This window comes from Lycium barbarum, chromosome 3 (genome assembly GCF_019175385.1).
Source record: "Lycium barbarum isolate Lr01 chromosome 3, ASM1917538v2, whole genome shotgun sequence".
In the NCBI taxonomy this organism is placed as follows: Eukaryota; Viridiplantae; Streptophyta; class Magnoliopsida; order Solanales; family Solanaceae; genus Lycium; species Lycium barbarum.
This window is the reverse complement of record NC_083339.1, coordinates 111,610,703-111,671,650: the sequence shown is the minus strand read 5'-3', so window position 1 is coordinate 111,671,650 and position 60,948 is coordinate 111,610,703. Positions and strand designations below refer to the sequence as shown.

General features: G+C 35.9%; 2 protein-coding genes across 3 annotated transcripts; one reads left to right on the top strand and one right to left on the bottom strand.

The window, feature by feature from the left end:
• Positions 1-710: 710 nt before the first annotated feature.
• On the bottom strand, positions 711-4,798 carry LOC132631820 (calcium-dependent protein kinase 26). Of its 2 annotated transcripts, none has more exons than XM_060347521.1 (5): positions 4,520-4,798; positions 3,201-4,082; positions 2,568-2,864; positions 1,594-1,986; positions 711-1,271 (listed from the first exon to the last, which is right to left on the bottom strand). In XM_060347521.1, exons 2-5 carry the CDS (start codon positions 3,790-3,792, stop codon positions 1,012-1,014), a joined length of 1,542 nt encoding a protein of 513 aa, XP_060203504.1. In that variant the 5' UTR covers positions 3,793-4,082; positions 4,520-4,798; the 3' UTR covers positions 711-1,011. The 2 variants fall into 2 exon arrangements, with proteins under 2 accessions (XP_060203504.1, XP_060203505.1); XM_060347522.1 differs by having other exon boundaries at positions 4,394-4,535.
• Positions 4,799-10,233: 5,435 nt separating this feature from the next.
• Positions 10,234-21,320, top strand: LOC132631818 (zinc finger CCCH domain-containing protein 48). The gene is made up of 9 exons (XM_060347518.1): positions 10,234-10,973; positions 11,307-11,402; positions 12,638-12,727; positions 12,908-13,009; positions 13,123-13,266; positions 13,428-13,547; positions 13,632-13,691; positions 20,563-20,660; positions 20,755-21,320. The coding sequence occupies exons 1-9, from the start codon at positions 10,506-10,508 to the stop codon at positions 20,897-20,899; spliced, it is 1,323 nt and encodes a 440-aa protein (XP_060203501.1). The 5' UTR covers positions 10,234-10,505; the 3' UTR covers positions 20,900-21,320.
• The last annotated feature ends 39,628 nt before the right edge of the window (positions 21,321-60,948 follow it).

Sequence of the window (60,948 nt, the reverse complement as noted above, 5' to 3'; positions counted from 1 at the left end):
GGAAATACCCCATCATTTTGTCTACCACATGGTTGCACAATGAATAACTAATACTATATTACTTGAGAAGCAAAAATAAAAAAACCCACACCCAAACAACTGTAAAGTCAACTCTTTGGCAATTACAAGAAAGGACTAATTGTATTCTTGAAGTAAATGAGAGTACAACACAAGCCACATCAAAACTTTAAGAATAGAGTTTATGCCTAGAAAATAGACTAATAACCGATTAAGAGCTCGTTTGGATTGGCTTATGGCTTTTGTCTTATAAGCTAAAAGTCATAAGCTAGCAATTACATAAGCTAGCAATTCTAACTTATGACTTTTGGTTTATTTTTGTTATTTTGGCTTAAAAACAAGTTCTTAAAAACACTTTTTTATTTTACCCAAATACTACAAAGGTGCTTAAAAGCTATTTTGGCTTAAAAGCAATTAAAATAAGCCAATCCAAACAGGCTCTAAATTGCAGTGACGGTGTAACTTTTACACTATCAATTTATATACAACCTAAAACTCTTAAAGATAATGTTTTACATTCATCCTGTGCAGCAGTTTTGAAACTCAAACTCTAATTAAAGACCTTGCAGTAATAAAAGGCTATTATTGTTTATATAAGCTTCAGGATTTGAGAAAACAAGTCCATGCAACTAGTCAAAATGTATGTCAAATACGGGTATTGGGACTACAGCAAATGAGATGCTACACAGATGCCAGATCGCCATGCAAACTCGTCGGATATCAAGAATTATAAACATTCTACACATTTAAACGCCTCATAAGCACTTAACTCACTACCCTTCACATTAACGATGAACAAAAGCTTTGTAACTCAAGAAAACATCATTTTGTGGTACCACATTACCAAAATCAAACTTGCGAGTTGCGAATAAGCTTGAGGGTTTAGTCCAGAAGCTCATGAAATCTAACATGTTACATGACCTCATTAAGTGAAACATAATGGTTAACGACTCTTTTTCTCAGCACAAGCTACTGTCAAGTTCATCTACACTTTCAACAGACAAGAGAAGACCTGAGTGATGTGGCAGTAGGAAGACACGTGCACGATGCCCATCGGATAACTGATTCAGTCACCACAATATCAATCTGCTCAAATTCGCCGAGACCAATTGTATGGTTCCTCCTGCTCTGGATGCCTAGGGTTCTGGATCCATTTGATCCACTCTTTCTAACTTCTGCTGTCTTATCTCTTACCACTTGCTCAAAGCCTACAGGAGAGTCTGACAGCATAAACACCTGTTCCACGCTGGCATCTGTGACACAAGTAAAATAGGTTTTAAACTCGGGATAATTTCATTTTTGGACCGTTTGAAAGAATAATAGCCAGCAAATGTATAGGCTTTGTATATAAAGTATAAATACACATATTGTGTACACAAAATATACATGAATATACATATAATATACAGAATCAGTGTATAGCTTTTGTATATTTTGGCTAGAGCCCGTAATTAATTTCAGCCGATGGGCCAAAAATGAAAAATTCCCTTTAAATGCTCGGACTCTAGGCGGCCATATAGTTTGGGATATAGTGGTCTTTTAAGATGAAATTAAAACAAGAAACTGTAAAATTACCTTTATGAAGTAAATCTACATCAGATGTTGTAACAGATAAATCAACTTCATAACTCCCTTGATCAACAACTAAACTCGAGCCGAAGAATGTAAAACTCGGCAGTGTTAGAACAGGAGAAGCAAAGTCATGGCCATTTGGTCCACCGGTACTACCGAAAGAGAATACAGCGGATCCATAGGAAGTTGATGAGTGTTCTGTTAGTAACGTAGAAAATGATGTCTGGCATGTGAATTTTGGCGAGTGGGCATCAATTAAAACAGCAGAGCCTGTCCCAAAACTGATATCCTGATTCCGAGCCATAAGAGAAGAGCAACAGGAGGAGCCTTCATCTGAATGCACTTCAAGGCATGGCTCATTGAAATGCGGAGAGCTATCCCGTACCCATGCATGATCTGTTAAGAGTGAGATTATAAAGTTTGAGGTAAGGCAAAGAAGTAAGCTGCCCAACTGATACATCCTCAACTACTTCACTACTGAGATAAAAGGTAAAACCTATCTCAATCAGAGAAAATCAGTTTAGGAATTGGATCTTCCAAAGTTAAATTCCAGCTTACGAAAGAAAAATTCAGTCCATCGACTGAGGAATTTCAAATATTCATCTTGAGAGGCGGGTTGATAGCACACACAAGGTGTGGTATCAAATATGATATATCATGCAGTAATAAGAATGATTTTGAGAAGAATGTAAAATAATAAGTCCTTCAGAAATGTACAGATCTGATGCAGTAACATTTCTAATGAATTCTAGATATTCTGGTTTTCACAGTTTCTAATCCACTTCTACTCTTACTAGGTTCATTCTAAATTCACAAGCAGATGTGCTTGATCTTTCTATCCTTTCCAATCAATTACTGATGTCCGACACAAATAAATTTGCATTCTCTTGATGCATCAAACGTCATTCATCAGTTCTAACTTCTATCTAGGTAACAAGTATTTTAGTTTGATATTATATCTAGCATTGATAACCTACCTAGAATTTGCTGAGTCGTAAGCCTCTGAGAAGGATCTGTACATAGCATTCCTTTAATCAGCTCTTTTGCTGAAGACGATATTGTATCCCAGCGATCAGAAGGAAACCGCAAATCAGCTGCCCTGACAGCATCAAAGATCTTTGACTTTGTCTTCCCCCAAAATGGTGGTATTCCACTAAGAAGAATGTAAAGAATTACACCAGCGCTCCAGATATCAGCTGCTTGATTATAACCTCCTGCCAGGACCTCTGGAGCTATATAAAATGGGCTGCCAACAGTACCTTGCAAACTTTGACCTGGACAAGAAAGTGCGATAATGCATAAATTTTTCAAGAATATGTATGATCTCTTTTTTTTTTTCGGATAAACGTGGTGTCCGGACCAGCTTACGCCCATCGCACCTCGACTCATTCCACGGGATACCTGCCATCCCCCATCAGCAACAGGTAGCTCTGTCCACCAAGGCTAGGACAGATGACAAGAAATCACCTAGTGTTTTTTCTCTGTTGGGATTTGAACCTAAGACCTCATGGTTCTCAACCAACTTCATTGACCACTAGGCCATAACCTTTTCCAAGGAAAAGTATTAATATTGTTGCATATTAGGTTTTTCAGAGGAAAAGAGAAATTACCTGGCTTGATGTAGGTTGCAAGACCAAAATCAGCTAATTTTATCGGAGAAGAAGAACCCTTTGTAGCCAAGAGAATGTTCTCCGGCTTAAGATCTCTGTGTACAATGCCTTTATGATGACAGTACATCACCACTTCCATTAGGTCACGGAAGAGAACCCTAGCCTCAGCCTCGGAAAATCTACCATGCCTCTCAAGCTGGTGGAAAAGTTCTCCCCCAGCACAAAGCTCCATTACTAGGTGTACATAATCTTCTTCCTCATAAACCGCCTTGAGATCTACAACATTCGGGTGGCCAGAAAGCCTGGTCATTATTTCAATTTCAAGCTTAACACTTCGCACATCCTCCTGAGTCACCAGTCTATTTTTAGCAATTGATTTGCAGGCCAACACCTCTCCAGTGAACTTGTCAGAGCATGTCCTAATTATCCCAAACTGGCCCCACCCCAGCTGTTCTCCGAGAACGTAACGATCATGCAGATTAGCAGTATGACTCGCATCCAAAATGGTATCACTCAAGTTTGCAACTTTATAGCAACTACATGAATTAAGTGATGATTCAGTGTTGCTGTTGCTGCTCTTGGCAACAGCCATACGAGGAATGAACCCGATATAACCAGAGGATACTAATGAAGATCTCAACTTTCGTTCCTCCAATCTTGAAAATATTGACTACCTTGTCGAAGATAAGCCTCTCCAACAGTGGAAAAGCAAATTTTTCCAAGTCAAAGTAATTGATTTTGGTTCACATAAGAATAGACCATATCAATTTGGTCAACATACTAAAAGTAAAAGAAGCTTCCAACATAAGGCATTCAACTAATCACAGTAGAAAATCAAACTCAAAGCTGCAAACTCTTTCCATCCTTGTAGATCAGCTGGATCTGAAAAGTCAAACACCACAAATTCAATTCCAAATTCACACACTACAAATAGTAGTTCTTACTCTTTATAAAACAACAACTTTCAGAAAAAAACCACAGTAGCAAACAAAATTCAGCTAATCATATCTTTGGACAGATCCTACAACTGTCACAAACTTAAAAGAACAAAAACAACAACATAAAAATACAAAAAAATGTACTCTACACATTTTCACAACTAAACCAAACTAGCCAATAAAATCACACTACAGTTCACCAAGAAAAACAATTCAGCAAACACACAGAAAGAAAGATGGCTAATTCAAACTGACCTGGAAAAAAAAGAAAAACAGCCAGATCCATATGTTTCAAGAAACACATAAAAAGACTACAACTTTATACAAATCAGAGATAAAAGAAACATATATGAAGAAAAGGGGTAAGCCAAAATGACAAACCAAAAAGTGGGTATGGAATTTGTTTGTCCACAAACCACAGGAGAGACCACCTGTGGAGTGGTCGCCTTCAAGCTTAAACCCAACCCCAACACACAATAATAATAAAAATTGTATATTTGAGAGTCTTTGCGTTGTGCTGTGTTGTTTTTTTTACTACTACGATTATATATTTTTAGTTTTCTTTGGTTGGGTTCCTTTGCTTTTTGAATTTTAAAGGTGGGATTGGATTTAATTATCATTGTTTTTGATACCTATTCGCCCTAACCTTTCTGAGTTGTGTATGTGTACATAATAATGCAGATACCACCTCTTTCTACTACTTTAAACGTGACGTCATCCATCAGCTCTGATGAGGTCAATTTTAGGTGGACATAAATATTGTAGGTTGAGTTTTTAAAGAAAATGAAGATTTTTAAAATTTGTTATTTTAAATACATTATAGCAATTGAGTAGTTATAATTTTTTTGAAATTTATTATTTTAAATATGTCATAATATCTGTGTGATTATAAAAATTGTCCATTAAGGTTTGAAAATGGCTAACTGCCAAATTAGATCAATTCAACTATCATTGCTCTAATTTCAAATGTAGAGGCTCCCATTATGCTAGTCAATGTAGGCCCATCTATGTTGTAATGTCATATACATATGTATATTTAAAGTCATTTGTTAGAGATTAAGGAAGGTAATTTTTGTAAAAGTTGCTGAAAATCAAGCAGCTTTTGTTGAAGGGAGGTCTTTAATGCGCAATGTTTTGATCTGTCATGACCTCTTGAGACACTATAATAGGAAGAAAAGTTCTAAATATGCGCAATGTTTTGATCTGTCATGACCTTTTGAGACACTATAATAGGAAGAAAAGTTCTAAATATTTGATGAAAATTAATAAAGAAGGTATATGACATGCTTAGTTAGGAGTTTCTGGAAGAGGCTCTGAAAGGCTATGGGTTTCGTGGTCCTTTTGTTAAGTTAATGATGTGATGTGTTATTTCAATTAAGTTTATTGTCAAAGTGAATGGAGAGGGGCATGATTATTTTGAGAGGAAGACAAGGGAATAAAGTACGTGGCTAGAGTCCTCAAGGAAAATCTGATCTATCGGATTTCCAGTTTCATCCAATGTGCAAATATGTTAGGGTCACACACCTAATTTTTGCTAATGACTTGATGCTATTTTGTGAAGACAATGTGTCTTCTATCAACAGAATATGGACTCACTTTAATAAAGTTTCTGGGCTTGTGGCTAATCTGGACAAATCAAGTATTTTCTTGGTAGGTATCAATGTGGCAACTCAATAGAGAATATTGAGCAGTATAAGTTTTTCTTTAGGCTCCATGCCTACTAGATATCTAGGGTTGTGTTTATCTTCCAAGAAGTGGAGTAAGGTGGAATATCATCAATTAATGGATAAAATTATAGAAATTAAAGAATAAATACTGGCTAGTGGCTACTATAGATAACTCTCTTATGTTGGTAGATTACAAGTTATTAATGTTGCACTTGTCTCTATTTACAACATTTGAGACCCTGTGTTTATTTTACCTGTAAGTGTGATTACAGACATAAACACAAAAATGCAGGAAGTATCTGTTATATCCCGTATTTTGCATATTCGGAAAATTTGAAATAATTGGGACTAGTGAGAGATAGGGCAATATTTTGATCTTATTTAATATATATGTTGTTCATGAAAATATTGACGCGAAAATATGGAGGAAGGCTAAGGGCAAAATTGGAATTTTGGAAATTAATTTCATGAATTACAAATATTAACCATAAGAAATTGGGCTTGGAAAAAAAAAAGGGGGGGGGGGGGGGGGGGGGGCAAAGGGGGCCGGCTATATGGAGCATGGGCCAAGGCCCATGGAGCAAATTTAATCCAAGACTAATAAATAGCAAAAGGGCCATTATTATCCACTATTCTTCAAGAACTTTCAAGAAAAGAGTGAGAGCACAAACAAAAGGGCCATTCGGCCGAACAAAGAGAAAAAAAAGGAAAAAAAAATGGAAGCCTTCCAACTCTGATCCAAAAATTCCTTTCTTCTTGAATTCTTACTAAGTTCAAGATCCTTTTCAACGTGGTATAATTATTTAAGCGAGAAAACCACTTTAGTGGCAAGTGAAAATTTTAGAAAAGGTAAGAATTCTATCATTTTTATGTTATGGGAGGCTTATACATATGTTGTAGTGAGTAGAGTTGAATGAAAATCATGGAAATGTTGTGTATTGTCTGTGGGCCGTGTGGGTATGTGTGAGTGTATGTGGCCGTGTATGTGTGTGTAGTGTAGGGAAGATGAACTAATTTTTATGTAGTAATTTGGTTGTTGTTGATATGTATTCTATGATGAAAATGAGAATTTGATGATTCAAGTTGATGTTGTGATGATTGTGGGCTGTTTTGGAAGCCACCATGGTCATTAATGTAGTTCTTGTATTTGCGGGAATAACATTGCTAACGTATGAATTGCTAAGTGTGGTTCATGAATTTGAAAGATAAAAATGTGTTGTTATCGTCCTTGTTGGAATTGGAAGTTTCGGGTGGAGCATGATGTGTTGGTGGAATTGCTTAAATATTGTATAGATTGTTTGAAATGCTCTTGAATTGTATTTGAATGATCTTGGCTTAGTAATGAATATGTGAGCGTTGATATTGACTTGAATGTACGTAGTTGAATTGAATATGATAAGCTATGTAGAGAAGAAGGTTATTAATGTTAGAAATGCGTTGTAAATTGATTGTTGATGTTATTAGTATGATTGTTGGTGTGGTTGTTGATAAATTTGGCCGAGTTAAATTCTCGGGGATGTTGAATTTACAGGGGAGATGCTGCCGAAATTTCTGTAGACAAGTACTAGTTAGAATTGAATTTCTAAGTACTTGTAGCTAATGTTTGGTAATTGATAACGTTATTGTAGATATTGGAGAGCCCGAGACTTGAGTCGGGATTTGTTAGCGAGTAACCGAGGTATGTAAAGCCTACCTTTCCTTCTTTTGGCATGACCTTATGAAATGAACAAATAACGTATATGTATGCTTCTAAAGAAAATTCTATTCTTAGAGCCGCTAGGATGGCTAATATCTTTGACTTCCGTAAGCTATTCCGTATGGCTTGATACGTATTTATGATATTCGAAGATTCTAGTTGTTATGTTTCCGAATGTTGTTCGAAAGAAAATCGAGATGACTAAAGTCTTTTGATGAATACTTTGATACGTAAATATGGTCTTAAAGCCTCCATTTGATTTGATCCATAATGTCATTCGAAAGTTTCTTAAAATGAATGATACTTGAATTTCTAAATATGGCTTATGAAATGTTTTTAAAAGGTTTTGTACTTCAAAAGCTCGTAACTTTCGTATACTAATTCCGATTGACTCGATACTTGTTTCTGAGCTTTCTGATATCGGTATATATAATTATTCATCGAGTCTTGGAATTTATTTACTTATATGCATATGGTTTTCGCACTACTCCGCTCGTGCATACTACTATTACATCGTTCGCCGGGTCCCGGGCTGGTTTTGTGATCGTGCGCACTATGTTATATTCAGCAGTATGATGTGTTACGGTTCCCCGAGACCTCGCCATAGGGCCGGGTACCGCTTATATACGGCGTTATGATGTGATATGGCATATGATGTGTTCTGATGTTGTGATATGTTCTGATGATACGATATGTTCGGGGATTGTACGGAGATTTGAAACCTTCTGGAGTATGATGTGTTGTGGCGCCAGCGTCGAAGTGGCGACCACGTTCCTCAGCCCTATGCATGATTTTTATTTGCATTATTTATGTTTTCAGCACAGGTTTTGATATACTAATTATGTATCCATTTTCCGTACTTCTCACTTCAGTTCTGATTTGGATTACTGCATTTCATGTTTTACATACTCAGTACATATTTCGTACTGACCCCCTTTTCTTCGGGGGGCTGCGTTTCATGCCCGCAGGTACAGACGTTCGTTCTGGAGACCCGCCAGTGTAGGACACTTATTCTGCTATTTGGAGTACTCCTTTGATCTGGAGCTCATATTTTTGGTACATATCCTTTGTTGTACATGTTTCTGTATATATGATTATTTGGGGTACGGCGGGGCCCTGTCCCGTCATATGTTTCTGTTATGGTTTGTAGAGGCCTGTAGACATATATGTGGGTCATGGGTCATGTTTGTTCGATTATGTCTGTGACTTGTGCCTTAAGCGGTCCTGTTTGGTATTATGGCCAAAACGGCCCATATGTTTGTATATGTATGTATATCCGGGCGATGTGTATTCCGCCAGCCTGCCGGCTTTTGTATGATATTTCTGTTACAGGTGACCGCTTAAGATGACGTCTGTTTCCAGTATCTGTTCAAAATAACGTATGCTAAATTTGAATAAGTCTTTGATATGCCGATTTGGTGAGCGAATGGGTTTGGGTGTCCAATTAGGACACCAGTCACGGCCTACGGGGCTGGATTGTGACAGTATCTCTGGGAGAACTATAGGGCTATAGAAAATTATCACTTGTTGCCTGGGATAAGGTTAGTATCCAAAGAAGTGTGGTGGTCTAAACATAAAGGGGCATAGACAATGGAACATGCCATCTATTGTTAAGTTGCTGTGGCAACTAGCTACTAAAAAAGATGTTTTATGAGTTAAATAGTTCATGAGATTTATATGAAGTCTTGTAGGATTAATTGGGAGCATCATTCACCTTAACGTTGTAGCTGATACTGAAAGAAACTGAATGCACTAAATGAGAGGATCAAATATTTGGTACAGCAGAGGCAATCACCAGTTAACTACTAATGGCACTTACAGTGTCCAATAGTTATATTGCTATGCTTGGAACAATGATCGGACTGAGGAAGCAGAGCTACTTTGGAGTGCTGTGATGCTACTTAGACAGAGATTGGTCATGTGGCTAGCTTATCAGGATAAGTTGTTAACTAAGGAGAAATTACAGAGATTACATATACTTGTTGATGGGGCAATGCATGTTGTTTGTGTGACATGAATGTTCGAGAGACTCACCAACATCAATTTGCTGATTGTGTTTAGATTAATACTGTTCGAGATGCCCAGATCAATTGGATTGGTATTTTTCTTCCCCAAAAAATGCTAGGTTGAGTTTGCATTGGATCAAAGGCAAACATTATAAACATTTCAGGAAAGAAGTAGAGCTGCTATTGGCGAAGCTATCATTTACTTTACCCGGTAAGCTAGGAATTGAAGGTTGTTTAGGCAATTGAGTGTAAAACAAAGTTCATTTTTGCACAGATACATAAAAAACTTAGAGAGGACAATCATGTTCTCATGTTCTAGGAAAGCCAAGAACTGTCAAGTTTTAATATATAGACTTTGTAATTAAGAGTCATTTTGCTGGTTTTGGCTGCTTTTTCTTCTCGTGGTTCAGTTCTTTTGGGCACCCTTCCTAGAAGTTGGCTTAGAACTCTAGATGCTCTTAGTTTGTAATAAACTTTTTTATTTGTTACGGTAATATTCACAGTTTATTGCTAACAAAGAAAGTTTAGGAAAACTCAGACTTAAACTCCCAAAAAATAATAAAATTACCAATAGATTTTCTTTGCTCAGAGAGGAAGATAATTAACCAATAATATGATGAAATATCAATTTGAAATAAAAAGGAAGAATAAGTTTTATTATTATATTTTACTTTTTTAAAACTCATAGTTTTACACAAATAATTAGAAAAAAAAAGAAGAAGCAATTAGTATACTAATACAAATGTTGGGGATCCTTCTTCCCCACCTCCTCCAAATTCACTTTCTTCAACCCCCAAAAATTAGGGTTTCCCAATTCACCAAAACCCTAGCAATCAATTTCAATCTCCTCTCATATCTCAATATCCAATCATCATCATTTCATTCCCTGCTTGTCATGATCAAACCCAAAATTAGGGTTTATCTGCCAAAGATCCACTGAGAAGAAGAAACTCCCAAATTCAACCATCACACAGAGAGTATTGCAGTGTAGAAGGTTAATGGAAATGGATGGAAGCAAACGCGTGTTCCAGCGGTTAGGTCCTCCTCCATCACAACAGGGGGACAACAACAGTAATAATAACAGACAGCCAAAAGTATGTATTCATTGGAGGGCTGGAAGATGTAACAGATTTCCATGTCCTTTCTTACATAGAGAATCACAGGGACCGCCACCGCCACATCATCAGCAACAAGGCAATAATGGGATGTCGTCGTCGTCGAAGCGGCCTCATGGGTTTTACGAGGATGATAATAATAATAATAATAGAGGTGGGATGCGAAGGAATCCGAATTTTAATAATACATGGGGGAGAAGTGGAGGTGCAGCAGTTGTCAGGAAAACAGAGAAAGTTTGTAATTACTGGGTTAAAGGGAATTGCACATATGGAAATACATGTAGGTATTTGCATTCATGGACTACTGGGGATTGCTTCACATTGTTGAGCCAACTTGAAGGCCACAAAAAGGTGATTATACGAGGACTCACTCTCTCTTCTTTCGGTATTGGTTGGAACACTGTTAGGGGTCGTTTGGTAGGGTGTATAAGATTAGTATTGAATTGGGTCTATTACTAATGCAGGGATTAGTTATACACTTTATATAAGGTGGACACATTGTTTACATTAAGTGTATAATGTTGTATACCGTGTATATAAGCACTGTTGTGGGAAACGAAAAAAAAAAAAGAGTTGGTTATGCGAATGTAAACTGAAAATATGGATATTTTGGTGTAATATATTATGTTGGGTTGTGAATTTATTTGGGTAAAAATCCCTTAATTAAATTGGTTATTGAAACAGGTTGTTACAGGGATTGCTTTGCCATCGGGCTCAGATAAGCTTTATTCCGGGAGTACGGACAAGACAGTACGAGTGTGGGATTGCCAGTCTGGGCAGGTTCTCCTCACACTTTTTTCCCTTTCGATTATTCGAGAATATAAAACATGAATCTTCTCTTGTTTGCTTGAAATCCCAATATTGTATAAAAATTCACCGGGAAAAAGCTAAGAAATAATGTTACTTGCTCGGCTCTGCTTCTTTCCCGACTATGTGAACTGATCACCTTTCTCAAGAATAGTACTGTTATCTTTTTGTTGCATCATATCTTAATAGCATAAACCATTCCTGAAAGTGCAAGAGGGGAGTGAATTGTAATTTTTCTAGTCGACTATTAGGTTCAGTAGTCAACTGTGACTGAGATAAACAATACTGGAAGTAAACTGCAGAAAGTAATTGACTTAGTTTGGGTTGCAAGGGTTTTCTCTGTAGCTCTTGGCAAGTGTTCTTCGTGCAATGATGTTAAAGTGGAGCTCCTACGTCTACATTCAAACTCTAGTAATTTTTTTGATACGACGCCTCTCCAACTACAATTTTTCTCTCCTCTCTTTTTTGTGTACACAGTAAATCACTCAGAAATACAATGCTTATTAAAAGTAGAGCAAAGAACTTGAGAAGCTGAGACGAAAGTATATTTGTCTTCGTCTTTGTGTGAGCCTTTAAATAGTGTGAGCTTGATATTGAGGCTCATGACAGAGATGGCAACCCAAGAGTCTCAATCCTTGGTACTTGATCTCTTGGCGTATAGTTTCTTGAATTAGGGGTCTTCCTTTTTGAACTTCTGCATATTATTCCCTTCATGCGGCTGCTATGCGGCTACATCGACCCTAATTTGGTGTTGGGTCTTTGTCTTTTGTAATTTGGCACTTTGCTCCTCTTTTCCTTGTTGTACCTGCGTAAAGTCATCATTAAAATCTGCACTAGCAATTCCAAGAATAAGGAGATTCTTTCTCCAGTTTAGCTTGTTAAGGTCATAAAATATGAAGCTTCTGCCTTCCTGAAATAAGTAAAACGGAAAGAAAAGATTGATTCAGTTTGACAAGTTGTATGAAAACAAGGTGTGAAACTCTAAGCTTCCTAGAAAGGGGAAAAAGTAATTTTGAAGTTGAATTTAAAGGAAAGACATCTTGTCGATGTGATAAAAATTCTTCCATATTTTCATCTGAATGGTAGTTAAGTAGTCTCTTGCCAAAAAATTTCCACTGGATCATGATTTGTTCTCTTTGTTGGACTGTAATTCTCTAGCTTTGGAGGATCATGAAAGAATCTTATGCTGTGGTTTCCTCCTGTTGTAGTGTGCAGGGGTTGTCGATTTTGATGGTGAAGTAGGTTGTATGCTGAGTGAAGGGCCATGGATTTTTGTGGGAATAACTAATCTTGTCAAGGTGAGCTGTCAAACATAATTATTTATAATTCTGCTTTCTTTACTGGAAGTTCATATCTCTCTCCGCAACTTGGGCATCCCGTACATAGACATATGCAGATCTATTTGCAAAAATGTACAACACTCTTAATATAGTGTATTCCTTTCCTTTCTTCACGGATTGTATCTGATAACTTTACAGGCATGGAATACTCAAACAGCAACTGACCTCAGTCTTAATGGGCCAGTTGGACAAGTCTATGCTCTTGTTGTTGGCAATGATATGCTCCTTGCTGGTACGGAGGTAAGTGTGTATGTTTACTTATATGTTTACTAAATAAAGGAAAATCGAACATAAGTATGCATGTCTATACAACCTGTTGGCTCAGTCTGTAAATTAACTGGGAAGTACTGCAGGATGGGATATTGGCATGGAAATATAATGGGAGCACCAACAATTTTGATCCAATCAGAGCATTGACTGGACACACCCATCATGTGGTATCACTGGTCGTTGGAGCTAATAGACTATATTCTGGTTCCATGGACAATTCAATAAGAGTAAGTTGGTCGGAGTGCGATGTGGATTCTTATGTCATCTTATGTGTAGCTATTTCCTCTTGATGAGTAGATACAGCTAGGAATTTAGAGTTCTGCATTTTGACCTAAACTTTGCAGTTGCTACCTTTTTGTTCTTATTACTGTTGGTATTGTGTCTTCAGGTATGGAACCTTGAAACTTTTCAGTGTCTACAGATCTTGACAGATCATACAAGTGTTGTTATGTCTGTTCTATGCTGGGATCAGTTTCTTTTATCATGTTCACTGGACAAAACGATAAAGGTTTATGTTTGTTCTTTTTCTTGAAACTCAGCCGTCTTAAGCTTATCCAATATTGTGTTGATCTGATTATGCTTGTCTTTATAGGTCTGGGCCGCTAATGAGAGTGGGAACCTGGAGGTTACATATACTCATCAAGAGGAACGGGTATGTTAGACTGTTTCGTCTGTCAACATTTACTTTCTGATGCTTTGGTATATGCTCACATATCATCTGGAAAAATGTATACTAGAAGTATTAATTTAGTCAAAACTGAAACAAACTCATTCAGTGAAGACCAAGTTTTAAAATTTACCTTCCCGAAATGATATGCTAGAGCAAAGAGAGAAAGCAGAAAAGAAAAATTGACGGAAGCTTAGGATTATCAATTTGTTTGATAGGGAAGAGTAAAATGGTTTGAGGTTATTTTTGATGAAATCAATATCTACTTGTGTTTCAATATACCTCCTAGAACAGAAAGTCATACTACATTGACGTTATTGAAAGTTATAGAGTTATTACTAAAAGAGTAATATATACATAATACATGGTAGAACTAAAAAGAACTTATACAAAAAAATGGTAGAATTAAAAAGAAAACTGATATCTTTTTTTTTTATTTTTTATGAAGTAAATGATTTCATTGCAGGCATCAAGCAGATGCATAGTAGTTACAAAAGTAGAATAGCAAAAGGGCCAGCTCTCCTTTATATAGCTAGTTCAGGGACAGGGAGCTGACAAAGTTTAGAAAGGTTACAGGGGAATCTAATGGAGATAAATAAACCCAGCTATACAAAAACATGAGGCATTTAGCTTTTAAAGATTGGTAGGTAGTTGATACCCCATCAAAGCATCTTCTATTCCTTTCATTCCAGATACTCCAACAGATAGCTGTAGGGATCATCTTCTTGATTCTCTTGATGGCACTATCAACTTTCCAGCAACTCCAGCTTACAAAAACATCCCTGATACTCTGAGGCATGACCCATTTGAGTCCAAAAAGTACTAAAAACATATTCCATAAATTTGCTGCTATTGGACACTGTAGAAATAAGTGGTTGTGAGTTTCTGCTTCCTTCATGCACATATAACATCTGTTAGCCATCTGAAACGTCCTTCTAGCTAGATTGTTTTGAGTCAAGCAAGCTTCATGAAGTGCAGTCCAGCTAAAGCAGCTGATCTTAGGGGGCAGTTTGATCTTCCATATAAGCTTCCAAGGCCAATGATCTGTAATTTCATTCTGTGGGCCTAGAAGCTTGTATGCTGCTTTAACTGAGAACTTTCCGTTCCTTGTTTCTCCCCAATTGAGTTGTTCTGGTGTTTCACTCCTTCTAAGGATGATGTTCCATGAATTTCTTTCTCTGTGTTGTTGAACTGTAGAGTTTGGCTCCCTTGATAACTGAAACATGTTGGGATAAGCAACCATTAAAGGGATGTCGCCTAACCATTTCTCTCTCCAAAATCTGATATGCTGCCCATTCCCTACTACTAAGTGTTGGTGTTGTGAGAACTCCTCCCATAACTTGCTTATGCTTCTCCAGACACCAACCCCATATGGCTCTGTTGGGATATTAGAGCACCAGTGGTTTAACGCTCCATGCTTGGCAATAATTACATCCTTCCAAAGGCTCTGCTCCTCCTGAGTGTATCTCCATAACTATTTCATTAGTAGGCTTTTGTTGTGCAGTGATAAGTCTCTAATGCCGAGGCCACCCAGCTTTTTTGGTAACAAGACTATTGGCCACTGCACCAAATGAAATTTATGGTCGGTGTTATTCCCTTTCCAAAGGAAATTCCTTCTAGTTTAGTCCAATTGCTCCAAAGCCTTACTGGTTATGGGATGTAGTGACATACTGTAGGTTGGGATGCTATCAAGCACTCTGTCAATCAATGTTAGTCTGCCCCCCATTGATAGGTACTGCATTTGCCATGTAGCAAGTCTCTTTTCAAACTTCTCGATGACTCCACTCCAGATGCCCCGTCTTATATTTAGCCCCTAGTGGAAGTCCTAAGTATGTGGTTGGAAAAATACCAGTTCTACAACCCAGTATGTTTGCCAGTTCCTCAATATTCTGCACTTCATTTACAGGATAAATCACTCTTGAGCATGTTTATATGGAGACCTGAAACTGCTTCAAATATTAGTAGAGTAAGGTTTAGATGGAGGATCTGCTCTCTGTCAGCCCCACAGAAGACCAAAGTGTCATCCCATATAGCAAATGGGAGATGTTGACTGCTCTATCCCTTCCTATATCAAAACCAGTTAGCCATTGCAATTGCTTGGCTTTGTTCAACATTCTACTCAACCCTTCCATAGCTAGTATGAACAGAAAAGGTGAAAGGGGGTCACCTTGCCTCAGGCCTCTTTGTGAAGAGAAAAATCCTACTGGGCTTCGGTTGATTAGAACTGAATACTTCACAGTAGAAATGTTGAACTGAATCCATTTAATCCACCTATCACCAACCCCCATTTGTTTGAGCATAGATATGAGATAAGACCAATTCAATTGGTCAAAGGCTTTTTCGACATCGAATTTGCAAAGTAATCCAGCACTCCCTTGTTTCAATTGCCAATCAAGCACCTCATTAGCTATGAGCGAGGCATCTGTGATTCTCTCCTCTTGATGAAGGCATTCTGCTGATTTGAAACCAGTTTCCCCATCACTCCCTTCAGTCTTCCTGCAAGAACTTTAGCAATGATCTTGTATATGCTTCCAATTAGACTGATAGGTCTGTAATCCTTAAGCTCCAATGCTCCTTTTTTCTTAGGGATGAGTGCAATGAAGGAAGCATTACAAGACTTAACCATCCAGCAATGTTGATGGTAGTGTTGCATAGCTGCTAACAAGTCTGTCTTAATAAATTCCCAAGAACTCTGGAAAAAGGCCATAGTATAACCATCAGGCCTAGGGGCTTTGTCGGGGGCACATGATTTAATGACTGCTAGCACTTCCTCCTCTCCAAAAGCTGCTTCTAGGTTACTGCTTTCCTCTGCTGTGATGGAAGCAATTCCTTCGAAATTGACAGTAGGCCTCCAGTCTTCTTGCTCAGTGTACAGTTTTTTAAAGAAGTCAAGTGTCTTCCTTTTATTGTCTCCTTATCTTCGATGATCACATTGTCCACCAGAAGTCTATCTATGCAATTGGATCTCCTATTAGAATTAGCAATCTTCTGGAAAAATTTGGTGTTCCTGTCCCCTTCCTTGAGCCAAAGGCACCTAGATTTTTGCCTCCATGAGATCTCCTCTATCTTGGCCAGCTGTTGTATCTCAGCTTTCAGACTTGTCAGTTGACTAGCCTCCGTGATGTTCAATTGTCTGCCTTCAGTGTTTTGCTCTAAGATCATCAATTCATCTAGTACTGATATTTTCTTGCCCCAAATAAATGGTGTTGGAGCAAGAAATTAGAACTTTTTAACTTTTAGTTTGTCTCGGATGATGATTGGCTCTATTTTATTTAAAATACAAAGTTATATTTGGAACTGCATAAAAAATTTCAAAACACTCCTTTAATATTGAGATATTTGATTTTTTTTGAGAAAGCTGTAGCAAAAAGATATGTTATTTGAATAATTACTAGAAGAATCATATATACATGGTAGAAACTAAAAAGAAAACTGATATCTTCTTGTCCCAAATAAATGGTGGTTGGAGCATGAAAGTAGAACTTTTTTAACTTCTAGTTTGGTCTCGGATGATGAGTGGCTCTATTTTGTTTAAAATACAAAGTTATATTTGAAACTGCAGATTTTTTTACAAAACACTTCTTTAAAATTGAGATATTTGAATTTATTTGAGAAAGCAAAAAGACAAGCATGTTATTTGAATATCGAAATTGTAATATCATCGTGTAAAACGGTTCGTAAGGGAGTAAAGGATTGAAATCCTTCTACAGGGTCTTTTGGCCAAGCAAAACTTGTGATGAAACTTATTTATTATGTAATTGAATTCTGAAAACTTGTGTGTTTTGCTCTGATATTGTATACTGATTATGTTGAAGTTGCTAAATAAAGACAGTAACTACTCAAGCTATAAAAGCTAAAATATAAATTAAATTCTACACAAATATTGATTTATTTTGATTTTTAAAACAGATAGAATCTAGAAGTTAATTTATTGTTCAGCTTTAATAAGAAAAGATATGAGAATATCATCTTACAAAAAAGAAATAAGATAGTTGTCTATGAGATCAATCAACCGTTTTTTCTCTGGATAATGTTATTGAAAAAGGAAATACGCCTAGCGAAACTACTGGGTAGGTGGGAAATAGAAGTAAAAGTGAGCAAGTTTGTAGTAATGTTGGACAAGAGATGTAGGAGTGTTACGAAAGAAAAGTTGTTGCTTGGTATTTTATTTCGTTGATTTGGACGAATAAACACTAGATCTAACAAACAGGGGAAAAGTCAGAAAAGGTGGTGGAGGATAATACCAGCCTGCATAACAAACATCTGCATAACAAACACCAGATGTTTTCTCTGCAACAAAACAGGGAAACTAACAAACATCTGTTTCTTCATTGTGAGTTCACTGCCCATCTTTGGGAAATCTTTCTCAAACATTCTAATACAAGATGGATCATGCCAGAGCACTTGCTGGATTAGAAGGGGAGGGAGCAAAAGTCAGAAAAGGTGGTGGAGGATAATACCAGCCTGCATATGGTCGACTGTGTGGAGAGAAAGAAATGGGAGATGTTTTGAAGATAGATCCAATTCTATTTAGAAAGTTAAATGGAATTGTATTGTATCTTTACTTTTTTGGTGTAAACAACTTTGTATAGAGGAAACAGATCAGATTGTAGATTTACTAGGTTTTCTGTAAGTCTTTTTTCTTTTCTTTTGGTTACTCACTTTTTGGAGGTGGCCAGCATACCCTTAATGCTGAGGAATACGACTTTACCAATTTCAAAAAAAAAAAAAACACACTAGATCTAAGCTATTTCCTGGCATATAAGGCCCAGTTCAAGAACAGAATGGAAGAAAGGCCTTTTGTTAGAATTCACGTTGAAAGGGTTATGGAGCTGGCCATGAGTCATAGGTGGTGATTTCAGTACCAGCAAAGACTAATTTTAGCGTGGACAGGTGCTCTCAGAATTACAAAGCCAATTTAGATTTTTCAGAAGGGTTTTGGATTTCTCTTTAAATGGTCCTCCTTTTCGTGGAGGACAATTTGCATCTTAGAAGTAATAGGGATACGTATACCTTAGCTTCTAGACTTAATAGATTTTGTTCTATCAAATGTACGAGATGACACTTCTAAATTTTGAAATCAAAGAGTGTAGCCTGGAATTTGATTTGATCATTTATCTCTGTCTTTACTGGAGTTTGGGAGTGTGACACCACAAAAACATATTTCGAGATCGACTGATTGAAAAGACTGCTGTGCTAGACCTGGTACCTTATCCCACAGAGTTGCAATTTGGAAGTGCATTAAGAGTCTCCGGGAAGAGTTCCTAGACAGGGTCTGATCTGATAGGAGGAAGGATAACTTTGTTGTCACTTGTCAGATATATTGATAGACAATATTTACTTTGAAAGACAGGTTGCCAGAATTATATTTGTTTGTGGTTAATGAAGAAAGTTCTCTACCAGGATGTCTCAGTGGGGAGCAAGTAGAATCCCCAATTTAGGACGAACTAGAATGACTGGGAGATTGATAGAATTTATTTTCTTTTGGAACATTAAAGGAGGTGTGCTTGATTATTGGACGGTTGGTCCAGACGCCCATCTTGTAGAATATCTCTGTAGAGGAATTGGATCTGGAAAATTCAAAGTCTGGACTTGGAGTATTCGCAGCGTTACTTTTCTTCTAGAACAGTTAAAGGAGGTGAGGTTGATTGAAGACCAAAGTAATTCTTTAAAGTGAATGCTCTGGTATGTTTTTGTGGGGGGTTGGGGGCGGGTGGTAAATTTCTGTAAGGTCATGTTTGAGACATTCTAAATAGCCTTGGAAGAAGATAAGAAAGCCAATGCACCAATAACAGTAACTTATTTTGCTTGTACTATCCTACAGAATGCTTGATTGACACAGAACGATTTGCAGAGAAGCTGCGTACTGTACAACATGGGCTCTTTTTTTTTTTTGGCGCGGGGGGGGGGGGGGTGGTGGTGTTTGAGTGGAACATATTTTGGCGCGGGGGGGGGGGGGTGGTGTTTGAGTGGAACATATTTTATGAGTAGTCTACAGAAACAGTTTACATCTTGTTGCACTGTAAAAGTATGTGGAGAAGCTGGTGTATGTTCCTCAAACTTAATGGAGGACATCCATTAAATTTGGAACTTGCAGTATCCAGATGGCAGAGACAGAGGAAGGAACTGAGAAAAACCTGGATTCATTTTAGAATATCTTGGACAGTTTGGCATGAAAAATATCATAGGGCCTTTGAGGAGCATCTTTCTTAAAGTTGATGTCGATAAAATGTAAAGCTAACTGTTGAAATAGTAGGAAATTCGGAAGTCCTCTAATATTACTTACAATAAGATAAACCTCTAATATACCGCACTATAATTATTTTGGTGATCAAATAAGTTTTTTCTTTTATTTCAAGTTTTTGGAATTTTGAGAAATATTTGATTTGCAGTGCCTTTTTACTTACAGTATTATTTTTTGTTTATTTCTGAAATTTTTAATGATATCTTCTTAATTTTGAGAAATGTTTGATTTCTAGAACATTTTATATTCATTATTTCTGGTTATCCATCTTCATTTCTGAAAAAAATAGCATGTCGGTGCCCGATATCAGCCAACAATTTACACTTTTTTTGAGTTTGTTCCCATATTCTAACATCAATCTGGCAGAGGAAATAATTGTTGTGACAACTTTATAACTCTAAACTATTGTACTCAAATTTTCTCTACTGCTTCGGTGATTTGAGTAAGTTGCATATAGAGCAGAAAATGAGGCTTGGCTGCTTTGTCTGTCCCAACTCCAATGATGTATTGTTAGATGTCTTTTTTTTTTTCCCTTCTTTGACGAACAATGAGAGGTTCTTTCCTTTTTGGAGATGTTCTCTCTGTCATTTAACAATGTTATCTGATCTTCAGGGTTTGCTCGCTCTCTGTGGCATGCATGATTCAGAAGCAAAGCCTGTATTGCTCTGTTCTTGCAATGACAACACGATTCGCGTCTATGATTTGCCATCGTAAGCTTCACACTCAAGTCTCTTTGTTGTTGGAACTCATAATTAGTTCTTATTATTGAATGGAGCTTTTAACACCATTACTTCTTCTGGTTAGCTTTTCCGAGAGGGGGAAGATATTCTCCAAGGAGGGTGTCCGTCGAATCGAGATCGGTCCTGCTGGTTTATTTTTTACTGGTGATGAATCAGGTCAAGTTAGAGTCTGGAAGTGGTCAACTGAATCCAGCACTAGTACATCTTGAGAGGGTTGCTGCATTTACAGCGATACTATTTTTATGTTGCTAGCCTGCAATTATCTTGTTTTTCTTCTCCCGGTGAGAAAATGTACCAAGCAAGGAACATATAATAAGATAAAGAAGTACCAGTTTTGATTTTCAGAGGTAGAGTACTCCGAGTCACGTCCTAGCAGCATAGCTTAGAGCCTTGCCATTTTGTTGCTTTTGACTATTGAGTGAGCTCTTGATGGATCCAGGCATATTTTTTCCTAGTCTGGTTTGTACTCGAAGTCATGATATATTCATGTAAATCTCTGGAGGACATTTCTGGTCTGTCCTGTATTGTTTTTTCACTGAGTTATGGATGTAGCTCAGTCTTGTGTACCTTGAATAAGTATACTCTCGTATGCACGAGCGTTCACGGTGAACAATGTTTCTACGCACAGAATCAAGCATTCTTATTTAAATTAGTGATCTCAATGTTTCGCTTTTAGACGTGGTAATTGAGTTCCGCCATCGTCCTAGAGAACGAGAGGACAAAACGTAATCTGAATTAGAAAAAATAATAGTGCAAGTTTTGAATCAAATTTGAACCCCTGGTCAGAGTAATTTGATTTGAATTACTTTTAACAAATCATTGTAAATCAGGTTCTCAGGTGGGTTATTCCGACCTTTTATAATTTGTCGTATTATTTTCAGTTGTACACATTAATTTTGGGTGTTAAATGAGCAGATTGAGTTAAATTGGACGAATAAAAATGAGTCGAGTTAATAAATGAACGCCCAAATGTTATTAGGCTTGTGATGGGCTGAGTCAAGATTTGCTAATCAACACAACTGTAGATGGATTGAATTGAACGAGTCAAAGTGAACTAATTAATAAACAGACGGATCATTAAACTTGGACGAATTGGACAAGTCATATTTCGTAGACTAATTTTTCCACCACTAAAATTAACATACCACCATCTTAACCTAAATCACATACTCCATAAACAATAATAATGTCAGAGCGTGTAGATAGGTAAAAAATAGACATTATTGACATATTCAAAGATAACAACTCTTTCCTCCTTCCTATGGTAAAAGGGCACAAAGTGAGGAAAGTTCTAATGGTGATCTACCATGTCTTCGCCTATACTTACAGAAGTCTTCCTTGCCCATTTTTTTTTTTAAACTGCTTTATCACCACAGTAAACGTTTATCGCTCGAGGAAAAAAAAACAAAAAAACAAAAAAACAAAAAACAAAAAACACAGTAATGGGACAAGTCCCATAACTGTGATCAGCAAAGAAACATCCAATACATCACTTAGCTATTAGAAGGCAACTTCAGATATTCAGATCTGCCAATCAACTATGTAATCTAGGAAATAACGAGCCTCTACAATGAACTTCGTGAATAGTGAGATGCAGTATAACACCATTTTATTCATATAAGTAATCTTAAAACTTAAAAGTAACTGCGATAGTAAAACACACACGACACATGGTTAATTAAAAGAGTAATATCTTTATAAATCGTACGATATGAATACATTTTCGGTTACAACTAATCACACATTTTACGTAAATTATTGAAATTTATATACTTAAAATGTTAATCTGTACACAATTTATTTTTCGTAACTCTTTAGATTTATTTTTCCATATTTCTATTTTTCTTTTTAAATGTTACGTGCGAGGCACATGTATAAAAATTAGTATACTAACAAATGCTGTAGTAACATTTTTCTTTTCTATTATATATAAGCCTCTAAGGGGGACGAACACAGCATCAAATACTTGTACCAAAAGCTTTATAAATTGTACACGCAATGAATGTTTGTATCAAAAGCTATATAACTTGTATACTTTACCCAACTACTTTTTTATCCCACGTGGACATATGTCATAGTACTTAATATTTATTCCCTTCTCATGTATAGACGTATGCGCTTCAATTTTAATTCTCCGACACATTTATTTCCTTCGTGTACTTTTACTTGTTCACTTTTGACTTTTCACCTTCTTGCTGAATATTTATTGTCTTCTCATGTATAGACGTATGCAGTTCAATTTTAATTCTCCTACAAACACAAATTTATTTCCTCCTGGCACTTTTACTTGTTCACGTTCTTTAAGAATTAATAAATTTCACGTGGATATATGTCATAGTACTGAATATTTATTCTCTTCTCATGTATACACGTATGCACTTCAATTTTAATTCTCCGACACATATTTATTCCCTTCGTGCACTTTTACTTGTTTACTTTTGACTTTTCACGTTCTTGCTGAATATTTATTCTCTTCTCATGTATACATGTACGCACTTCAATTTTAATTCTCCGACACATATTTATTTTCTGCGTGCACTTTTACTTGTTCGCTTTTGACTTTTCACGTTATTTAAGAATTTAATAAATGAAGTACGCCCTCCGTCCCATATTACTTAGCCCATTACTTGACTTTTCACGTTTTTTAAGAATTAATAAATGAAGTACTCCCTTCGTCGCATATTACTTGGCCACATTACTATACTTGACTTTTCACGTTCTTTAAGAATTAACAAATGAAGTACTCCCTTCGTTCAATATTACTTGGCCACATTACTAAAAATATATATCTATTTTTCTATTCTATATTTTTCTTATATTTATTATATATAAACGCCCAAGGTGGACGAATACAACAATAATAAGTTGTACAAAAAGCAACTGAAATTGTACTATAAGCAGGAACTAACATGTGTACATTTCAGAAGTTGAACATTAATTCTACCTCTTGTGTGTTTACTTTTTAAGTCCCCACAGGTCCGCAGTATCTTAATTGTCCTTTCATTTCCTTCATTTGGCATCTACTCCCTCTGTCTCAATTTAAGTGTCTATGTTTGACTAGACATAAAGTTTAAGAAATAAAGATAGACTTTCAAATTTTGTGGTTCTAAATTAAAAATGTATATAATATAATAAAATATCATTTGAATCTTGTGATTATAAACTTGAGATATAGGATATTGGAATTGTCAACTTACTAAATATAAAAAGAGGCGGACATAACCAAAATAAGACAATTTATTTTTATTTTTTAACAACAAACGCCCAAGTGGACGAACACAGCAACAATAAATTGTACAAAAAGCAACTAAAATTGTACTCTAAACAGAAACTAACATGTGTACATTTCAAAAGTTTAACATTAATACTACTTAACTTCTAAAAGTTACTACAAAAATCCAGTATTGAAGAACGACGACGAAGAAAAAGAACAGATAACATAACCAGGGAAGTTAGATGTCGTATACAAATTAAGAAGGGGAACACGTGTTGTAGAAGAAGGAAAATTGAAGTACACATGTTAATAGTAGAAGAGCAAATAAATGAAATCACCAATGAGATAAGCCCAAGTGTGATTATGAAAAAAGGGGCTAAGTGGATAGTACAATTTATAATGCTTCTAGTGCAATTGTTTAAAGCAGTGTTCGTAATAAGAGGAAAAGAAAAAAAAAATATGGAGACTCGCTAAAGAGAATTGCGGTATCCTTTGCAAAATATACAAATCATAAAGACTAATTACATTGAGTAACCAAATTAATAATGTTGGATCCCGTACATTGCACAAGCATAGTTTGCTAGTAATATATATATAAGTGCCTTAAAGGGACGAACACAGCATACCTAGCTTGTACCAAAAGCTTTACAAATTGTACACGCAATGAATGCTTGTACCATAAGTTATATAACTTGTACATTTTACCCAACTATTTTTTAATCCCACGTGGACATATGTCATAGTGCTTAATATTTATTCCCTTCTCATGTATAGACGGATGCACTAAAATTTTAATTTTCTGACACATTTATTTCCTCCGTGCACTTTTACTTGTTCACTTTTGACTTTTCACGTTCTTGCTGAATATTTATTCTCTTTTCATGTATAGACGTATGCAGTTTAATTTTAATTCTCCTACACAAATTTATTTCCTCCGTGCACTTTTACTTATTCACTTTGGACTTTTCACGTTCTTTAAGAATTAATAAATCCCACGTGAATATATGTCATAGTACTGAATATTTATTCTCTTATGTATACACCTATGCTTTTAATTATTTGACACATATTTATTTCCTTCGTACGCTTTTACTTGTTCACTTTTGACTTTTCACGTTCTTGCTGAATATTTATTCTCTTCTCATGTATACATGGATGCACTTCAATTTTAATTCTCCGACACATATTTATTTTCTCGATGCACTTTTACTTGTTCACTTTTCACTTTTCACGTTATAGACTAATACAACATCACCAACTTGTACCAAAAGCTTTACAACCTGTACACGCAATGAATGCTTGTACCATAAGCTATATAACTTGTACACTTTACCTAACTATTTTTTTATCCCACGTGGACATATGTCATAGTACTTAATATTTATTCCCTCCTCATGCATAGACGTATGCACTTCAATTTTAATTTTCCGACACATTTATTTTCTCCGAGCAATTTTACTTGTTCACTTTTGACTTTTCACGTTCTTGCTGAATATTATACTCTTCTCATGTATAGACGTATGCAATTCAATTTTAATACTCCTACATAAATTTATTTCCTCCGTACACTTTTACTTATTCACTTTTGACTTTTCACTCTCTTTAAGAGTTAATAAATCCCACGTGGATATATGTCATAGTATTGAATATTTATTATCTTCTCATGTGTACACGTATGCACTTCAATTTTAATTCTCCGATATATATTTATTTCCTCCGTGCACTTTTACTTGTTCACTTTTGACTTTTCACGTTCTTGCTGAATATTTATTTTCTTCTCATGTATATATGTATGCACTTCAATTTTAATTCTCCGACACATATTTATTTCTACCGTGCACTTTTACTTGTTCACTTTTGACTTTTCACATTATTTAATAATTAATAAATGAAGTACTTCCTCTATCCCATATTACTTGACTTTTCACGTTCTTTAAGAATTAATAAATGAAGTACTCCCTTCGTCCGATATTACTTCGCCACATTACTATACTTGACTTTTTCACTTTCTTTAAGAATTAATAAAAATGAAGTACTCCCTTCGTCCCACATTACTTGGCCACATTACTAAAAATATATGTCTATTTTTCTATTCTATATTTTTCTTCTTCTTATCTTCTTATATATAAACGTTCAAGGTCGACGAACACAACAACAATGAGTTGTACAAAAAGCAACTGAAATTGTACTCTAAGCAGGGATTAACATGTGTACATTTCAGAAATTAAACAAAAATTTTTCTACCTCTTGTGTGTCCACAGGTCCGTAGTGTCTTAATTGTCCTTTCATTCCCTTCATTTGGCATGTACTTCCTTTGTCTTAATTTAAGTGTCTACGCTTGACTAGACATGAAGTTTAAGAAATAAAAATAGACTTTCAAATCTTGTGGTTCTAAATTAAAAATGTGTATAATTTAATAAAACATCCTTTGAATCTTGTGATTATAAACTTGATATGTAGGATATTTGAATTGTCAACTTACTAAATATAAAAAGAGGCGGACATAACCAAAATAAGACAATTTTTATTTTTTATTTTTTAACAACAAACGCCCAAGTAGACGAACACAACAATAATAAGTTCTACAAAAAGCAACTAAAATTATACTCTAAGCCAGGACTAATATGTGTACATTTTAGAAGTTTAACATTAATACTACTTCTTATGTGTTTACTTTTTAAGTCCCCACGTGTCCACAGTGTCCAATTGTCCTTTCATTTCTTTTATTTGACATATACTCCCTCTATCTCAATTTAAGTGTCCACGTTTGACTAGACACGGAGTTTAAGAAATAAAGATAGACTATCTTGTGGTTCTAAATTAAAAATGTGCATAATATAATAAAATATCCTTTGAATCTTGTGATTATAAACTTGACATATAGGATATTCGAATTGTCAACTTACTAAATATAAAAAGAGGCGGACATAACCAAAATAAGACAAATTTTAACAACAATTGTGAAATTAAGGGGAAAAATAAGACGAAAAAAAAAATATGGAGACTCACTAAGAAAAAGCGCAGTATCCTTTGCAAAATATACAAATTATAAAGACTAACTAAATTGAGTAATCAAATTAATCATATTGAACCCCGTGCATCACACGGGCATAGTTTGCTAGTACGAATATATTTATGGACAAGAAAGGATGCAAGGTCTACAACTTTTTGCTCAGGTTAAAGTCCAGTTGGATTTCTTCATGAAAAGTTCAATGTATATTAAGTAATGGGAAAAGGGTCAAATTTACTCCAACTATTGTTTATAGTAGGGGTGTAGATGGACCGGGTTGATTCAAACTTTTTAAATATCAAATCAAACCAGTTGCGTCGGATTTTTAAATTTATACACCAAATCAAACCAAAAATTCGAGTTTTTTAACCTCGGATTTTCTCGGGTTATTCGGTTTTCTCGGGGTTTTCATGTTTTTTTCGGAATAGTCTTGATACAAAACATATAACTTTTATTTCAAATATTTCTTTAGTCCTAGTAAGATACAACTATATAATTAAGGTGTTTCTTAAGAAAATAACACAAAATGTGAGAAGAATGATGACATTGTATTAAAATATTCAACAAAAGCTAATAAAATCGGTTAAAATAAATATTGCTAATTAACAAGCCATAGAAAAAATGACTATAATCTAAAAATACTAAGTCATGCTAAAATAAGTACGACTAATAAGTATTAATTACATGACAAAGAAAAAAAACTTAAGTTATGTATTTTCACCCTCTAAATCAATTATGCAAAACTAAAGAATAAATATCCAACATTATTATCATTCCTAGTGGTAAATTGGATGTCTTTTTTTAGCATTAGTGTTGGGTCAGTTTTGGTTTGGACTTTATTTGAGTTACTAACATCTATGGGATATAAAATTTATTGACATTCAAATTCTAAGTTCAAGTTTGCATAATATGATAATAGATAAAAAAAAAAAACTACGAAAAAATTTAAGAAATATTTATGAATTACATTACAAATAAATATTTTTATGTATAAAATATTTTAAAAATTGAATACATGTAATGTCGGGTTGGTTCGGTTCGGTTTGACTTTTTCTCGGTAAAACCAAACCAAACCAGTTATGGTCGATTTTTTTTTTCCAACACCAAATCAAGTCAAACTAAACCACTAGTCGGGTTTTTTTCTTGGTTTGACTCGCTTTATCGGTTTGGTGCGGCTCGTCGGTTTACTTTGTACACCCCCAGTTTATAGTTTAGATTTACCCTTCATTAGAATTTTGGTTCATATTTACCCAGGAGCAAGTTTAGGTGCAAAAAACGAGGCATGTGAACACATGGTCTTTTCATAAAATCAGCTATTTTATGTATATATTTTCTAAAATTAGTATAATACTATCTGCTGGAACACATGCTACAAAAAAGCTAAATGGTGCACTTAGTTGAAGGTTGATTATTTACCTAGAGGTCTAGTAATCAAGTCCACTTAATACATTTTTTTACTTTTTTTTTGAATAGTGAACTCATGTTCGTGAAATCCTAGATTCGCCTCTATATTTACCTTATCACTAACGGATTGCTGACTAGGACATCATTTGTATACATCGTTTTTCTTTTATTTTAAAAGATACCAATTGAATTTTGCCATGTAATTTTTTTTTTATAAAAAAATAAAATTACAATATCTAATCTTCTTCTCTGTCAAACCACCACCTCCCCTTCTTCTCCTTCTTCTTCTTCTTTTTCGTCTTCTCCGCCACTGTTACCGCCTTCCACTAATTTACTAAAAAAATCGATAATAAGAAGTTTATGGTGCATTTCTTTGAGACTCCTCAATGGAGGAAAAAGCAGCAATTTATTGATTTTATCTTAAGATTTTTGGCTTCTCTGCTTCTTGCATTTGCAAAGCTTTTGTAGAGGATAAATGTGATTAATGGTTTATGGAGGTCTTTACATTTTTATTGTTGTTTAATGTATTACTCGTTTTATTTGTTTTTCTGGAGATTTCAATGGGAGAGGTGGTTTAGTTAAGATTTGGAATTTCGCGAGCTAGATATAAATTTGACGGCAGTGTTGGTGGGCAAAGTGGGTTTTCCGATGAATGGGTGGGATGAGTTTATAATGGGTTCGGGTAAAAAGTTGGGAAGTAATAGGTTATTTCTTAGTAAATTAACCGTTGGCGGTGGACGACGGTGACAGTAGCGGAGAAGAAGAAGGGGAAGTGGTGGTTTGACGGATAAGAAGATTAGGTATTTTATATTTTTTTTTATAGAATAAAAGAAAATTACATGGCAAAATTCAATTGGTATAATTTAAAATAAAAGAAAAATTATATATACACTTGGCGTCCTAGTCAGCAATGCATTAGTGATAAGGGCATTTTTAACAAGTTTTTTAACGGGAGGGGCAAATATGAACCAAAACTCTAATGAAGGGTAAATCTAAACTATAAACAATAGTTGGAGGGTAAATTTTGTCACGCCCCAAACCGGGGGAGGCGTGGTCGGCACTCGGTGCCTCACTAGGCCCGAGCGTACCAATCTGTAGCTCATATAACCTGTGTCTCAATGAATAGCTTAGGCCAATGAAGCCGATCTATAAGTGTGGTATCATAACTTAGGCCGATAAGGCCATACACTAAAATGTCTATAAACAACAATCAACTTACCAAAGCGGGATCATCCCGTTATTTATAACATAAGAAATCGCTATGCGGGCTGACAAGGCAGCCATATTAACACTACTGGACATACAAGATACGTCTACAAGCCTCTAAAGAGTGATAACTGTACTATGGTCGGGACAGGACCCCGATCTACCCATCATCTATGTATACACAAAACTCTGGACCTGGGTACTAGGCAAATTTACTGATGCAGTCCCTCCGGCTGCCTATCTGAACCTGGGGGCATGAACACAACGTCAGTACGAAATAGTGTACCGAGTATGTAAGGCAACTGATACTGAACTGAAGTACAAGATAAGCTAAAGAGTCAATAAAGGATCTGGCTATACTTACCTGCCCTTGTCATCTAACCGCTAAACAACATAATATCAAACTACTTAGTCTCATGTATGGCATCTAGACATGTGTAAATAGCCCCGAAGGCAAGTGCATTGTAACACCCCGAGTTTCCTGGATTCATTATATGCATTACAATTGATTTCATTTTTATTAGAAATATTCTTTTTACTATTCTTGAAATTCAAGTTTGACATTTACTTTGTAATTTTTTTTTTTAGAGGAAATTGTTAATATAATACATGCATGTTAGTTAACAAATTAGCTAGACAACTTGGAGTCAAATTCAATATGTATATCTTCCGGAGCCAACTATGTAATTTGAGTGACAAAGGGGTTTATTCTCTATAGAGTTTAAAAATAAGGAGGTGTTATGTGCAACTTCAAGAAAAATAGTCTTTATATTCTAGTCATTGGATTCTTGGGATTTATTTTCTAACCTTAGCTGAAATTCATCCCTTTTTCTAGAAGCTTCTTCTACTCCATCTTCTTTACTAAAGATCAAACCCTAGCTCTTCACTTTTCTCATGAGAAATCAAATCTTCTTTGTTGAATACTTCCTATTTTCCATTTAAACAAAGAATCTAACCTTTGTTTTGAAAGATCCTCAAGTCATTGCTCTCACTTGTGGCGAGAATTGAAATCCCATTTTTGTTGCACAATAGCTAGTATTTTGATCATAACTTTTTATCTAGAATGCGGAATTAGGTGATTCAAAAGGCTGTGGAAAGATAAGAAAATTGCCCACAACTTTCGTGTTTTACAAAAATTCTAGTTCCTCTGTTTACTATGTCAAAAATGGGGTGCAATGCAGCACATAGCTGTTGTCTAGATTTTTCTACTTAAAAACTAGCAATAGAGGTACAAGAGGTATTTGTAAAAGCTAAGGAAGGCGACATAATTGCTTGATCGTTGCTTTGAGGACTTATAGCTTCTTGATGTTTGCTTGAGCTTTAGAAGCACTACTAAAGCTCCAAGGTTTGCACCTAAACTTGAAATTTTCTTTCAATTTATTATGTTTGAGATATTGTGAGAAGCTTGAATCTTGGTGAAACAGTATCTACTTTAAATCATTGTCATATTGATTTGTTTCTACTTTAATAGTTTACTTGCTTTGCTGATTGAGAAATAATATCTTGAGACACTCCAATATGACAACGTTGTCATTGTGGCTATAATTTTGAAATTGAGTTATGAGTATGTTAAAATCACATTGGTGTTATGTGAAGTATTTTTGTAAGACAACTTAATTCGCCCACATATACGGATTGCTTGAGAATTATTGCATTCTTGTCGGGACATTGTCCTTCTTGTGATGGTGACCTTTTCACTTATAATGACATACCTCATGGTATTGTTCGGATCTTGCTCATCTTGACTTTGGATTTACATTTCATCTTGACGATGGACTTTTGCCCATTTTCGAGTATGAGTGGAAAACCACTTTCAACATGGCTATTGATTCTCTTGATTATTGGGTGACGACCCTTCTTGATTTCAGATCTTGTCCATCTTGAATTTGGATTTATATTTCGTCTTGATGATGGACTTTTTTTCATTCTCGAGTATGAGTGGAAAGCCACTTTCAACACAGCTCATGATTCTCTTGATTATTGGGTGACGACCCTTCTTGATTCGGGCTTCGGTCCTTCTTGTTATTTGATTATGCTTGATGTGATGGCATGACGTATGTGTTGGGTGAAATTAACTAACTGAATGACTTTCTCGAATTAGCTTGGGAAGCTTTCTTGACACTAGAGATATGAATATTGTTATTTGGAACTACTTCTTGGGTTGATATTTGATTCTCTTGAATATCGTACATAGCTTACTTTGATAAGTCTATTCCTTGAATTTAGTTCTTGTACTCATTTTTGATACGTAGCTCACTATTAAATTAACTAATTGAATGACGTTTCATGAATTAGCTTCGAAAGCTTTCTTGGCACTTGGTATTTGAAATATTAGTATCTAGAACTATCTTATGGTTTGGTGGTTCTCTAGAAATGTCGTACATTGATTAAGTACTTGATGATAAATCGGATAAACTTATGTCTTGAATTTACTTCTTGCACTCATATTTGATACATAGCTCACAATTTAATTAACTGATTGGTGGACCTTTTTGAATTAGCTTTGGAAAGCTTCTTGACATTTGAGATTTTGAATATTGATATATGGAACTATTTTATTATTTGATATTTGATTATCTGAAACATTTATACCTTCATTAAGTACTTGATGATGATTTTGATATGCTCATTTCTAGAATTTATTTTTGTACTCCTTACATAGCATACTTTTTGATATGAAATGTTAGTTAAATTTATGTGTCAGTAAGCTTTATGCTTACCGATAGTTTGTTACTATCGTAGGTGATGTTTCAAGAGAGACTTGAGGATGGTCATTTAAAGTAGACTCTTTGGAAGCTTAGATGAAGATCACATTTTCATGAGCATGTTCATTTCGTATACTTTTGGGAACTTGTATGTGATCCATGTGATACACTTAGATATGCACTTTTTAATGCACTAACCGTACCCATTCTAACAAGGTTGCTCAAAACCTCCCATAGGTTCGACCATTTGTCCGAAGATAAACTTACCGTACCGTGGGGCTAAGCATGTTGAGGGTCTGTCACAAAACAACAGCGATAACAAAATATATGCTTTCAGAGAAATACGTGATTCCTCTCTCTGCAATGTCCTTGGTTGACCCACCAGGAACATGTACTTGAAGTGTCAACCAAGGTAATTCGAGGGGCATTGCATAAACTTATCCTATCAGTCGCACCTTGCTGACATTGTTTCAACTAGGTAGAAGGCACCAATATTGTGGGGCTTTAGCAAAATATAGAAGCGACATAATTTTCCCTTTTGGAAGTGTAAAGAGATTGTTCAAATAAAATTATCTTTTAACAACTAAACGACCACATATATCAAGGAAAAAAAAACTAGATTGATCGCATGCATGCCAAAATCGAACACTGGACACCTGTCACTACAATTGATCCACTTAGTTCTTTTTTAATTCTTACATTGACCTCCCTTGATCTATCAGGCAACATTCGAAGGATCAAACGAGGCCAATTAACTAATCGCAGGCCTGCAATGGTTTGATCCATCTAATTGTATTATTCAAAGTTTCAACCAAATAATTAGAGGGACAAACTAACAAGAAGAAAAGGTAAATAAACCACTAATTTTACAACAAAGTAGGACATTGGATGATTTATGCAAGTGTATATGAAAAAATTCATGTATCTGTTACTAGGTCAAAAGTACCCAAATTGAGAGACTTAAAAAATAAAAGCTTGGACATGACTTTTTCAGAAATCAGATCTGAATCATGAAAATTAGCAAATTTTAAGATAATCAAAGAAAATGAATAAACAAACAGAAAACAAATGATCCGTCTTTCATTTATCATTTTTCATACAAGATGCCCCTACAATTTTTCAACCTATAAAAGCAAGTAAAATACTGCTCGAGTCACCTTCTCTCCTTTCATCAACATCAAATGTCGTCGTCTGCCTACACTTCTACAATTGGTCTGGATGTCATTGTAAGCTTCAACGACTTGCTCATAAGATTCGTACAACTCGAAGTAGTTTCCCCTCACCCCATTAGTCATATATGAACACTCGGCCCATGTCCAGTATATAATGGGTCTCCTACCACGATACACAACATACACCTTGTTAGATTTCTCCACATCTGTAGCACAATATGTTGCTCTTCCTATATTCATGCAGCTCAGGGCTCAACCGGAAGTTTTTAGGCCTGGTACTCATAGCAGCAGGTCTGGGATAAGTTGATCCACCAACAGCTGTAGGAGCTTTGACCACTGGTTATGCTTCTTCTGAACAGCCTCAATGGCTTTCTCTTGCAACCTAGCCTTTTTAACGGCCAAATTGAGTTCAGAGGGTTTAAACATCTTGTCATCCAAACTTAATTTCCTCCTTAAGAACTCCTATAAAGCTGGATAGGAAGTGTGATTCATTTAGGGCAGGATTCCTCATGATCATCGCTTTCAGATCTTCAAATATCCCTAAGAATTCCTCCACAGTTCCTGTCTGTGTTAGCCTATTGAACTCCTCTATTATGTCCTCCATCAGGATCTCTCCAAATCTTACACATAGTTCCTCCTAAAATTCTGCCCAAGTAACCACTCCTTGCTTAGGATTAGAGAGTTTTACCAGGTTTCAGCCAGTCCATTCATATACAAAAGCAGCAGTCTCCGCTTTCTGATTTTCAGCAGTTCTATACAGATTAAAATATCTCTCAGACTTACGGAGCCATACCTTTGGTTCAACACCTTCAAAGCTAGGTAGTTCCCACTTGAGAGGAGGAATGGCCAGTCTATTGACTCTGGCATCCTGAACTGGCAGTGAAAGCAGTCCATCTGTTGCTGGATTTTCATTCTCAGAGGAACGGCCTGCTCTGAATGTGTAAAGGGAGGTTCCTTGTTATCTTATCATCCATTAAACTGGCAGGAAACTGCAGCTTATGCAAGCATTTTGAGATCATGATGATGATGAGGACGACAGTGGACAGGTAATAGTAGCACTGCAGATTTCTATTACTTGCCAGGAAAAATGATCATTTTGATGGGTTCTATTAATGTTTGCACATTTGCACCATATTTGATACTACTAGAAGTTTCAATAAACCAATAAATTTGTACAACATAAACATAACAACATAGTACTTTGGCAACATTTACTCATGAAAGACGTGATATTTCATCACATTATTTACCTTGATCTTATCTATATTGGAAATCTTGATCTTTCTACTTTTCTGGGGCATTCTAGTAGTTGCTTCGCAGTCGAAATAGAGTTGGGGTAATTAGCTATTACAAATATCATGTAAACAATATGTGAAAAATGGTTATACCTGCTACTTTTTTGGCATATATTCGATGTTCCTCTATTCGTCTTTGGTATTTGTAGCTTGCTTGATGAAAAAGAATGATCATTGGTTGTATGTTTGTAAAGTGATTGCAGTACTGACACTTGCAAAAGTGAAATTTCCTTATCAATGGATTGTCGACGAATAAGAAAACACCCTTGCCATAACTACTGGAGTTCATGATAAGAATGCCAAATTTTCTTAGTTATTTTTCCTCCTATTGTATTTTCTTCCATTGAAACCCTTCTCTGGTGTCATGTGGACCACTGCTGGTTTTTTCTATGTTTTACCCCTCCTTTCAGTACTTACGATTTCATCCCCTGACCATATGCTTTTGATTACTAACTTTTTCGTTTTAACTTTCTTGTTGACGGAAGATAAAGTGATGACGAAACGTATAACTTGTACAAATCTTTCCATTTTCCAAGTCGATCTGATCCATTCGTTCGTAGAGCTATTTACTTAATCGACATTTCTGGAACACCTTATATCAGAGGGGCGAATAGTCAATTTTGAAAGAACTTATTGTCAACCTCTTTCAGATATGAATCTATCTTATTCAGAAGGGAAGAACTTGCATCAGTATCTCAATTTCAATTCAAACATGGGATTGATTCACACTCCATGTTCTGAGAAAGATTTATCATCCGAAAGAGGAAAAAAAGGAGTCTTTGTATAAGGAAATGCGTTGAGAAAGGGCACATATCTTACTTTCTTATCACTTAACCATTCTTTAATTTCCAGAAGTTTCATTTCTCCATACAAGTTGCATTTTCAAAAGCTGGATGTAAAAAAAAAAAAAAAAAGTTATCTCTCTCAAACCTTGCAGAGAGTATTCAGAATGACAATCAAACTTCAGCTGTTTCGTACTGTGGTGCTTCCAACTGGACAGACGCATGAGTAAGAACTTGAAGTATTCTCTAATATCTTCAACTTAATTTCCACTTGTGCACTGATGTATGAAAAATTTTAAACTATGAATTTAAAATCCTTCGTCGGCTGATCCAAAGTCATGGAAAGGCCTCTCAAGCGTGAAAGTAGTTTAAACTATGAATTTGAAATCCTTTGGTATCTTCCCTACAAAACTAAAAACTGGTTTATTTATTTTTGTAAGAAACTTCCATAAGACCTTAATTAACACAGGCAGAGAAGGTACATATAATCCATTTTGCTTCATAGCTGGATGTCATTTACATTAGCGTACGCTCGAAACTTAAAAAGTGAGTGTTGTATAAACTTTATTTTTACAAGGTAGATATTTAATCCATTTTGCTTCATAGTTTAGCTGGATGTCATTTTACCAATGCATATATATGCCCAATTTATTTGACTCTGAAACAATAAGTGTGTATTGTGTAATTATAGTATGTTATGATAGTACGTATTATTTGAAAATTCTTCCAAGATCCCCTGGTTATGCTTCTGTTGAGTTTTAGTGGAACTAGCTAATATAGACTTCATTCAATATACCCCTCCCAAAATTTTAAGCCCTTTGACATCATTTTGCTGGAAAAATTAATAGCGAATAGGCTTGCAACGCTGCAGGTACTATTCGCGGGCTTGATGGCTATGATTTTAATGAGCATCCCTTGAGGGTGGTTAGTAAACTCTATTGTTGTATGACATTTTCTTTTGTAAATCTGTTTCCAAAATAATCAGTATAAGTTTAAATAAAGTTTCAGAATGTATAAAACAGTTAATAAAACCAGATTACACAATCTGTAAAAACTTGAAACCAGTAAATTACAGAAACTGGAAAATGAATAGAAACTGGAAAAAAATATTTTTCAGAATATAATCGAGCCCACTTAGTTCAAAGTGTGTCCTTAAGGAAATTATTCCCCTCACAGTACTCGAGGTTGATGGAATATCCCCTCCCAGGATAGAACGATTATCTTACCAGAATAGTAGTACTCCAAATTCTGGTAGCGGCGAACCACTCAGCGACAGTATATCACACAGAAGAAAATTTTAAGAAGAGAAGAAGAATGGATAATTTCAGAAAATTCGTAAGTAATAATCTGAATATTAACTGGAATTTATAGCCATTAAGGCACTGGTTGGGAAAAGGTTTGCAGCTTTTCACAAAGGTTTGCAACCTTTCAGAAAATAACGTTTTGTTCTTTAAAAATAAAACGGAGGGAAATTTAAATAAATCTGGGAAGAAACGGGTCGCGAGTCAGACACGCGGATCCGGGTCACTAACGGGTCAGGATCTGGATAATTAAATAATAATTAATTAAATTAAAATTAAAGGAATTTTGGTCCAAAAAGATTATCAATCAATCAGATCATTTGACCAAATCTAAATCTAAATCCAAAGCCAAAGCCGAAGCCGAAGCCGAAGCCGAGCCGAGCGAGCGACGACGACGACGCGAGGGGTCCTTGCCCCCTCAACCGTTTTAGCAACTAAAGAAGGTGTAATGTAGTATATACACCTCTTTTTTTCCTATGTGGGACAAATGATTTAACCAAAGCAAAAGAGACCTTTTACATTCCCTTCACTTTCCATCCCATCATTTCCCATTCACCAATATCAAAACCCAACAATCCCCCACATGAATGGGGAATGGCCATAATATAAAAGAATACGCGGACAAGTGAGATATACAAGCGAAGATTGACTGCATCTGGATAAGTAGGTTTCCCTTTGAACTTTCCGTAGTGAACTTATATCAGACATACTCGATCAATCGGTAGATTTGATATCTTTGAACCGTTGAACTTGGTTGTATACCTAGACAACATAAGTCACACAATCAACCCTCAACCGTTTATGGTTCTCATGGTTGTGTTCGTTTCAGCCATGAACACCGCCTGGTTTCATGAGTGCATAGAGAATGGGCCTTCACTGTCATTCTCCTTTAAAGCGGCTTACACTTAACACTCACATAGGTGATTTCTAAACATGTGGTCCTATAGCCACATTATCTGGTCATACACTGCCAGATTTACATAATCATTAAAAACCTTAATGCTTTATTAACTCATTAACAAGCCATAAAGTTTTACCCTTATTTCTGAACATTGTCTTCATCCGAGAATGGGTTGAGTTGTTTGACAATGTTGAACCGTCAGTCATAACTTTGTTTGATCTCCTTGAACCTAGCTCTTGGGATCTCCAGTCTGCTAGGTAGAGTTACTGCCATGATGACTTGTCCTCGGCCTTAACCCCATTCCCATTGATGATCTACTAACTCCCTCTCTAAATAAGCCTTTTGTAAGCGGATCCGCTACGTTATCTCTTGACTTTACACAGTCAATCGTGATAACGCCACTAGAGAGGAGTTGTCTAACGGTATTGTGTCTCCGTCGTATGTGACGAGATTTTCCGTTATACATTACGCTCCCTGCCCTACCTATTGCTGCTTGACTGTCACAATGTATACATATAGGAGCCAAAGGTTTGGGCCAGAATGGAATATCTTCTAAGAAATTCCGGAGCCATTCAGCTTCTTCACCGGCCTTGTCTAAAGCTATGAATTCGGATTCCATAGTGGAACGGGCGATGCAAGTCTGTTTGGATGATTTCCAAGACACTGCTCCACTCCCAATTGTGAAAACATATCCACTCATGGATTTAACTTCAGACGATCCAGTGATCAAATTTGCATCACTATATCCCTCAATCACTTCGGGATATTTATTATAATGCAAAACATAGTCTTGAGTATGTTTCAGATACCCCAAAACTCGTTTCATTGCCATCCAATGTGTGTGATTGGGATTACTTGTAAACCGACTCAGTTTTCTAATAGCATATGCTATATCTGGTCGTGTACAATTCATGATATACATCAGACTTCCAACACTCTCGCATAGTCCCCTTGTGATTTACTTTCACCTTCATTCTTTTGAAGTGCGTAACTCACATCAATTGGAGTTCTGGCTATCTTGAAATCCAAGTATTTGAACTTGTTAAGTACTTTCTCTATGTAGTGAGACTGTGATAATGCTATACCTTGTGGAGTTCTATGAATTCTAATTCCTAGGATTACATCAGCAACTCCTAAGTCTTTCATGTCAAATTTGCTAGCCAGCATGCGCTTTGTAGCATTTATATTTGCCATATCTTTGCTCATTATCAGCATGTCATCAACATACAAACAAACAATGACTTCGTGACCTGGAGTGTTTTTAATGTAAACACATTTATCACACTCATTGATTTTAAAGCAATTTGCCAACATGGTTTGGTCAAATTTAGCATGCCATTGTTTGGGTGCTTGTTTAAGTCCATAAAGCGACTTTACAAGTTTGCACACTTTCTTTTCTTTACCAGGAGCCACAAAATCCTCGGGTTGTTCCATGCAAATTTCTTCCTCCAAATCACCATTTAAGAAAGCTGTTTTAACATCCATTTGGTGAATTTCAAGACCATACACGGCTGCCAGAGCCACTAACACCCGAATGGATGTTATTCTTGTTACAGGTGAGTATGTGTCGAAATAATCAAGGCCTTCTTTTTGTCTATAACCTTTGATCACAAGTCTTGCCTTATATTTGTCAATAGTGCCATCAACTTTCATTTTCCTTTTAAAAATCCATTTAGAACCTAAAGACTTGTTTCCAGGAGGAAGATCAACCACTTCCCATGTGTGGTTATCTAAGATTGATTGAATCTCACTATTGACTGCCTCTTTCCAAAATGCTGAATCAGAAGAAAACATCGCTGCTTTAAATGTTTGAGGCTCATCTTCAAGCAAGAATGTCACAAAATCTGGTCCAAAGGAAGTAGATTGACGTTTGCTACGCCTTGGATCCTTTTCACTTGGTGTACTTTCCTTTGGTTCTTCCCACGGTCGTTTAGATCTTTCGCTTGACGACTCACATTTAATTTTATACGGATAAATATTTTCAAAGAATTCAACATTATCTGATTCAATTACCGTATTAACATGAATTTCGGGATTGTCGGATTTGTGAACCAAAAACCGACAAGCTTTGCTGTTTGTAGCATATCCAATAAAAACACAATCCACAGTTTTTGGTTCGATTTTACCCTTTTAGGTAAAGGAACTTGTACCTTTGCTAAACACCCCCACACTTTGAAATATTTCAAGTTGGGTTTTCTTCCTTTCCATAGTTCATATGGAATGGATTGTGTTTTGCTGTGGGGCACTCTGTTGAGTATTCGGTTAGCCGTAAGGATAGCTTCCCCCCACAAGCTCTGCGGTAAATCGGAACTTATTAGTAAAGCATTCATCATTTCTTTCAATGTCCGATTTTTCCTTTCCGCAACTCCATTGGATTGTGGTGTGTAGGGGGCAGTGGTTTGATGAATAATTCTATATTCTAAACATATCTCTGCAAAAGGAGATTCATATTCTCCACCCTTATCACTTCTAATCATTTTTATCTTTTTATTCAATTGATTTTCGACTTCATTTTTATATTGCCTAAATGCTTCTATTGCTTCATCCTTACTGTTTAGCAAATAAACGTAACAAAATCGAGTGCAATCGTCAATAAAAGTTATGAAATACTTTTTCTCACCGCGAGATGGTATTGACTTCATATCACAAATGTCAGTGTGGATTAAGTCTAAAGGATTTGAATTCTTTTGAACAGACTTATACGAATGCTTAACAAACTTTGATTCAACACATATTTGATATTTAGATATATTACACTCAAATTTAGGCAATATTTCAAGATTAATCATTTTCCGCAAGGTTTTGTAATTGACATGTCCTAAACGAACATGCCATAAATTATTTGACTCCAATAAGTAAGAAGAAGCAGATTTTCCATTAATACTGGCAACAACCATTACATTAAGTTTGAAAAGGCCCTCGGTGAGGTAGCCCTTTCCTACAAACATATCATTCTTACTAAGTACAAATTTATCACTAACCAGCACGCACTTAAACCCATTTTTCACGAGTAGTGCGGCTGAGACTAGGTTCTTCCTAATTGACGGAACATGCATGACGTTGTTAAAAGTCAGCACCTTGCCGGATGTCATCTTCAACAGAACCTTTCCATATCCTTCAACTTTAACTGTTGCAGTATTTCCCATATATAGCTCCTCATCGGGTCCAGCGGGAATGTAGGTTGTAAATGCTTCCTTAACGGCACACACATGTCGAGTGGCGCCAGAATCAAGCCACCACTCCTTTGGGTTACCAACCAGGTTGCACTCGGACAACATTGCACACAGGTCATCAACATCTTCCACCATGTTTGCCTGACCCTTGTTTTTCTCTTTGTCCTTCTTGGGGGCACGACAGTCGGGAGCTTTATGGCCTGCTTTACCACAATTGTAACAATTGCCCTTGAACTTTTTCTTGTTAGGATACTTCTCCTTTCCAGAATGCCTCTTCCTTTTATTGTTCTTTTTCGGAGCAGCATCTTCAACGACACTTGCCCCTTCAATTGGTGAACTCTTACGGTACCTCTTCTCAGCGGTTTTGTTATCTTCCTTGATCTTGAGACGAATCACAAGATCCTCCAACTTTATTTCCTTTCTTTTTTTGCTTAAGATAATTCTTGAAATCTTTCCATGAGGGTGGCAACTTCTCAATCATTGCAGCCACTTGGAATGCTTCATTCACTACCATACCTTCAACAATAAGGTCATGGAAGATAAGTTGAAGCTCTTGAACTTGGGTTCCGACAATTTTTCCACCCACCATTTTGTAGTCTAGGAATTTGGCAACCACAAACTTCTTCAAGCAAGCATCTTCGGTTTTGTACTTCTTTTCCAGTGCACTCCACAGTTCTTTGGAGGTCTCTACTGCACTGTAGACGTTGTACAAATCATCTTCTAAGGCACTCAAAATGTAGCCTTTGCACAAAAAATCAGCCTGTTTCCAAGCCTCAGTAACCATGAACTTCTGGTTGTCAGGCATATCGGCAGCAGGCACGGGAGGGTCCTCACTGGTGAACTTTTGCATACCAAGGGTGGTAAGCCAAAAGAACATTCTCTGCTGCCATCCTTTAAAGTTGGCACCGGTGAACTTCGCAGGTTTCTCAGCCGGTGGCACAGCGGCACGAGTTGTAGGCGTGACTGCTGGTGCAATGTTCACAGAGGGAGTTCCAGTTGCAGAGGGAGTTCCAGTCGCAGAGGGAGTTCCAGTCTCAATTGCCATTCTTTCTTTGTCACTGTCAAATCGACAAACTGTTTTAGTTAATAAAACCAGAATAGCAATTAAATCACAAACTTAAACGATGAAGATTTTATTTCTTCAAATCGCAGTATAATTATGAACTTTGGTATTCCAACGAAGTTTTTATATCTTCAAGTCAGAATACTAATATTCATATGGAGTAGAAAACTACAGAAGTTTTAATCTCCTTAAACAGAATACAGATTATAATATTATATAGTAATTTCCTTAAGATTGTTTCCAAAATAATCAGTATAAGTTTAAATAAAGTTTCAGAATGTATAAAACAGTTAGTAAAACCAGATTACACAATCTGTAAAAACTTGAAACCAGTAAATTACAGAAACTGGAAAATGAACAGAAACTGGAAAAAAAATATTTTTCAGAATATAATCGAGCCCACTTAGTTCAAAGTGTGTCCTTAAGGAAATTATTCCCCTCACAGTACTCGAGGTTGATGGAATATCCCCTCCCAGGATAGAACGATTATCTTACCAGAATAGTAGTACTCCAAATTCTGGTAGCGGCGAACCACTCAGCGGCAGTATATCACACAGAAGAAAATTTTAAGAAGAGAAGAAGAATGGATAATTTCAGAAAATTGTAAGTAATAATCTGAATATTAACTGGAATTTATAGCCATTAATGCACTGGTTGGGAAAGGGTTTGCAGCTTTTCACAAAGGTTTGCAACCTTTCAGAAAATAACGTTTTGTTCTTTAAAAATAAAACGGAGGGAAATTTAAATAAATCCTGGAAGAAACGGGTCGCGGGTCAGACACACGGATCCGGGTCACTAACGGGTCAGGATCTGGATAATTAAATATTAATTAATTAAATTAAAATTAAAGGAATTTTGGTCCAAAAAGATTATCAATCAATCAGATCATTAGACCAAAGAGCCAAAGCCGAAGCCGAGCGAGCGACGACGACGGCGCGAGGGGTCCTTGCCCCTCAACCCTTTTAGCAACTAGAGAACGTGTAATGTAGTATATACACCTCTCTTTTCCTCTCTTTTTCCTATGTGGGACAGATGCTTTAACCAAAGCAAAAGAAACCTTTTACATTCCCTTCACTTTCCATCCTATCATTTCCCATTTACCAATATCAAAACCCAACAAAATCGTCATAATAGTAGATATTGTATTTTGAGCTACTCCTTATCCTTTCCAAATATATTTTTCAGATTCTGGAACGTGGTTATGTTGGGTCTACTTCACATTGAGAAAACCTACCCAATTTGTAAAATAGTTGGTTCACCGAGGTCTAATAGCAATGATGTGAACTTATTTGAACCTTTTGATATGTATAAGGAAGCAATATTCATGTTTAATGAATAGTCTTCCTATGATTCTTTCATTATTTTTGTCAACAAACACTTATGTTGTCTGTACCTGAATCATATCAGCAAATGTCCATTAAATGAGTTCATGAAATTGATATTGTAGTTGTTCTTTCAGATTCGTTGATATCTAAAGACAGTCTTATTAACTTTTTATGTTCCGGTGGTACAAGTAATCAAGTTGAGCAACGCTTTCATGTTCTTTTATGCAGGTTCTATCGTGCAACTGGGAAAGCTAGCTGCTCGAGGTGCTCACGCCGACTTGTGAATCTAGAGTTACTTAAAGTGTTTCATCAATGGAGCAACATCATTAATATTACTTAGAGCTGAGATGCCCATTATTTAATCATCTTGATTTGGAGTCTTTTCTCTTTTTTTTTTTTTTTTTTTGGTTATAAACTTTCATTTGTTTTCTTTGTGGGAGTTCACTTTCTATTATCGTCATCACACACTGAATACATTGATATGTGGCTAAAGAAAGAAAATGTGAGCTCAAAATTTGCCTCCTGCAGTCTTGACGATTATGCCTTGTTTATCTTTCTTTTTGAATTAAAGGTGTTTTAACCATCTATTTCATCGTGTTCTAGACAACTGTGTGGAATGATTTGTTGTTTCACTGGAGTTTCCTCTAGCTTTTGTGAACTTAAAATAGGAGCTGTCATAACTGGGAGAGAAGATTATACAAATGATTTTATGCATCTTCAAATACAAGTCTTGGAGCATAATTAGACGTTACCGCTTATCAGTCAAACTTTCATGTTAGTTAGGCTAACCACATTGTATTGGAGTAGTAGATATGGCCATTTTTTGCTGGTAGCCCATCTTTTGAAGGATAGTCTCTATCCTTGTGTTGTAATTTGAACCTTCATGGAATGAAATGAAACACTCCCAGTTCAACCGGGGAAATTCTTTGTTTAGAAAAGTATAGATTATGGTGTTCCTAGAAAAAAATCTACTTTTAATACCACTTCTAATAAGTAGATCTTATTAAAAAGGGCTGCCTGGTGCACTAAGCTCTCGTTATGAGCAGGGTCGGGGAAGGGCTGGACCACAAAGGTCTATTGTGCGCAGTCTTACCCTATATTTCTGCAAGAGGCTGTTTCACTGCTTGAACCCGTGACCTCCTAGTCATATTGCAACGGCTTTACCAGTTGCGCCAGACTCCCCTTCATTAAGTAGATATTATTGGGTTAAAAAATGAATTCAATTTCTTTGTTTTTCCTCTTCAACTCCAATTTCTTTTGATTAGCATCTAATTTTACTATTTACCTGTTTTCATTTTTTGTTTTCTAATTTGTAAAAATCAGCATAATGTATTAGTAGTATTTTCCAATTTCATTTACCTAGTTTAAAAGGTAGTATTCATAACCAGTATCCAGTAAGCTTCAATTTCACCCTTCAGTCTAACTGGAAAACTATAGTCAGGGAATTCATAAACATATTTATATGCTATCTGTAGAATTATTCTTCGCGCTCTGAGAGGCCAACACCACCACCAAAACACCCCCCCCCCCCCCCGGCACCAAACCACCCGGAGGAAAGAAATTGTTCAAGAATGATTGGTATTATTTGTTAAATTTTTAGATACACGGTGCGCAAAATTTGGAATAAATAGATGAGTACCAATATTAATAAATATGGTCTTATATAAATTATCCAATGAAAAAAAAATGGAATATTAAATGGTCGCAATTATTGTTTTCAAGTCAAAAAGAGGGCACAAAAGGGATTGACGTGGTCAAGAAGCTGATGGTGGAAATTTATTTTAGCACGCTAGAAAGTGTGCATTTGGTCCCGTCGACGGATATTCACAATCCTCTAACAACTAGCACTCTTTATTGACTTGGATTTTAGGTTTGGTTAGTTGTTGATTCTGATGGCTAAAGCTTTGAAGAATTGGTCTAATATAATGGGGAAGGTAACTTTTCCTTCACGTCACTCACCATTTTAGTACTAGTTTTTATTAATGACGGTGGTGTTCGAGGCAGTTTGTGCATATCTCAATTCTCGATTATTTTATCAAGTATTTATTATCCCTCATCAATACATGTACTGGATAACTATGTCCATCAAAGTTAAGGCATAAAGAAGAAATTAATCACCTTTTCTTTTCATCCCAAAATTAACAGTTTTAGCTCAAATTGTCCCGAAATAGTTGTTAAGGATTTCAAGACTAAAATTGACAATGGTTTCCAATTATAGTCTTAAATATTAAATAAGTAGCAGTCCTTTTAAATACTACTCTATTCTAAAAATAAATAAATCTAATAGGTTGGATAACTTAATAAACTGTATCTTGTACTATTATTTTCTTATTGGACATAAAAAAAAAGAATCTAAAACCACCATTAAAATGAGACGGAGGGGAACAAATTTGAACTTGAGACCTGGTAATTCTCTTACTACTTTATTATTTGTTAGAATATGTCCTAAAAGGCTTTATCGAAATTGTCCCATTCCAATTGAGATTCGATAATTGTCCCATTCCAACTGGGATTCGACTGGCTTGTCCCATTCCAACTGGGATTTTGAACGTCTTCAACTCCTATTTAAAGGAGATCTTCGGCCAAAACATCAAGAAAAAGGAGAACAACTATCAAGACTACACACAAGACTATATTCCACACTTAAGTTAGAGAGAGTTTTTATTGAGAGATTGTAATCTTTCGTTTCCTTTGATCTCGTTATGCTTTGACACCCTGTTGAGATCGTTTTGTACTCCTCACCTTATAGTTGATTTCTCTGCGCTTCGTGCCCCGTGGTTTTCCCCTTCTTGGGTTTCCACATAAATCTTGTTGTTCATTGCATTTATTGTTTTCTTGCATTATTGTTCTTGTATTGGTGCATCCTAATCCGTTCCGCTGCATCGCTCATTTAATTCTTAACAAGTGGCATCAGAGCGTTTAAGATCCAGGATGTCTACCATAACCAAGTTTGATATCGGTTCGACGGTAGAATAAGCTTCAGTATCTAGAAAGTTCAGATGCAAGCTGTTGTTACCCAGAACGGATTAAAGAAGACTCTCCTTGGGAAATCCAGGAAACTCGAGTCTATGACAAATGATCAATGGGAGGAATTGGATGAAAAGGCGCTTTCAAATATCCAACTATGTTTATATAAAACGATTCTTCGCGAGGTTATTCATGAGACTACTGCTGCAAGCCTATGGTTAAAGTTAGAGTCTCTCTACATGATGAAAAGTCTGGCAAATAAAATTCGTTTGAAGGAGCGGTTATACACATTCTCTATGGCTGAAGGTACCCCCATTCAAAATCATCTGATGAGTTCAACTCTGTTATTCTTGACCTAGAAAATTTAGACGTTAAGGTCGAAGATGAGGATAAAGCAATATTGTTGGTGGTCTTCCTACCCTCTACGTATAAGCACTTTAAAGAAATCATGCTGTATGGTGGTAATGAAACACTGAGTTATGAGGATGTCAAATCTAAATTTGTTGTCCAAAGAAAATTTTGATTTTGAAGTGCGTTTAGAAGCCAAAGGACGAGGTTTGTCTGTTTGAGGAAGATCCCATGATAGAGGGAGTAATAAAAAGAATTTTAGGTCCAAGTTTAGAGGCCGTAAATTCAATAATGATAAATTCTGCAAAATACTACAAGAAGACAAACCATGTAGTTGGTGATTATTATAAATTGAAGAATAAACTAGAGAGAAGAAAATAACAAAAGGCTGTAGAAAACTGCTGAAGCAGGAGTTGTTGAAAGTGATTCCAAAGGTGATGTTTTGATGGCTATCTCTGTTGATAAGAAAAATTCTTCTGAATGGGTTTTTGATTCTGGATGTACATATCACTTGTGTCCTCATAAGGACTGGTTTTCAATATATGAGAAAGCTTGTGGTGTTGTCCTAATGGGGAATGATGCCCCATGCAACGTTGTTGGGATTGGTACTATAAAAAATAGGACCCATGATGGTGTTATCAGGACCTTGACCAACGTTCGTCATGTTCCTGACCTGAAATGAAACCTTATTTCTCTGGGTACTCTTGAATCTCTTGGATGTAAATATTCAGCTGAAGGTAGATTTCTCAAGGTTTCAAAAGGTACTCTGATCTTGATGAAAGGAACAAGATGTGGGACTCTCTATTACATACAGGGTTCAATTGTGACAGGGTCTGTAGCAGTTTCTACTTCATTATCCGATGATGATCTCACCCATTTATGGCATATGTGTCTGGGCCATATAAGTGAGAAAGGTATGACCATTCTGAGCAAAAGAGGTCTTTTTGGTAAAACTGGTACGGGTAAACTTGACTTTTGTGGTCATTGTGCTTTTGGGAAACAGAAGAGAGTTAGTTTCTCCATAGCAAAACACCATACACAAGACATTCTTGATTATATTCATTCGGATTTATGGGGTCCCTCCAAAGTTCCTTCCCTTGGAGGAAAACTCTATATGTTGACTCTCATTGATGATATTTCTCGTAAGGTCTGGGTCTATTTCCTGAGACAGAAAAGTGAATTGTTTCCTTATTTCAAGAAATTCAAAGCCCTTGTTGAGAACCAGACTGGCCAAAAAATTAAGAAGCTTAGGACCGATAATGGTTTATAGTTCTGTAGTAATGAGTTTAATGAGTTCTGCGCTATTTATGGTATTGCTAGACATAATACTCTCGTTCATGAGCCCCAACAGAACGAATTTGCAGAACGTATAAATAGAACATTATTTGAGAGAGCCCATTGTATGCTCTCAAATGCTAGTTTATGGTACCGCTGTGATTTATGGGCCGAAGCCGTTTCTACGGCTTGTTACCTCGTCAATTTGTCTCCACATTCATCTATTGACTTTAAAATTCCCGAAGAAGTTTGGTCTGGTAATCCCGTTGACTACTCTATTCTTAGAGTTTTTGGATGCACTGTTTTTGCTCATGTTAATGATGGGAAGCTAGTCCCCAGGGATGTTAAGTGCATATTTCTTGGTTATGCTTCTGAGTCTAAAGGATATCGTTTGTGGTATCCTAGCTCCAAGAAAATTATTCAGAGTTGGGATGTAACTTTTAATGAGGCCGTTATGTTATCTTTTGGGAAAGAGTGTTATTTCCTCTACGAGTAATGATGATATGAAAGATGCCAGTGAGAAGGTGGAGGTAGAAGTGAGCCATGAAGCTCACGAAGTTAGCCCTATTTCTTCTATAGTCCCTCAGGCTAGCGAGGAGGCTCCTGTTGATGAGCTAAGTACCATACGTCCCGTCGAGCCACATGTGGAGGATGATCATGTTATTGCTCGTGATAGACCAAGATGAGTTATAAAGAAGCCTGCTCGATATGCTGACACCGATGATAATAGGCTTATTGCTTATGCTCTTGCAGTTGCACAAGAAATTCCCGAAGGATTTGATCCTTCTACTTACTCTGAGGCAATTTCTTGTCCTAATTCCTCAAATTGGTTAGTGGCTATGCAAGAAGAAATGGAAAGATTGCACGAAAATAATACATGGAAGTTATGTGAGCTGCCTAAAGGTCGCCATGCATTGACTGCAAAATGGATCTACAAAATAAAAGGTGGTATTCCTGGGGTTGAAGAAGCAAGATGGAAAGCTCGCTTAGTGGTTCGTGGTTGCCACCAAAAGGAAGGTATTGACTTTAATGAAGTTTTCTCTCCTGTTGTTCATCATACCTCCATTAGAGCGATACTTGCTATTATAGCTCTTTTTGACTTGGAGTTGGAACAACTTGATGTTAAAACTGTGTTTCTTCATGGAGAGTTAGAAGAAGAAATTTATATGAAGCAACCTGAGGGTTTTTTTATTCCTGGCAAGGAGCAACTTGTTTGTTGGTTGAAAAGATCTTTTTATGGCCTTAAACAAGCTCCAAGACAGTGGTACAAAAAGTTTGATTCCTTTATGATTGGGCAACACTACACACGTAGTAAGTATGATAATTGTGTGTATTTTCGACAGTTTTCTGGTGGTTCCTTCGTTTACTTGTTGTTATATGTTGATGATATATTGATTGCTTCTAAAGACACATCTTTGATCAACAAGTTAAAATCTCAACTTAATTCTGAGTTTGAGATGAAGGACCTTGGTGCAGCTAAGAAGATTCTAGGTATAGAGATTCACAGGGATCGAAAAGCTGGGAAGCTTTACCTGTCTCAGAGAAAGTATTTTGAGAAAGTCCTCGATAGGTTTAATATGTTTGATTGTAAACCTGTTTCTACTCCGTTTGCTGCTCATTTCAAACTGTCTGTTGACTCTTGCCCTAAGTCCGAGGAGGACATTGAGAGGATGTCTACTATCCCGTATGCTAGTGCTGTTGGTAGCCTTATGTATGCTGTGGTTTGCACTAGACTTGATTTAGCTTTTGCGATAAGCATGGTGAGCCGATACATGCATAATCTTGGAAAGGATTATTGGAATGCCGTGAAGTGGATTCTTTGTTATGTGAAAGGGTCCGTTGATATTGGTTTGGTATTTGATAGAGCTAAGGCATCGTCTTATGATGTTGTTGGGTTCGTCGATTTGATTATAGTGGTGATTCGATCGTAGGAGGTCTATTTCTGGTTACATTTTTTCACTGTGCTCTGGTGCTATCTCTTGGAAAGCACAATTACAGTCTATTACAACCCTTTCTACTATCGAAGCTGAGTACATCACTGCAACTGTAGGTGTTAAAGAAGCTACATGGTTGCGAGGTCTTCTTGTCGATCTTGGTGTTCAACAGGGTACTACCGTTGTATTTTCTGATAGCAGAGTGCTATTCATCTTACCAAGGCCGATTCTCATTGCTCGAAGACCAAGCATATTAGCGTTAAATACCACTTTATCAGAGATACTATTGCTGCAGGAGAGATTGTGGTAAAGAAAGTTCACACGTTAGAGAATCCCGCAGATATTTGTTAACCAAGCCGCTTGCCATTACTAAGTTCAAGCATTGCTTAGACTTAGTTGGTGTTCTTTTTGCTTAAATTGGCCTTCGAGGCTTTATGGGGTGACGAGTGTTGATGTTGATGTATTTTGTCCAAGGTGGAGATTGTTAGAATATGTCCCAAAAGGGTTTATCGAAATTCTCCCATTCCAATTGGGATTCGATAATTGTCCCATTCCAACTGGGATTCGACTAGCTTATCCCATTCCAACTGGGATTTTGAACGTCTTCAACCCCTATTTAAAGGAGATCTTCAGCCAGAACATCAAGAAAAAGGGGAACACCTATCAAGACTACACACAAGACTATATTCCACACTTAGGTTAGAGAGAGTTTTCATTGAGAGATTGTAATCTTTCCTTTCCTTTGATCTCGTTGTGCTTCGACACCCTGTTGAGATCGTTTTGTACTCCTCACCTTATAGTTGATTTCTCTGCGCTTCGCGCCCCGCGGTTTTTCCCATCTTGTGTTTCCACGTAAATCTTGTGTTTATTACGTTTATTGCTTTCTTACATTATTGTTCTTGTGTTGGTGCATCCTAATCGATTCCGCTGCATCGCTCATTTAATTCTTAACATTATCCATTCAGCCTCACCTTGGTCACCATTTTAGCACTCCTCGTTGACTTTTAGATTTTTTATTTTTTCCTCTTATTTCTATTGGAAGTTCTTTTGTTATCATTTTGTTTTTTTTTGTAATTGTTTATTCAACGTGAGGTTTTAGTGGTATATTGTTATAGTTATGTTTTTGGTGGTAATAGAACCTGTCCATGTTGCTGATGCTCAGTTAGTTGCGACAAAAATACTTGCGAAAATTGTTCCTGAATAACTTAATTAGGGAACTAATTTTTGTAGTACTAGTACTTGTACACTTATTTAAATTGCTTTATGTATTTAGTCAATAGTTATGAGAAAGGAATCAATTAGAATCATGTCTTTATAAATTATAATAACGTGTCATTTTGAACTTTGTTAATTAAAAAGTCGTCATGGTTTACAAGTTAGCAGCCAGATATATTTTATTTCTTACTAAGGAAATAACTTATAAACTTATTTGAAGGCACCATCCATCCAAATATAGTTTGGTTAACTAATAAAGATTTCAAAAATCATAACTGCCTCGCATAATTTGGTGAGCATAAAATAAGAACACGCCAAATTGTAGTTCAACACTCAACTTGCCTAATTCAAAACCAATATTTCAAGAAGTCTTCATCAACCTAAAGCCCCCACAAAAACACTTACTACCAATCTCCATATAAATACGAATCTCTCCACCATCTTTGTACACAACATCAAATCATCTAATCTTCTTTACTTCTCCTAATGATGGCTTTTGTATCCAATAAGAACAAATCCAAAATGAAAGCTTCATGGCTCATAGCCGATGTAGCTTCATGGTTGTGTGCAATTAGCCTCATGGCACTTGTATTAATGAGTTCTGTTAGGGAAAATAACCTTAGGAATTGGGATTATTCTGTAGTAAGAGGAAATCAAATGATGATGTCTCATCGACCGTGCGATGAAATTTATGTAGTCGGAGAAGGGGAAACGTTACATACAATAAGTGACAAGTGTGGTGATCCTTATATTGTTGAGAGGAATCCACATATTCATGATCCTGATGATGTTTTTCCTGGACTTGTCATCAAGATTGTTCCTTCCAACCATAACAAGTCATTGAGATAGTACCTTCGATGGAACATTTTGCTTTCTCTTTTTCCCTTCTGCCTCAACAAATTAATATGTTGAATAATTGCTCTGTATATTGAAATAAACTGGAGCACAAATTGTTACAGAAATTGAAGACCAATATACTGATACGTATATACTTCTTGGTTTGAACTCGTTTCCTTCTTTCTTCTTTATTTTATATCTCATGGAAATGTTGATATTTTATTTCACCAGCCTATGATTTTACTACGGTTTCTATGGTCTCCCTCTCTAGGTTAATACTCATGGACTCATGGTATAAATAATCGATAGACAAAATGTTCGGTAACTAAAATTAGGGCTCTCTAGTTACTATATTTTGCACGTTGTCATCAATATTGAAGAGTATGGGGAGGGCGTACATTAATTAAAGTTTGAAACAATGCAGGCACATGATCCAGTAATGCAGCTGAAGAAATTATGTATTGGGACGGTAATGGAATTATGAGTTGTCAGGTTGTTAATTGAGTGATTTTAAAACTTAGTAGTCCATCCGTTCAAAAAAGGTTGTCCTCTTTTGACTTGACATAAAGTTTTAGAAATAAAGGAAGACTTTTAAAATGTGTGATCCAAAATAAGCCTTAGATATTTGTGTGGCTATAAATCATCTCATAAAGTTAAATTGTTTCTAAATATAAAAAAAGAATAATTTTTTTCAAAATAAACTACAAATGAAAGGAGGATAATTTTTTTTGGGAAGAGCGAATAGTATAGTTTGTAACTTAAAATTTTCAAAGATGCGCCTAGAAATTAGGTAGTACAGATGGTAACAGAACTAAAAATCACCTGACACTTCCAAATCACAAGGCTAGCCGATGGCGGCCAGCCTCAAAATTAATATTCCTAAAAAGTAGGGGTGGGTATGGTACAGTATTTAAAATTTCGATTCGATAATTTTAATTTTCGGTATTAAAAATACTATATCATTACCATACTAAATTAATTCTGTATGGTTTAGTATTTTTAAGTTCGCTTTCGATATTTTATGGTACGGTAATTCGATAATCATAGTTTGTTCGACTACGACTTACATATATACATATAATAAAGAGTTAAGACTTCGGTTACTCAAGAAACGTTTCAATTATATTATACTAAGATCTTACACGTGTAAAAATATTCAAAAGAAAGTACAAGCAGTGCCCTTCGTTAATCAATTACACAAAAAGGGCATTTCAACTGAGATATATATACTTCGGTACACAAAAAGGGCATTTCAATCAATTATATCATATTAACATCTTACACATGTGAAAATATTTAAAAGAAACTATAAGTAATTCCAACGTCTAAACAATTAGTTTGTACTAATACTAATTATATATGTATTAGTATAATTATATATTTATTAGTATTATATATATATATATATATATATATATATATATATATAAATATAAATATATGGAATACTTCGGTATTTCGGTATTTTCTTTATCAATACCGAATACCATACTAAATATCAAACTTTTCAAAAATACATACCAAATACTGTACCACATATCATAATATTGAAACCACAGTAGTAAAAATTTTAATTTTAATATGATAATCGATATATACAGTACCGTGCCACTCCTGCTAAAAAGTAATAAAGGGCATATTTCAATTCTTGTAAGAGTACTTCAAATTTTCAAAGATGTGACTAGAAATTAGGTAGTACAGATAGTAACAGGGCTAAAAATCATCTGACACTTCCAATTAGAAGGGTATATATACACTACTTTTTTAATGGTAAGGATATACATACATCACTTTTTTAACGGAAAATATATTTGTTCTAAATTACAAAATTGAAGGGTATATTTGCACCTTTACCTTAAGTCAAAGAGAGAACCTTGTTCACAAGTCCACTGGTTGTAAGAGAATTAATTATTATTAAAGTTTGTTATGTCGTTGCATAAATCACATAGATCATTATTTTGGAGAGGATTGTGAGGGAAATTGATATAGTATAATTTTGGGTTAGAGAGTATTGAATATCAGGGGAAGTTACATAAATACTAGTAAATGAATATAATATTTCATAATTTACAACTATTAATTAAATTACATAATCTATAAAATATAGTATATACATACAGGGTATATATGATTTTATACCATAAATTTAAAAAGTTACTATGAATAAAAGGCTAAAAATAAGGAGTTTCATATATTCATGATAACCAAATTAAATACATATCAAAACACATTAATTGCTTTTCTAAAAATCTCCAACTTACTTAGCTATCTAATCCATAAACAAGTATATTACTGTTTATATGATATGTATGTATACAATTCTTTGAACAAGTGTGTATATAATATTTGGGGAACCACCCAGTTCCAAAATCAAAACCTAGATGGTATTTTATTAAGTTAAAAAAACTACACTTGAGGGGAGGGCTTAAACCATACCCCTATGACATATGAAACTGGATATAGCCAGTTTAATGCATGAAGGCAAGTGCCTTATACAAATCCTAAAACCCAACTATATGATGCATGCTCTATTGGAGAGGGGAATGCAGCTAAAGAATGCAACTAACATGATGCATGAATCCTAATTGCAAAGTGTAATCAACTCTTATTTTTAGTTAGAGTTCACTACCCTTTACAGTATAAAAATAAACTAATGCAGACACAACTAAATTTACAAATATGAATATATACTATGGAGGATCAAAAGTGTACAACTTATTGCCTTGTGGTCTTGACCTGATGCAGGCCCCATCTATCAATATATAGTATACCTCTAACAACTTTTGGCAATTCCTGGAAACTGGAATATGCTACATCATTGTTGTGAGAGTACTGACTGATTTGTGCAAGCTTGTATGCATCCTGGTTGGCCTCTCTAAAACAGTGTCTGATGTGAACTTGGTGCTGATTCTGAGTCCTTTGTATCCAATAGACAATTTGAGCAATGTTCCATGGGGGTTTACACTTCCCTTGAATCGCTTGAACCAGCAGAAGAGAATCAACTTCCACTATTATGTTGTTCCATCCAATATTGATGCACCATTCAAGTCCATGTTGAAGGGCTTTAGCCTCAGCCCAGTTGCTAGTACCACAGTCTAAATTAATGCTGTAGGCAGAAATCATCTTACTTTTCTCATATCTAATGATTCCTCCTCCTCCACAATCACTTCCCCTACAACTACCATTACTATTCAGCTTTATATGATTGGGAGGTAAGGTGTACCATTTTGTAAATTTGATGCTTTTCTTGGTCAGGTTACTATTCAGTTTGTTGCACATATCCACCTAGTCAGCACCAGTTTGAATGAGAGGAAACTGCCTGTTGACAGTTTGAATGATATGAGAGATGATGTTATTAGTTGAGAGGCAGTTGTTGAATTTGATAGAACTGAATCTTATATTGCATCTGGCTTTCCAGATTTCCCAGCAGGTCACATGAGGGAGAATTTCTCTAATTAAAATTGCAACATGATTTTTGGCTTGCATCCTCCAGCAGTTTACCAATATCTGTCTTAGAGGAATTCCTTGCACTTTTATGCCTAATGGTTGGCAAATATCTGACCATAGAGTCTGGGCCAAATCACTTTGCCCAAATAGATGCTTTGTAGTTTCTACCTTGTGATTGCTGCATCAACAACATATATAGAGGGACCATGGATTTTGAATCTGCCAATTTTATTGTCTGTGGAGAGCCTTGTCTTTGATCATTCTTCAAAAATGAAAACTAGTTTTTAGAGAGACACTCATGTGCTATGTTATTTTGTCATGCCAATCACCTGCTGCCCTCTTTCTAAGTAGATTCCAAGATGAAGAGCTAGTAAAACTCCCTTCTGTTTTGGGCATCCAAATTGCTTTGTCCTTCTTTGCAAGAGTAAAATTTACTGAGATGTTATGGATTGCCAGTCTTACTGCTAATAGAACTTTGTGGCCTGCCCTGTTCCATAGCCAGTTTCCATTAATACGCACCTCATTAAATAGGATGTTACTTGGTATCACCTCCTCTGGTAACAGCTTGTACAGTGCTCCATTCTTGGACCAATTCTCATACCAAAAGGCAAGTTGCCTTGACCTATTTTCCATGTAATACTATCCTCTATCTGATATTTTACTTTGCACATTCATCTCCATGTCTGAGATTGTACCCCTATCACTTTCCTGATAACTGGATTGATTGTGAGCAATACTTTGCCATCATATATTCCTTCCAAAGTGAGTCTTTAGTTCTTAAATTCCACCACTGTTTAGCAGTGAAGACATTGCTAATAGGCCTCAGACATCTCGGCCCCAACCCGCCTTCTTCACAAGGTAAATACATAGACTCCCATTTACTCCAGTGGTATTTTTTTTTTTTATTCCTTATCACTCCATAGAAATCTTGTCATAGCACCTTCTATCTATTCAAAAGTACCCTTTGGAAGTTTCATAGCTGCTAGTAAGTGCATTGGCTTGGCTGATAGCATATGTTTGGTTAGGACTATTTTACCTCCTTTTGGAAGAAACATTGCATGCCAAGAATGAATTCTACTAGTTATAGAATGCACCATTTCAAAAAAGTAGATAATTTTCATTCTTCCTACAAAAAAAGGGCATCCAAGATATCTTAAAGGCCACTCTTTCTTGTTCATCTTTGTAAGGCGAGTCACTCTATGAATTACTTCAAGATTGGCCTTTGGGGCAAAAGCTACACAACTTTTTTTTTTGTTTATCAGCTGTCCTGAAACATTTTCACAGATAGTTAGTAACTTCAAAATTTTTCTGATGTCTGAAGGTTTACCTGATGTGAAGATTATGACATTGTCAATAAAGGCCAAGTGAGTGATGCTTGGCCCTTTTTTGGATTTGTAGTAACCTGAATAATTCTCATCAACCATCAAATTATTAAGCAAAATAGATAGCAACTCAGCACAAATTACAAATAAAGAAGGGGAAAGGGGACCCCCTGTCTTAAACCCCTATAAGATTTGAAAAAACCATTTCTTGTACCATTGAGGACCATAGAATACCAGTTATTAGAGATGTGTCTATATATGAGGAGTCAATCCAGATTTCATTAAAACCTAGTTTTCTCATAATCCTACATAGATAAGGCCAAGAAACCCAATCATATGCTTTGGTCATGTCTAATTTAAGGACTAAGTTGTCATGGTTGTTGGTTTTGGAGATATCATGAACCAATTCCCGGGCTAACAAAATATTATCAGTAATGGATCTTCCTTGAATGAAACCACTTTGATTAGGAGAAATAATATCAGGCAGGATCCTACCAACTCTATTTGAGAGGATTTTGGCAATAATCTTACTTAAGATATTACATAAGCTAATTCATCTAATATCTGAGAAAGATTGGGGTTGCGGACATTTGGGAAGCATAACTAGACAAGTATGAGAAACATACCTAGGCATAGGTGCCCCATCAAAGAATTCAAGAAACATACCTAGGCACAAGTGCCCCATCAAAGAATTCAAGTACAACATTATGAATATCTGGTTGAATAAATTCTATGCATGTTTGGAAGAATTTTGCTCCAAACCCATCAGGGCCTGGAGCACTATCAGGATCTCTGTTTTTGATAGCATTTGTTACCTCTTGAGCAGTTGGTCTGGCAATTAGCGTTGTATTCATATCTTCTGTTACCATCTGAGGGACTTTATCTAGGATTCTGAAGCTTCCTCTGATTTTCTCATGTTTGAAAAGATCCTCAAAGTGTTTTATTGCTGTAATAACAATGTTTTGATAACCTTATATTTTGTTTCCCTCATTGTCCATTATGTTATGGATATTAAGCTTCCTCCTTCTGTCTTTAATTACCTTATGGAACTAAAGAACTGTTCTTATCTCCGTCTTGTAACCATCTTGCTTTGGCCCTTTGCCTATATATTTTATCTTGATTTTCATCAGTCTGATGTACTCAGCCTTTGCCTTATTGAGGATGCTTCTAGTCTCATTATTATTGGTTTCTGTGTGTTTTTTTTCCTGGTTTTTAACTTCCTTCTTAGTTTCTTTGACATCTCTAAAGATATCCCCATATGCTTCTCTAGAAGAAGAGCTAAGCCTTCTTGCCAATGTCTTCAACTTGGAGGGTAATTTCCACATAGCTGTGCCTTGAGTAGGGATGCTCCATTCTTCCTTGACTATGTCTTTGAAGTCTTTATGGTTGCACCAAATATTGAGGAATTTGAAATATCTTATTGGACTGCTATTCTTTTTTTCAATATCTACTAACAAGGGTGCATGGTCTGAACCTGTCCTAGATAGATGAGGTACATTTGTACCATTGAACACTTCCATCCACGCTTCATTAAAGATGAGCCTATCCAGTCTCTTCCAGATGGTTTTGGGATGACCCCAATTGTTGCACCAAGTGTACTGAGCACCTGTATAGCCTGCATTAATCAGGCCACAGTCAGCTAGACATTCGAAAAAATCAATGCTCTTGTTCATGTTATAAGGCACACCACCTTGTTTTTTCTCAGGGTTGGTGATCACATTAAAATCCCCTATAACCCCCCCATGGTCCCTTCAGCTTGCTAGACAAGTTCTGAAGTTCATCCCATAGAGGTTTTCTAAGGGTTATGGTACATTCAGCATGGACAGTTATCAAATAAAAGTTAGCATTGTTACTAGAGCAAGAAATATGACAAGTAATATGTTGCTGAGCATTTTCAATAATTTGCACTGTGATGGTAGAGTCCCAAAACAGCCATCTTTTGTTGTTAAGGTTGTTATGATAATGTTGGAAACCCAATTTCATCATGTATTTAGTAATGTGTTTAGCTTTCTTTTTAGGTTCTTGAATGCATATCAAGGGGAGTTGGTACTGTGTTTTGAGGCCTTTCAACCTCTCACAAGCACCTAAGGTTTTAATGCTCCTTGCATTCCAAGATAGGAATCTAAACATTACTAAGTATTGGAAGTGTTGTTTTTGGATCCCTTAGGGATACCAGCTTTATCTCCTTTGAGGATACTTGTTCCTCTAGGAGATAAGTTGTTAGAATTCACAATATCTTTGATATTAAGAGATTCATCATCAAAATTGAGTTTTTTTCTTGCAGTTGGATTGCTCTTTCTAGCTAGGGAAATCTCACTATCACTATAAACCTGGTCTGTGACAAGATCATTGTCATGAACTTGCAGAGTGTTATTGTCTTATGAGATTGTGGCTTTCTTCCATGATCTCTTTGGAAGCTTCTTCACCTGCATCTATAGGGGAAAAGTTAGTAAGAACAGCATATCTATTCTCAGTCTCTATGTGTTTTTCTTTGGCTTTTATCCCTTGTATATCAGGTTCTAAGTCTGTTGTGTTGCTCTCATTCATTTGTACAATTTCCTCTTCAGTATGCAACCATGATTCTTGTTCCTTGTTCATGTTAAACTGCACCTTCTTCTGCTTTTTTTGCTTTTTCTTTTGGTAAGGAGGTCTCATCCTAGTAGGCCTGGTGTAGTATTCTTGAATAGTCAAGATTTTGTTTGCCAGGATTCCCCCTTACCATTTTCCATCTCTGGACTTTGTTTCCTCAGTTCCTCAATATCCTCACTAGGGAAAACTGTTTGTCCTGGACTTGTATGCATCCCCTTTTCAATGATCATCTGTTGGTTTGCATTATTGTAGCTGTCCCTCATTCTTTCTTCATCAGTCTTGTCTTCTATTATATCCCTCTTATCAGAATCAAGGGTTCCTTCTTCCTTTGCCTCTTGTTTTTTGTTGGTATCCTTTGCTTGTAAATTTTGTGTCCTGTTTCCATTGTTGTTCTTTTGACTAGGTTCCTTCATTTTTTTTGCATTTGGTCGACCCTTTTGTGTATTATTTCTCTGTGTTGGCCCTGAGTTTGACTTACCATTGTCATCATTGTTTCTTTTACAGTTCCATATACCATGGCCTTGCATCATACATTTAAAGCAGTAATCAGGTACTCCATCATATTCTATAGGTTGAATGATTTCCTCATTCTTCCCTGTTTCTTGATTGATAGTCCAAAATTTGATTTCAGATAACCTAGGTTTTGCTAGTTCAATTTCTACTCTCACTTTAGCTACACTGGGTCTAGATTTAGAATCAGTAGCCTTATCCAGTGGTAAAGGATAACCTATTGGTGCAACCAACCTACTAAATTGCTTTCCAATGAAAATAATGCCATTTAAGACCTGAAAAAATTACCCATACTGGAGCAAGGGTTGTCTCTTCTGCTGGAGTGAAATCCTTGGTCCATCTTTGCAATCGCATCACCGCCTCTACGTTGAAGGGAATATATCTTCTGTAGTATAGATTCTTGCAGTATTCTTCATCAGTGAAGTCAAGAAACACGTGCCTTGAATCAAATAATCCAATCTTTACTTGCCCTTTCATCGGAAATCTGCGTTTAATTTCCTTGCGAATTACATCAATTTGTGGTTTGTTCCTTGAAAATTTACCGACTAGCGTTAGAGCAAGCAATTTTTCCTCCTTAGTAGTGAAGGATACAACTGATAATCCATTACTGATTTCATAAGGTCTATAATCAAGTTTAATGACTTTATGGGTTGTTTCTGTAGGTTTTTCAATGTGCATCGCACCTGCGTATGTTTCTTTTGGTTAAGTAATTTATTGTGTATTGATTACGGTGGTGGTGTTTACAGTGGGGGGTGGGGGTTATCGTTTTTGGAACTACTCTGGGCGGTTGCCCGGTGGAATTGGCCAGAGCCATTGGCGGTGGTTGGGTGAGATGCCCAACTAAGGCGGGTCGGTTATTGTACTTGAGAATCTTGGAGCGTAAAATTTAGAGAGAGAAATTTTCTATGTTTAGTTTCGATCAAATTCTTGAACAAGTATATATATTATTGTGCTTATATATTACATATTTTTCATTATTATATACTATGTATAATATTATTTGTTATTTATATAACTATTACTATATACTATATATAACTTTATTTCTTATGTATATTGCACAAAAGGTATTATATATATATAATCTTTGAGCACATATATTATTGCATTCACATATTAGGTATACTGAAGAAGCACACTATAAAATATTCATATATTAGGTATATATTGCATACTATATTAATAATATACAAATTTAAATTTAACTGAATTAATTTTCCTATTTAATGGAAGAGAGAGAGAAAATTGAATAATAAATATGTG

Coding starts and splice junctions, on each gene's coding strand:
- LOC132631818 (XM_060347518.1), top strand. CDS start 10,506: ATGGAAATGGATGGAAGCAAACGCGTGTTCCAGCGGTTAGGTCCTCCT. Junction 13,010..13,122: donor TGCTCCTTGCTGGTACGGAG/GTAAGTGTGTAT, acceptor GAAGTACTGCAG/GATGGGATATTGGCATGGAA. Junction 13,267..13,427: donor CCATGGACAATTCAATAAGA/GTAAGTTGGTCG, acceptor TTGTGTCTTCAG/GTATGGAACCTTGAAACTTT.
- LOC132631820 (XM_060347521.1), bottom strand. CDS start 3,792: ATGGCTGTTGCCAAGAGCAGCAACAGCAACACTGAATCATCACTTAAT. Junction 2,865..3,200: donor TGCAACCTACATCAAGCCAG/GTAATTTCTCTT, acceptor TTTCTTGTCCAG/GTCAAAGTTTGCAAGGTACT. Junction 1,987..2,567: donor TACGACTCAGCAAATTCTAG/GTAGGTTATCAA, acceptor CACTCTTAACAG/ATCATGCATGGGTACGGGAT.